The sequence below is a fragment of the Carettochelys insculpta genome, chromosome 22 (genome assembly GCF_033958435.1).
Source record: "Carettochelys insculpta isolate YL-2023 chromosome 22, ASM3395843v1, whole genome shotgun sequence".
Lineage (NCBI taxonomy): Eukaryota > Metazoa > Chordata > Testudines > Carettochelyidae > Carettochelys > Carettochelys insculpta.
Genome location: NC_134158.1, coordinates 6,490,020 through 6,560,042, shown reverse-complemented (window position 1 = coordinate 6,560,042; position 70,023 = coordinate 6,490,020). Strand labels below are relative to the sequence as shown.

The 70,023-nt window shown below is 48.9% G+C and overlaps 3 protein-coding genes across 7 annotated transcripts in view; 1 reads left to right on the top strand and 2 right to left on the bottom strand.

The window, feature by feature from the left end:
- Window positions 1–21,602: 21,602 nt before the first annotated feature.
- Window positions 21,603–44,128, bottom strand: LOC142024948 (C-type lectin domain family 2 member D-like). 2 transcript variants are annotated; one of them, XM_075017327.1, is made up of 7 exons: window positions 37,310–37,359; window positions 33,693–33,844; window positions 30,781–30,935; window positions 28,489–28,584; window positions 26,170–26,357; window positions 25,602–25,705; window positions 21,603–22,848 (listed from the first exon to the last, which is right to left on the bottom strand). In XM_075017327.1, exons 3-7 carry the CDS (start codon window positions 30,866–30,868, stop codon window positions 22,689–22,691), a joined length of 636 nt encoding a protein of 211 aa, XP_074873428.1. In that variant the 5' UTR covers window positions 30,869–30,935; window positions 33,693–33,844; window positions 37,310–37,359; the 3' UTR covers window positions 21,603–22,688. The 2 variants fall into 2 exon arrangements, with proteins under 2 accessions (XP_074873428.1, XP_074873426.1); XM_075017325.1 differs by lacking the exons at window positions 33,693–33,844; window positions 37,310–37,359 and adding an exon at window positions 43,871–44,128.
- LOC142024956 (C-type lectin domain family 2 member B-like) lies at window positions 37,412–58,769 on the top strand. 4 transcript variants are annotated; one of them, XM_075017341.1, is made up of 8 exons: window positions 37,412–37,477; window positions 46,073–46,340; window positions 47,794–47,942; window positions 48,598–49,123; window positions 51,709–51,801; window positions 55,621–55,832; window positions 56,302–56,405; window positions 58,289–58,769. In XM_075017341.1, exons 4-8 carry the CDS (start codon window positions 49,066–49,068, stop codon window positions 58,398–58,400), a joined length of 579 nt encoding a protein of 192 aa, XP_074873442.1. In that variant the 5' UTR covers window positions 37,412–37,477; window positions 46,073–46,340; window positions 47,794–47,942; window positions 48,598–49,065; the 3' UTR covers window positions 58,401–58,769. The 4 variants fall into 4 exon arrangements, with proteins under 4 accessions (XP_074873442.1, XP_074873444.1, XP_074873441.1 ...); XM_075017343.1 differs by having other exon boundaries at window positions 46,073–47,942; window positions 51,712–51,801; XM_075017340.1 differs by having other exon boundaries at window positions 46,073–47,942.
- A 6,866-nt stretch (window positions 58,770–65,635) lies between these two features.
- The window catches only part of LOC142024943 (killer cell lectin-like receptor subfamily F member 1), a 9,739-nt gene continuing 5,351 nt past the window's right edge, over window positions 65,636–70,023 (bottom strand). Inside the window, exons 4-6 of the mRNA XM_075017321.1 lie at window positions 67,007–67,161; window positions 66,389–66,501; window positions 65,636–65,759 (exon numbers count right to left, since the gene is read on the bottom strand). Of these exons, the coding sequence (XP_074873422.1) occupies window positions 65,636–65,759; window positions 66,389–66,501; window positions 67,007–67,161 (392 nt within the window). The remainder of the gene's footprint in view (window positions 65,760–66,388; window positions 66,502–67,006; window positions 67,162–70,023) is intronic.

Here is a 70,023-nt window from a genome sequence, read left to right as displayed (position 1 = left end):
AAACCGATGCCCCTATGGAGCGGGGACATGGTGAGTTTATAGACCTGTGGTTTCATAATCTTCAGCCACACCCCACTGAAATATTTTTAAAATAAATTTTAAACTCAGGTCCTGTTGACTAACTCTGTGCAGGACGAACCTCTGTCATGCGGCACCCGCAGGACTTGACCGGTGCCGAACCAGAGAATTTGTCAGACGATGGTAGGCTGATATTGTCTAGCACATTGCCAACTCTGCCACTGCTCACTGGGCTCTTAGAAGACATTTGGGGTAAATTACAGCACAGAACACTGAGGGCCAGGACTGGTGGCTGGAAACAAACTTTACAGGACCGTGGAAAACTAGGCCACACCTATGAGAGGTGGTCGTCCGGCTCACTAACATCCTGCTGGATTACAGAAGTTGCTGGTGGCGAGAGTTCTGAATTAGAGAGGTCCAACCTCTAGTCTCATAAACCAACAGTCCAGACCTGGGATTGGCAAATGCCTGTTCAATGGCTTCCCTACTATCTGAATGGCTCTTTCCCACATTCTGCTAATAGCCCAGGCAGGCGTTTGAACTTCTAAGTTAACTAGAGCCTCTCTGGAGGAAGCAGAGCCACAGGACTGGGGTAGGACGAGGCAGAGGGGCAGATATTAAGACCCGGTGGCACCCAAAATTTTTAGGTGCCCTACAAGAGTATTTCTTAACTCTTTTTTTATACAGTGCCCCTTTTTAAAAGAAAAAAATACTTACAAGTACCTCCCCCCGAGTACCTACAATTTTCAGACATTTCTACCATTGCAACACATTTGTTTAACCAACTTAACCATAACTGGTTGATTAGAAGAAATGGCCTTGAGCCTGGTTTCTCAAACTGGGGGTGCATCCCCCGGGGTGGGGGCGTGAAGAAATTCCGGGGGCGGGGTGCGAGGCAACCCAGCCTCCCCCTATATCCCCCCACCTCAAGAAAGAGCCGGCCTTTGCTTCCGGCTCTCAGCCCCTGTCATTTTACACAGGTCACCTGGTGCAGCTGCTATAAAAGGCAGGCAGCTGGTGAAGACCCACACAGAGCTAGCTGCTTTCTGCAAAGGCAAGTGAGTGTGGGTTGTGGGAGGGGAGGAGGAGGAGGAGGTTAGATGGGGGGATTGGGGGTGTTTGGCTTTGGAGAAGGTGAGGTGAGGGTCTTGGGGGGGGCTTGGGCAGCTGGCCCCTGCATCACGGTGCCCAGGTGGCTCGGGCTGGTGGGTGTGCAGCTGGCCCATGGCTGAGGTGGCTGGCAAGTGGGCGGCTGTCCCCAGCACTGCAGGGCTCACTCAGTCACAGCTGGGACAGGTGGCTCTGGCAGTACAGGGCTCAGACAGGCAGCTGGCGCAGGCAGCTCTGGCGGCTGGCACGGGGCTTGGGCAGCTGAGGCTGCCTCAAGCACCCACAAGGGGCCAAGAAAAACTATTTGTGCTTATTTTTAATTTTAAGTAACATTTTTATATCGAGTGTTTGTGTTTATTTTAAATGTGAAATTGCAGAGCTATTAATGGTGGTTTGTAACCTATCCTTTAAATTAGCTTTGGTACCCAATGACTGGAAGACGGCTAATATAATGCCAATATTTAAAAAGGGCTCTAGAGGAGACCCTGGCAATTACAGACCAGTGAGTCTAACGTCAGTACCAGGCAAATTAGTAGAAACAATAGTAAAGAATAAAATTGTCAGACACGTAGAAGAACATGATTTGTTGGGCAAAAGTCAGCATGGTTTCTGCAGAGGGAAGTCGTGTCTAACTAATCTATTAGAGTTCTCTGAAGGGGTTAACAAACATGCAGACAGGGGGGATCCAGTGGACATAATATACTTAGATTTCCAGAAAGTCTTTGACAAGGTCCCTCACCAAAGGCTCTTATGTAAATTAGGTGGTCATGGGATAGGAGGAAAGATCCTTTCATAGATTGGAACCTGGTTAAAAGACAGGAAACAAAGGGTTGGAATAAATGGTAAATTTTCACAATGGAGGGTGGTAACTAGTGGTGTTCCCCAAGGGTCAGTCCTGGGACCAATCCTGTTCAACTTGTTCATCAATGATCTAGAGAAAGGGGTAAGCAGTGAGGTGGCAAAGTTTGCAGACGATACCAAGCTGTTCAGGATAGTCAAAACCAAAGTAGATTGTGAAGAACTTCAAAAAGATCTCAGCAAACTGAGTGATTGGGCAGCAAAATGGCAAATGAAATTTAATGTGGGTAAGTGTAAGGTAATGCACATTGGGAAAAATAACCTCAATTATACATACAATGTGATGGGGGCAAATTTAGATACAACAGATCAGGAAAGGGATCTTGGAATTATAGTGGATAGTTCTCTGCAAACATCCACGCAGTGTGCAACGGCAGTCAGTAAAGCAAATAGGATGTTAGGAATTATTAAAAAAGGGATAGAGAATAAGACGAAGCATATCATACTTCCCCTCTATAAAACTATGGTACGCCCACATCTTGAGTACTGTGTGCAGATGTGGTCTCCTCACCTCAAAAAAGATATACTGGCATTAGAAAAAGTTCAGAAAAGGGCAACTAAAATGATTAAGGGTTTGGAAAGGGTCCCATATGAGGAGAGGCTAGAGAGACTGGGACTTTTCAGTCTAGAAAAGAGGAGACTGAGGGGCGATATGATAGAGGTCTATAAAATCATGAATGGTGTGGAGAAAGTGAATATTGGAAAGTTATTTACTTGTTCCCATAATATAAGAACTAGAGGACACCAAATGAAATTAATGGGTAGTAGGTTCAAAACTAATAAAAGAAAATTTTTCTTCACACAGTGCACAGTCAACCTGTGGAACTCCTCGCCAGAGGACGCTCTGAAGGCCAGCACTCTAAAGCTGCGTCTACACGTGCACGCTACTTCGAAGTAGCGGCACCAACTTCGAAATAGCACCCGTCACGTCTACACGCGTCGGGCGCTATTTCGAAGTTAACTTCGACGTTAGGCGGCGAGACGTCGAAGTCGCTAACCTCATGAGGAGATAGGAATAGCGCCCTACTTCGACGTTCAACGTCAAAGTAGGGACCGTGTAGACGATCCGTGTCCCACAACGTCGAAATTGCCGGGTCCTCCATGGCGGCCATCAGCTGGGGGGTTGAGAGATGCGCTCTCTCCAGCCCCTGCGGGGCTCTATGGTCACCGTGGGCAGCAGCCCTTAGCCCAGGGCTTCTGGCTGCTTCTGCGGCAGCTGAGGATCTATGCTGCAGGCACAGGGTCTGCAACCAGTTGTCAGCTCTGTGTATCTTGTGTTGTTTAGTGCAACTGTGTCTGCGAGGGGCCCTTTAAGGAAGCGGCTGGCTGTTGAGTCCGCCCTGTGACCCTGTCTGCAGCTGTGCCTGGCATCCCTATTTCGACGTGTGCTACTTTGACGTGTAGACGTTCCCTCGCTGCGCCTATTTCGATGTTGGGCTGAGCAACGTCGAAGTTGAACATCGACGTTGCCGGCCCTGGAGGACGTGTAGACATTATTCATCGAAATAGACTATTTCGATGTCTCAACATCGAAATAAGCTATTTCGATGTTGGCTGCACGTGTAGACGTAGCCTAACAGAGTTTAAAAAAGAGCTTGATAAATTTTTGGAGGTTAGGTCCATAAATGGCTATTAGCCAAGGGTAAAGTATGGTGCCCCTAGCCTTTAGTCAAAGGCTGGAGACAGATGGCAGGAGACAAATTGCTTGATCATTGTCTTCAGTTCGCCTCCTCTGGGGCACCTGGCACTGGTCACTGTCGGCAGACAGGATACTGGGCTGGATGGACCTTTGGTCTGACCCAGTATGGCCGTTCTTATGTTCTTATGACACATTGAATTCTTGGTTAAAAGTGGGTTGGATGATGGGAAAGAAGATGTGGGGAGGGCACGAGGGTGTCTCAAAAATCAAAAGGGGGTGTAAGCAGTTCGCACCTGGGACCAGGTGGCCTAATGGCTAGGCGCCCCCCCAGGGCCCATTGGGTGGATCTTCAGCCCCTCCTGAGAGTCTATGGATTAAGCTTGCGGCATGGCTTTGGCAGGAGAAGTGTTCCTGGGGGGGATGGGGGGGCTCCCTACTCCCCTCAGTGCCTGGGGGAGGTTCCTGGGCTGCACCATCCCCTGGCTGACCAGGTGGCAGCTCTGGCTTGGGGCCTGCTGCCTCAGAGCCAGCTCCTGCCTCTTGGCTGGTCAGCATCCAGCTGGGCTGGCTTCCTTCCTTCTGTACCCCTCCAGGCCCCACACTGGCCACAGGTGAACTGGGGTGGGGCTGATTGGGCCAACAGGCCTTGTTAACTCCTGCCTTGCCTGGCCTCCCTCTCATGCTCTTACAGGGGGCGTGATGCTGAAAGTTTGGGAGCCACTGGCCTAGGGGCAATACACTGGCCGGCGTAGTTACGACTGCGCAAAAGAGATAAATAAAAAAAATTAGATGAACAAAAAATAAGTCCCAGAGAGACATGGTGTTAACGTCCCCTTGGGAAGAGCTCTGCGTACCCCCAGCTGAGAACCACTGCCCTACGCACCTGTGTGCTCTGCGTATCGGGAAGGATGGCTCTGCTCCCCTGACTGCAGGAGGAACGTTCTTTTAGATTTAATGGACGTGGCTGTTTGCAGACTCGGGGCTTGGCCTAGACACAAACTTACTCTCACGTGGCTTTCTGCTCACCCCTCCTGCAGGTCTGGCTTTCTGACCAGTCTGGGTGGTGACAAGCTTAGCTTAGAACTCAAGAGTCGGGTCCCGCTTTGAATGAGCAAAAATCACTTAAAAAACCCCCAAGCAAACAAAAACCTCAGGTCCTGGAAAAAGTCAATCAAAATAGAGCAATTACAGTCATTTGCTATCAGTGAATGGCTGATCAATTCCCCTCCACTCCCCGTTTAAACTACTATTCAAATTGTTCAGGCTCATTTTAGTTGGCAACTGTCATGAGTTAGAAACGTCTAATATATTTTTTTAAAAAACCCAGCTCCTGACTCAGCAGGGAGACAGTCAAAGATCAAAAAGCTGCCGGACGGTGACGTTCAGGGCAACCTCCTTGCTTGGCTGCCCATCTGTAAAGCCCCTTTCTGGCCTCCAGGCCCTGCACCTGCAGCCGTGCTGGGGCACCTACAGATGTTTGCAGAGGGCAGCCTGGAATTGGAGGGGTAGGAAAAAGGAGGCCAGAGTGAGAGAGGGGAATAGAGAAGGGAATTATGGAGCATACAATGGAAGGAATCAACTGGCTCCCTCTTGAAGACACATCTGTGGGAAGAGTTCCTCTGCACCAGGTCCATGAGCTCCCCAGACACTTGTGAGGAGCAGTGGTGCTGTCTCAAGTGATGTGGTGGTGGTGGTGGAAATGTGACCCCCAATGCCAAGGACTGGAAGGGACAGGCCCAGGAGTGAAAGGGATGGACCAGCTCCTTCCAGCTGGTGGAACACTGCTCTGTTCAGGGGGCTGGCAGGATTACCGGGTGCCTGGAAAGGCAGAAGTGGTTCTGACTTTGCTCTCCCAGAAGGGGCAGGGCCTCTAGTGGAAGGGGTGGGTCCCAGGTGGAAGGGGCGGAGTCTCAGATGGAAGGGGAGGGGCTGGGGGCTGAATATTAGCAAAAACTTTTAGACTGGGAGAGTAGTGAAGCACTGGAATGCGTTGCCCAGAGAGGTGGAGGAATTGCCATCCCTAGAGGTTTTTAAGTCCCGGCTTAACTAACCCCTGGTTGGGATGATTCAGTTGGGGTTGGTCCTGCTTCAAGCAGAGAGTTGGACTTGATGACCTTCTGAGGTCTCATCCGACCCTAATCGTTAATGAGTCTATGAATGTGATCCCAGTGTAAGCCAAGGTGGGAATTTAATCCAATGTTATACCAGATCAGCTTCCCAGGGGGAGACTTATTTCTGGGCGGATTGTCTTGCTTTGGAAGGTTTTAAAGCTAAACTGCAGAATAAGGATGTCCACACAGGAAGCTATACACAGTAACACACCAGTGCCATCATCACAGGACCTAAGACCAACTATATCATCAGAGGCTCCTTTACCTGCACATCTACTAATGTAATATAAGCCATCATGTGCCAGCAAGGCCCCACTGCAATTTACTTTGGCCAAACTGGACAGTCTCTACAAAAAAGAATAAATGGACATAAATCAGACATCAGGAACGGTCATGTACAGAAGCCTGTGGGGGAACACTTCAATCTCCCTGGACATTCAGTGGCAGATTTAAGGCTGACAGGTCTGAATCAAAAAATTTTTAAAAATCAAATGGAGAGAGAAATCTCTGAGCTGCAATTTATTTAAGAACATAAGAACATAAGAACATAAGAATGGCCATACTGGGTCAGACCAAAGGTCCATCCAGCCCAGCATCCCATCTGCCGACGGTGGCCAATGCCAGGTGCCCCAGAGAAGGAGAACAGAAGACAATGATCAAGTGATTTATCTCCTGCCATCCATCTCCTGCCCTTGTTATGAAGGCTAGGGCACCATACTTTATCCCTGGCTAATAGCCATTTATGGACCTAACCTGCAAAAATGTATCAAGCTCTTTTTTAAACCCTAATAGAGTCCTGGCCTTCACAGCCTCCTTGGGCAAGGAGTTCCACAGGTTGACTGTGCGCTGTGTGAAGAAAAATTTCCTTTTATTAGTTTTGAACCTACTACCCATCAATTTCATTTGGTGTCCCCTAGTTCTTGTATTCTGGGAAAAGGTAAATAATTTTTCTATATTCACTTTCTCCACACCATTCATGATTTTATATACCTCTAGCATATCGCCCCTCAATCGCCTCTTTTCCAAACTGAAAAGTCCCAGTCTCTCTAGCCTCTCCCCATATGGGACCCATTCCAAGCCCCTAATCATCTTAGTCGCCCTTTTCTGAACCTTTTCTAATGCCAATATATCTTTTTTGAGGTGAGGAGACCACGTCTGCACGCAGTACTCGAGATGTGGGCGTACCATAGTTTTATATAGGGGAAGTATGATATCTTTTGTCTTATTATCGATCCCTTTTTTAATAATTCCTAACATCCTATTTGCCTTACTAACTGCCGCTGCATACTGCGTGGATGTCTTCAGAGAACTATCCACTATAACCCCAAGATCCCTTTCCTGATCTGTCATAGCTAAATTTGACCCCATCATGTAGTACGTGTAATTTGGGTTATTTTTTCCTACATGCATTACCTTACACTTACCCACATTAAATTTCATTTGCCATTTTGCTGCCCAATCACTCAGTTTGCTGAGATCTTTTTGAAGTTCTTCACAATCTGTTTTGGTTTTGACTGTCCTGAAGAACTTGGTGTCATCTGCAAACTTTGCCACCTCACTGCTTACCTCATTTTCTAGATCATTGATGAACAAGTTGAACAGGATCGGTCCCAGGACTGACCCCTGGGGAACACCACTAGTTACCCTCCTCCATTGTGAAAATTTACCATTTATTCCCACCCTTTGTTTTCTGTCTTTTAACCAATTCCCGATCCATGAAAGGATCTTTCCTCCTATCCCATGACCACCTAATTTACATAAAAGCCTTTGGTGTGGGACCGTGTCAAAGGCTTTCTGGAAATCTAGGTATATTATGTCCACTGGGTGCCCCTTGTCCACATGTTTATTAACCCCTTCTAAGAATTCTAATAGATTAGTTAGACACGACTTCCCTCTGCAGAAACCATGCTGACTTTTGCCCAACAATTCGTGCTCTTCTACGTGCCTTGCAATTTTATTCTTTACTAGTGTTTCTACTAATTTGCCTGGTACTGATGTTAAACTTATCGGTCTATAATTGCCAGGGTCTCCTCTAGAGCCTTTTTTAAATATTGGCGTTATATTGGCCGTCTTCCAGTCATTTGGTACCAAAGTGGATTCAAAGGATAGGTTACAAACCACTGTTAATAACTCCGCAATTTCACATTTGAGTTCTTTCAGAACCCTTGGGTGAATACCGTCTGGTCCTGGAGACTTGTTACTATTCAGCTTATCAATTAACTCCAAAACCTCCTCTAATGTCACTTCAATCTGAGTGAGTCCCTCAGATTTGTCACCTAAAAAGGCTGGCTCAGATTTAGGAACCTCTGTAACATCCTCAGCCGTGAAGACTGAAGCAAAGAAATCATTTAATCGCTCCGCAATGGCACTGTCTTCCTTGATCGCTCCTTTTATATCTTTATCGTCCAAGGGCCCCACTGCTTTTTTAGCAGGCTTCCTGCTTCTAATATATTTAAAAAACATTTTACTATCATTTTTTGAATTTTTGGCTAGCTGTTCCTCAAAATCTTTTTTGGCTTTTCTTATTACATTATGACACTTAATTTGGGAGTGTTTATGTTCCTTTCTATTTTCCTCACTAGGATTTGACTTCCACTTTTTAAAAGCTGCCCTTTTCTCTCTCACTCCCTTTTTAACATGGCTGTTTACCCATGGTGGTTCTTTGTTAGGTCTCTTACTGTGTTTTTTTATTTGGGGTATACATTTAAGTTGGGCCTCTAGTATGGTGTCTTTAAACAGTTTCCATGCACCTTCCAGGGATTTTAGTTTAATTACTCTACCTTTTAGTTTCTGTTTAACTAGCTTCCTCATTTTAGTGTATTTCCCCTTTTTGAAATTAAATGCCAGAGTGTTTGACCGCTGCGGTGTTCTTCCCAACACAGGAATATTAAAAGTTATTATATTGTGGTCACTATTTCCAAGCAGTCCAGTAACAGTTACCTCTTGGACCAGATCCTGCGTTCCAGTCAAGACTAGATCGAGAATTGACTCTCCCCTTGTGGGTTCCTGTACTAGCTGCTCCAAGAAGCAGTCATTTAAGGCATCAAGAAATTTAATCTCTGACTCCCGTCCTGAGGTGACATGCACCCAATCAATATGAGGATAATTGAAATCTCCTATTATTACTGTGTTTTTTATTTTGGTAGCCTCTCTAATCTCCCTTAACATTTCAGCATCACTATCACTGTCCTGGTTAGGTGGTCGGTAATATATTCCTAATGCCATATTCATATTAGAGGAATGAATTGTTATCCATAATGATTCTATGGAACATTTTGATTCCTTTAGGATTTTTGCTTCATTTGATTCTATATTATCCTTCACATATAGTACCACTCCGCCACCCGCATGACCTGTTCTGTCTTTCCGATATAATTTATATCCCGGTATGATAGTGTCCCACTGATTGTCCTCATTCCACCATGTTTCTGAGATGCCTATTATGTCAACTTCCTCCTTTGATATGAGGTACTCCAGTTCACCCATCTTATCAGACAGACTCCTAGCATTTGTGTAAAAGCACGTTAAAAAACTACCACTATTTATATGTCCGCCTTTCACAGAATTTGCAAATTTCACAGAATTTGCAAATTTGACTCCATTAACCATGGATTAAACAGAGACTGGGAGGGGCTTGCAGCTTACAAAGACAGTTTCTCTACTCTGAGTGCTAATAGCTCCCCATTAGGTGCTGACAAAGGCTCATATCCCCCTGTCTGATCCGACTTGTTTTTTCCTCTTTTGATAAGTACTGTTGATACTGGGCCATTTCCACCTTGCTGAATAGACCTTGTCAGCTCCATCCCTCCCTTTTACTGGGACCCCACTCTTTAAATACCCCTCTGAGACCACCCCCCCATGCATCTGATGCAGCGGGTCTTTGCCCACGAAAGCTTATGCTCCAAAATATCTGTTAGCCTATAAGGTGCCACAAGACTTTTTGTTGTTCTCGATACACAGTAAAATTTTTCCATTCTGAAGAAAGCACACTTGTCTCCCCTTCTCCTCTCACACTGAGCTACCTGCGTCTGTGACTCACTGGAAAACATGACTTCCATGAGCTTTGAGCATGTGAAGCAGAAAATACAACTGTCAGTTCAAATAAAAAGCTTATCTGACAATTTCCTCACCTACTTTAAATGAAAACATCCTGTTTTGCTAGTTTATATCTCAGACCTTAAAATAATAGGAGACAACCAGAGAAATACAATAACAAAACACCTAATCTGTCCCATCAACACCCACTCCTCCACAAACTTTAGCGGTTACAGGCAGTGGTCACACTAATCTTTTCCTCCTGTATGCGGAATAAATTTTTATGTGCACCGAGACATGTGTCAATGTACACCAGCAGTAGAAACGAAAGTCCAGCTGTGCTAATGAACCTCTCCTGACCAGTCACATAAGCGCCCCACAGTCAGGGAACATTGGCTACAGGGAGATCGGGTTTGCACGTTTTTTGCACAGTTTAGCTCCCACAGAAGGTATGGGCTGGATGCAAGGAGCATTGGAGGGCACTCAATGACCTGAGGCAGACTACGTGCTTGGGGCACGATGAAGTGGGGGGGGGTGAGGATTTTACTCCCCTGATTACGTTGCATGTATTTTCTACTGTCCTGAGGCAATCCAAGGTGGGTGCCTCAGTTTCCCTAGGCCCAGCATCAGTGCATAGTGGTGAAGAGAGTTTTGGTGTTATGACTTCTCACACCTAGACAATGGCCCTCCCTGTTCTTCATAACCTAGGCAACCAGGGGACGCCTCTCATCCCTGGGGAACCAGGACAAAGGCGGGAGGAGGGGCCTGGCTGGTTGGAATTGGACCTGGGCTGTGGAGTGGGGCAGTCTTGTCTGGCTGGAGAGGGAGGAAGAAGGCCAGGGCCCTGGCTAGGGGACCCCTCTGGCATCTGCCTTCCCCAAATGCATTGTCCCAACTGCCTCTGGTGTCTGTGCTGACAAGTCTGTTCTAGGTTGTGTCCCTGTTGCCTCATAACCCTCCTGTTCTCCCTGCTGAGTCAGTGCGGGTCAGGGGCAGGGTGTGGGTGACCCCCACACTGGGGCAAAGCAGGGGGATCAAGAGTCAGGACAGGTGGTCACAGTGGTCCCATCTGGAGTCAGTGTTCTGACAGGGGAGAACCTGGACTAGGTGTGACAGATGCATTTTCCACTGCAGAGTCCCAAACATGAGGGAGTGGTAGACTCAGCCTCCAACTGTAATAAGCCTCTTCGTAAAGCATCAAGGGAAAGTCCAGGCTGGCCCCGGCACCTCTGTACTAGACTCAGAGCGACCTGCCACCGGGTCAGGGTGGCAGCGATGATAACAGGGTGCAGGGGAGTGACTCCGAAACACAGCATCTCACCCTGGGCACAGTCTGGCTTCTTCTAACACCTTGGTGACATGGGTTTGACCTGTGGCAACCATCACCAACAGGCCTTGGGAGGTTCAGCAGATCCCCGAAGAGCAGTTGTTGTGTTGGAGGTGATTGTCATGTTGTTGCTGAAACCCCTGGGTGTAACCACCACCCTCCCTTTACAATAATTCTTTCTTACAGCTCGGTCCCTTTATGAAACCACCACACCCTGAATCCCAACAGAGAGGCACATAAGAACTACAGGTTGAACCTCTCTAGTCCAGTATCCTCAGGGCCTGAGCAGTGCCTGATGAGAACATTTGATGGCTTCGGGAGGTCAATATCGTCTCGCACGTTAACAACACTTCCACTGCTCACTGGGCTCTTAGAAAACATTTGGGGTAAATTACAGCAAAAGACCATCACAGACTACTGAGAGCCAGGACTGATGGTTGGAAAGAAACTTTATGGGACTGCAGGAAACTTGGCCACGCCCATGAGAAGTGGTGGTCTGGTTAACTAAAATCATGCCGGATTACGGAGGCTGCCAGCTAACAGAGTTCCTGACTAGAGAGGTTCAACCCACACTCGTGTGTTTGAGCAATTCAGGGGTGGGGCTCGGCCGGGTACTGTTTGTGAGTAAAGGTGCACCAGCTAGGAGAATATACCCCAGAGAAGCTGAGGGAGAAGGCAGCAGGAAGGACAGACATGGACCCTCTGGCAGTGGGAGACTGAGGCACGGGCTTGAGGGAGAGCTTTTGGGCACAGTGCTGGCTCAGAGAGGCTGGGAATTGTGAGCAAGGAAACTGTCTCCAATAGCTTGACTCCTCTTTGTTCAGGGTAACAGGACTTTGTAGTTTCGTGGTAAAGAAGCTAGACTTCAGGAGCAATACCAGACCCCACGGCTAGGTTCTCCTCTGAAGTGGGGCAACCTGCAAGAGGTCACCTTTTTGGAGAGCCGCTCGTGTCAGAGAGAGGGTTAGAAGGGCCTTGGACCATGGAGCTGGCTGGACGCCGAGCAGTGTCTTGAGACTTGCAGTAGAGTTGGATGGGTAGAGGCATATGTATCAGAGTTCACATCTGACCCCATGGCTCCTGCTGTCCTCAGGCTCCTTCCCCTCCATGAACACATGCGTGCATGCGCACAGCTGGATACAGTCCATACGGAAGGAGCTTCTGCTCCCTTGGATAGTGGGAGAATAGGCTGGCCTGGTGTCTGGACAAACTGATTACCCTGGTGGGGGGGGTACATCCAGAGCACCAGAGGCTGAGAAACCAGTTCCCCTCTCCCCGTGTATTTCACACCATTGTGTTTAAGCTACAGCAGACGTTTTAGCACCCACGCTCACACCCACGGGTGTTACAGTCAGAGGGACTTGTGCTATGCAGCGTGTGGGGGGGGCAGGATGTTTGTGGGGTAGCAGGGTGCATGTGGGGGGAGAGGATGTGTGGGAGCAGAGTGTGTGTGTGTGTGTGTGTGTGTGTGTGTGTGTGTGTGGAGGGAAGGGGGCCAGAACAGATGTTCACACTGTAAAATCAGAAGGGACCAATCCATGGAGCCAGAGACCCCACTGAAGTGCTTAGAACCCAGCTTCCCTTACCCATCCCTGCTCTGCTCTCAGGATTTCCAGGGAGATCAGGCGACACCTCTGAACACAGCTTCTTCCCCGTGGGATCCACTCTGTTCTCCTGTCACAGTGAGACACACTCTGGACTCCTCCTTGTCTTGCTCTCACCCGCGTGGGGTGTCAGTCCTGGTCTGATCTGCAGTCCCGCTACGCTAGGGGAGAAAGTCGACCTAAGACACAGAATCTAAGGCTATGTCAATGCTAAGCAAAATAAGTTGACCACCGATATGCAGTTCTAGCTACAGCAATGGCACGGCTAGAGCCAACGCATCCACGCTCAGCTAACTTGGCTGCCCATGCTGCAGGAGGTCAACAGGAGAGTCTCGTGACTGTGACCCTGGAGAGGTTGATTTGGCATGTCCATACTAAACGTGTGAAACTGAACCCCAGAAGATCGACCCCGAGGGGTCACAGCCAGAGCCACACAACCACAGAACACTAGCACTGGAAGAGACCTTGGGAGGTCATTGAGTCCAGCCTGGTGCACTTACGGCAGGACCGAGTGTAACTACTTTCAGGCAGGCTTGACCATGGGCCTCCTGGAGCTTCATGCAGGTGCCTCAACAGCTTGAGCTTAAAAGCCAGTGGGCCATCAGCTAAGGCTGTAGAGGACACTTATTCTTTCTCCGTGAAGTGGTCTAGGTACCACAACATGGCACAGTGAACCACACGTCGGTGTGCAGATTACACAAGCACTGTCTAGACCATCCCTGTTAGGTGTCCATCCAACCTGCTCCTCAATATCTCCAGTGATGGAGATTCCATCACCTCCCCAGGCAATTTATTCCAACGTTTAACCCCCACTGGCAGTTAGGAAGAGAAAAAAGCAGTCAAGTAGCACTTTAAAGACTACCAGAATAATTTATTAGGTGAGCTTTCGTGGGGTGGGCCTGCCCCATGAAAGCTCATCACCTCATAAATTATTTTGTTAGTCTTTAAAGTGCTACTTGACTGCTTTTTTGTTTTGATAGTATATAGACTAGCACGGCTAACTCTCTGTTACTAATTGGCAGTTAGGAAGTTTTTCCTACTATCTGACCTAAACCTCCTTTGCTGCAGTTTAAGCCCATTGCTCCTTGCCCTGTCCTCAGAGCCCACGCACAGCTCCAGCTATTAGACTAGGGCTTCTGGAGTCATTGCTGTGACCCAGCTGGGACATGGGGTGTGGACAGTCCCTGTTGGTAAATCACTAGACCTGACTCGTCCCATTCTTAACAGACTCAGCGACCACAGGCAAGGCTGAACCTACCCCCCCACCCCCCAGATGCTGCTGCCATGGGTGCACTGGCAGGGAAAACTGAGGCAGGAGCCTGCTGAGGGTCTGAATTGGCTGCCCAGATGCACGCTCCTTCTTCACAGGGTACCCCAATGTCTTCTACATGCAGAGCCCTTCCCCGCATCGGCACTGCCCTACCCTGCTCAAATTCCCTCCCTTGATACCCTCACACTTGGGCATTTCTCTCCCCCCTCAACATCTGGTGGGAGTGGGAAGTGGGATGCTTTGGGGGTGAACGGTTGCTCTGGGGGACACCTGGTGCTCAAATAGTGGCGCAGCTGGGAAGGACACCAGACCCAGTGCCCCAGGCTGGCTGTGTGCGCCTGCCTCAGTTTCCCCATCGCTGCTTCCTGCATGTGCAAGAGAGCCTTCAGGCAGTGATACCCTAGCAGATTGGGACTGAGCTCCCCACTGTGCACTTTAGACCCTGGTCTTGAGCTCAGCTCAACACAGGAGCCCCCGGCACATGGCAACCCCTCCCGCCCGCAACACGCACCTTTACTGAGACCCCCTCTTTAAATCCTCCTCTGAACTGCCCTGCCACTCGTGCATCTGACGAAGTGGGTCTTTGCCCACGAAAGCTTATGCTCCAAATTATGTCAGCATATAAAGTGCCACAGGACTTCTCGCTGTTTTAGAAGATACAGACTAACACGGCTTCCTCTCTGATAGTTCTAGGCAGCTGTCAGTCTCAGGAATTCGAAAGAATACTTTCAGCTAGATGTGCTTGTGATGGAGTGGGGGGGTGCATGTGTGAGACTCAGGCTGGATGTGTGTGAGACAAGCAGAGCAGCTCCCAGCAGCTAAGGATGACCCTGGGGCTATAACCTAGGCTGGCAGGTAACACCTCTGCCCTGAACAAAGAGGAGGGAGGAGCCGAGCTGGGTTTGATTCTGGGGCAGCAGTTAGAAGCTGGAGGGGAGAGGGAGCTGGAAGGCAGCCAGCCTGGCGAGGGGGGAAGCTACCCCCCAGAGGGGCCCCCCTCGGGCTCCTCTCCCCAGGATGGGTTGGAATGACTTTCTCTGATTGCTGCACTGACTATCCTGTGAGAAACTGGGCCTCTGTCGCCTAATAAACTTCCTATTCTACCTGCTGAGTGAGAGTCACTCCTGCCTGTGGACGGGGTGCAGTGCATGGGGACCCCTGAGCCGCACCATAGTGCTCTTCCTGTAAAGACTCAGAAAGAAACGTCTCTTGCTTTCTGAAACTGCTGGCCTATACGAGAAAATGGAAGAGAGCTGCTACTCTCGAGATCAGTGTTTCTCACACTTTTTGAGACCACACAACACCAATTATATTAATGTGGAACAACTATGAAAATTTTCTTCAAAAAAAAAAAATTAGTCAGACCAGTTCCCGCACCAACCCCTCCGCCAAAAAAACCCCCCAGCAACATCCAAATGAAGTAATTTAAATCGGTATTACCACAAGGAAGAAGTACCATTGTGTCTGGTTTTAAGAACAGAAAATAGATACACTTAGTGTATGTTTCTGAATGCTCACAGAACACCTGTAAGTTGTTCACAGAACACCAGCGTTCCACAGAACATAGTTACAAGGAGGAAGGTGAAAAAAAATACTCCCTTTAGCCTCTGAGGACAGGACAAGAAGCAATGGGTTCAAGCGGCAGCAAAGGAGATTTAGTTTGGGCATGAGGAAAAACTTCCTCACCCTCAGGGTGGTTAAACAGTGGAATAAATTGCCTGGGGAGGTTGTGGAATCTCCATCGCTGGAGATATTTAAGAGCAGGTTAGACAGACACCTATCGGGGATGCTTTAGCTGGCAGTTCCCAGCCTTTTCCAGATGGGGACCCATTTTGACACTTCAGGAAGACTTGGTGACCCGCAGCGCTTGAAACACAGGGGTAGGGGGTGGGGGGTGGCGTGGGGGAGAGCAGAGAAGTAACTGGTGTGGCAGGATGGGGCCAGGAGGGGAAAGGCAGGAGTAGAAAACAGGGCTGACAATCAAAGTGGGAGCAGCGGAGGAGTAGGCTGCCCTAAATCAATTAGGGCCGGCTGATCCCACTCAGGGCTACCTTTATAAGCCCTCCTGCACACAGAGCAAGGGGGCAGAGACATGCATGTGCATGTGATGAGGCAAGACTCAGTAACCCAGAGGACCTGAAGCTCCACCAGAAAATGTGGGGGAAGTGGTCAGCCAGAGGAGCCAAACATAGGAGGGGATTTGCTGACACGACTACCACTAGCGGAAGGAGGTACCAAGGGGAAGCGACTGGGGAAGTGGCCCAGGGACAGGAGTTGCAGGGGCCAGGGTGAAGGGAGTCAGCCCTCACTGCTAGCAGCCATCCAGGGTCCCTGGGCTGGAACCTGGAATGAGTGGGTTGGGACCAGGTTCCCCCCAGCCTCAGCAAGGGTAATGGGGTTTGAATGGTGGGGTCAGTGAACTGATCAGAGGATGTGGGGCCCAGGAATGAGACTGGCCCTGCCTCACTCGCTAATTTTGCAATTGAGGCAAGAATATAAAATTGTGCCCCTCCTGTTGACAGGAAGGAATGCGCCAGCAGGAGCTCAGTACTGCTGTAGGATTTGGGGAATGTGTCCTTTACAGACAGGGTTAAACTCGCCTGTTTCCCAGAACAAACATCCCCTTTGGGCCTCCCCGCTTGGGACAGCTACAAGGCTCTGGGTGTCTGATAACAGGTGGCTCTATGGGGAGCTGGTTTGTAGGTTTAGCTGCAACCCCTGTGCTTGTTATGAGCCCCGACTCCCCGAAAGAGCTTCACTCACCAGGTTATCTTCTGCTGGGACCAGCCCCAGCCGGCCTCTGAGCAGAGCAGGGAGAGAAAGAGATCAGAACACACAAATGTCAAAGGCCCAGTGAAACGGAAACTTGTGGGGGTGGGGGTGGAGCTGTGGGGAGGTGATTCATGTTCATAGAGCCTGTGGGATAGAGGAAGTGGTGAGTTCACTAAAATATCCCCGACCAGAATTAGCACGAGCTGGCTGGAAGCAGCCCGGCCATTCTCTGGCAAAAGCAGGTGTGTGTTGCCTGTTAGCAATGAAACATGGCTGGGCACCATAGATATCCAGTGTTATCTGCCATTGCATTCCCCTCTGAGCCCTGTCCCCCGCCAGCTGGGCCAGCACCCCTCCATCCTGACCCCCCAGTCCCCTGCCTTTGCCAGCCCTGGGTTACCTCCTTGCTCTGCTGACACATTTCAGTGCGTTGCTGCAGCCCCTGGGCTCTCCCTCTGTCAATGCCCCTCAGCAGGGACCCACAGCCCCATTACAAATCCTCAGCCCACCCCTCAAGCAGCTCTGCTTTCCTACAGCCCTCCCCCTGCCCCAGCCCTGGGCTCTCTCTCCTCCTCCTAACTCTGCCAACACAGACCCACAGCCCCTGCCAAGTTTCCATGAATTTTTCCCAACCATGTGCAGAATAAATTTTCTGCACACCATGATGTGCGTATGTGCACCACCAAGAGCCACAGGCTGCCAGCCGTGGGTGCTCTGCTAACCAGCTGGGCGCCCCCTGAATCTCTCCTGGGCGGATGCTCCAGCGGTCAGCTTACTGGGAATGCTCTGGCACCACTATCCCAGCTCTAGGCTCTCCACTGCCCCATCCCGCAGCTCTGCTGCTGCCCCCCAGTCTCCTGTTCTCAGCTTCCCCCAGCTCTGACAGTACCAGCTCCCAGCTCTGTCCATACTTCAAATCCACACCCAGCTGCTCTACTCCCATCTCCTGTGTGTGGCCTCCCGTGGAAGGGAAGAAGAGGTGCAGATACCCAGAGTGCTACAGGGCTGCACCAAGCAGGGTACGGGGCCCAGGAGAAGTAAACCTGTGTAGTCCCCCCATAACGTGCTGGGGACTGGGGTGGAAGAGCTGGGTGGGCTCCGCCTGCCCCTGGTGTTTTCCAGCAGCATTAGGAGGGCAGGAGCCAGGTGAGCTGGGATCACTGCTGTCTCCGCCAGAGCCTGAGCCCACACCCTGCACATCTCACCACCTAGGGACCTGCCAGGCCCCCCAGTGTGGGGCTTGGAGAGACTGCCTCGAATTCCCACTGCTGTAAACTTACCATAGGGATTCTGGGGGCTGTCTGCATCCTTCTCGATTTGCCATCATTGTTCTGACTGTTCTGGGTAAGCGTCAGGATCTCGTCTCTTGCTTGAGCGTAGAGGCTGTGAAATTTTTGAATGCTTTGGTACAGGGCGGCCAACGTTTATATTTCATCTAATTTTACTTTAAAATCACCTTTAAGAGTCGCTGCTGCTTGATACAGATGGAGTTTTTTAAAATCAAAACGTCTCTTGTTGGCGTTGCAATGAAACAGTTCCCCACTTTGACGGACGTGCTCAGTACGTTCCCCAGCCAACGCGAAAGGGGGATAAATCGCCACAGCCAGTGGGTGTGGGTGACGCATGAGAAAACTGGTGAGGCATGTGGCTGCGGCTCTGGCTAGTTCAGAGCAGTGCGCCCAAACTGCTCCCAGCTGCTCTGTGCCCACGTCCCAGCAGCTGGAAGGAGAAGCACGTGGCGGCAGTAGAAAGAGTTATTTTCTTGTCCCATAACATAAGAACTAGGCGTCGTCGTCAAATGAAGTTGATGGGCAGCAGGTTTAAAACAAAGAATAGGAAGTTTTTCTTCACATACCACACGGTTGGCCTGTAGAACTCCTGGCCAGAGGAGGTTGTCAAGACTGGGACCTCAACCAGGTTCAAGAAAGAACTAGATAAATGCACAGTGGTTAAGTCTACCAATGGCTATTAGCTAGGCTGGGCAGGAGGGTGTCCCTCGCCTGTTTGTCAGAAGCTGGGAATGGGCGACGGGATGGATCACTGGTTGATTCCCTGTTCTGTTCACTCTCTCTGGGGCACCTGGCTTTGGCCACTGTTGGCAGACAGGACACTGGGCTGGTCGACCTTTGGGCTGATCCAATGTGGCTGTTCTTAAGGTCTTATGAAAGACTCTAGCAGCGGGGAAAGTCTCTGGCCATTCCCTATTACTGAGCCTTTCCGTGCTCCCTGTTAGAGCCTTTCCCTCACTCCTGTAGCTGTGTGCCCCAGTGTGGCTGTAGGGGTAAATTGCAGCTAAAGAACAGAAGTGAGTCTGTGCTCAGGAAAGCTCATGCTCAAAACTTTTCTGTTAGTCTATAAGGTGCCACAGGACCCTTCGTTGCTAGCACAGAGCACTGAGAGCCAGGACTGGTGTCTGGAATCAAACTTCATGGGGCTGTGTGAAACTTGGCCACACCCACGAGAAGTGGACTTTCGGCTAAGTAAAAGCTCGCGGGATGACGGAGTTTGCCAGCTGAGAGAGTTCCAGATTAGGGAGGTTCAACCTGTAGTTCCCAGACAAAAATTTTGGAATTTTTGCACTGATGGAAACTTCAAAATTTTGGCTTTTTATTCCATTTTGGAATGCATAAAAATTTCAGTTTGTCAGAATTTGCCAAAAAAAGAACTCCAGTTTCCAGGAAAGACTTAAGGTAGTTTTTTCCCAAGGGTAGAAGGCACGGACAGACCACTGAGTTTTATTCCAGTAGGGCACTTTCTAAGGTAATGCTTTTAGACAACATTGATTTCCCGTAGGCTGGCAAATTCTCTGGTTTGGCACCAGTCAGGTCCCAAGGGTGCTGGATTAGAGAGTTTCAACCTCTCTCAGGTTGGTTTGAGTATGCTGAAACAGTAAAATATTATAATATAATATAAACCAGATATAGTACACTGAATATTTAATATAAAATGTAACTTATTAAAATTAATACTTACTACAATATACACACTGAAATGAATCAAAATGATAAAAGAACAAATTTGTAACCTTATTGAACATTTTTAAAATGAGACTGTCCAAACATTTCCTTTCGAATTTCATCATCCAATATTTCACTGAAACAAATTTCTGAAAAAATATTTCAAGTTCGAGGAAGCTTACTTTTCCCCAGAATAGTGTTTTGGGTTTTTTAATCAGATCTACTGCTAACTGAAGCCGAGATGCTTATTGACCTCCCAATATTTGGCAAATTCTCTCATCTGACACTGGTCAGGTCCCAAAGGTGCCAAATGAGAGAGGTTCAACCTGTAACTTCAAATGACTTTTCCACTCTGCATAGACCTGGCCTAAGTCACCCCTTAGCCTTCTCCTTGTTACGCTACATAGCTTGAGCTCCTTGAGTCTACCACAATGAGGCAGGTTTTCTAATCCTTTCTTCATGCTTGTGGCTCTTTTCTGAACCTTCTGCACAATGTACCAAGGCCCTTCTTGAGCTGTGGTCAGAACAACTCGATGCAGGATTGGAGAAGCAGGGTTAAACTGAGCGGTGGAAAGACCTCTCTGTGCCGATTCGAAATTCTTCTCCTCCTCCTGGGATCACAGTCGCTCGATTGGTCAGTGTCCCACCTGGACCTCATGTTAAGTGATTAGCCCACTGAGCCCCCAAATCTTGGTCCAAATCACTGCTTCCCAGGGTAGAGGCCCCATCCTGGGTAACCTGCTTTCTTTGTCCCTAGAGGTACACAATGACCTATTAAAAACACATGTGACTGGGAGGGAATGGGGAGAGGGCGGGGCATGGGAGGAGCAGGGATGGGCAGGGTCACATGACCAGTGTTGTTCTTAGAACTCCCACTCATCACCTCTACGTTGGCTTGTGCCCAGGTTGGCCAACAGACAGCCCACCTCCCTGTAGGAAGCCAGCTGTGTTGGGTCAGCTGGACAACAGAGGACTGAGGTGGAGTCAGACGGGCCTGGCCGGAGAACCTGAATAACTAGGGACAGAACCAGAGACAGTGGCTGAAGCTCTGGGCCAACCACACCATGGACTGTGCTGAAACTTCCTTTTCTCTCTATAAACCAAGGACTCTCTGCACTGTGTTCCGGACAGCTAATAAACCCTCCTGCTTATACCACACTGGCTGAGAGTCACTGGAGATGCTGAAGGGAGGTGGTGCATTGCTCCCTTTGGGGGTACATTATGGGGTGCATTAGGAGGAACGTTTCTACCAGATTTAGAGAAGTTATCGTTCCCCTTTATTCGGCACTGGTGAGGTCACGTGTAGTATTCCCCCGTTCTGCTCCCACCCTCCAGTATAGAAAGGATGTGGATGCATTGGAGAGGGTCCAGCAGGGGCAACCAAAATGATTAAGGGGCTGGAGCACGTGACCTATGAGGAGAGGCTGAAGGATTTGGGCTTGTTTAGTTCACAGAAGAGAAGACTGAGGGGTGATTTAATAGCAGCCTTCAACTTCCTGAAGGGGGCTCTAAAGAGGGTGAAGCGAGGCCATCTCAGTGGTGACAGATGGCAGAACAAAGAGCAATGGTCTCAAGTTACAGAAGGAGAGCTGTAGGTTGGATATGAGCAAAACCTATTTCCCCAGGCGGGTGGTGAAGCACTGGAACGCGTTACCTAGAGAGAGAGGTGGCGGATTCTCCATCCCCAGAGGCTTCTGATTCCCAGCTTGACAAAGTCCTGGCTGGGATGACTTAGTTGGGGGTTGATCCCACTTTAGGGAGAGGACTGAACTCGATGACCTCCTGAGATCTCTTCCAGCCCTCGTATTCTGCGATTCCGTGAGTACAAGGGACCGGACGCGACTGCCCTTCAGCCCAGGAAAGGTCACGTATTACACAAAGTCCAGAAGTGCACACAAAAGTATGTTTATAGACAGAGAGAGGCTCAGCAGCAGCCGCACGCTCAACCGTATCAAATACCATAGCCCAGTGATTCCCTCCCCGAGCTCTGCAGACAAAGGGACTGCAGGGTGTCCAAGAAAAACAAAAGATACATAAAAATACTATAAAATGAATTTTAAACAAATTGCAAAGTTAAAAGTAATTATTATTTGACATTGTAATGAATGTGTGTAATAATAGTTATATATATATATAATTCATATAACTAATAATTTACATTACATTAACATTGAAAATTGCCGTCCAAAATCAGTGCTGCGGTTTCCTTTTTTATTGAAGGCCGTGTAGGTAACAGCTAGAATTGGCTTTGATGGGGGTCCACAAATGGTTTGCAGGTGCTTAGGGGTCCACACTCGAGAAAAGGTGGGGAACCACTGCCCTCGTCCATTACTGGGTTCATTGAGCCAGAGCAAGAGAGGGAAAGCCTCCCAAAGTCCGGCTAGATACACAGGCTGTGGGAAGCTGGCTGGGACAAAAGGAGGGTGAAATTAAGCCTCGCTGCTCACCTGTTCACTGTTTGGTCTGGGTACTACCGCAAACATTCTGGGGCCAGAACCTCTGTTTCCTTACACAGCCAGTTGACACCAGTGTTCCCTGTAAGCTGAGTGCTTGGGTGGCCACCCAGGAGAAATTCAGCAGCTGCCCAGCTGACTGGCAGAGCACCCAGAGCCCATGGTGTGTGTTCCTCTAGGTAGTGCCCATCCACTCATGCCTTGGTGCACTTACAAAATTTATTCTGCCCATGGAGAGAAACAAATCAGAGGGAACCTTGGCTGACACCACCGCACCCTAGCACCAGAGAGTCACCTCTGTAGAGCTCTTCTTCTGGAGCAGCACTAAGCCAGCTGGGAAATTATTCACTGAAACAGGAGTCTGGAAGTCTCCAGCCCTTTTATCGGTGTCCCACTGGTTGTGCCGCTCCACTATGGCAGGGAAAATCATTGCCCCAGTGACTAGGCTCCTCTCCAACGTCTGGGGATAGCACCAGAGTACAAGCAGATGGGAAGTCGAGCAAGGCTCCCCTGGCCTCAGTCCCCGTCCCCACGTCACTGTGAAGGGTCAGGCTGCAGCACGTTGGCTCTTTCCTCATCCTGGGCGTACGTGACCCATTGGGAGCAGATCCATTTGCGCAGCTTCTGGCACCATGAGGAACTGACAGCATTGTCGTTCAGATAGGCACAGCGGCCATTTGCTCGGACTTCAAACCTGCAACCCAAGCGCCAGAGAGCCATGAGTCATGGGCCTACGTTTTGCATGACATTAATGCAATCAGCCCCGGTTTTCACAACACCCTCCGGCAAGGAGTTCCACAGGTTGACTGTGTGTATGGACCCAGCATGCCCTTGTTATCTGTTTTAATATCAAACACATTTCATTTCGTGATGCCCACTCCTGCTGGGAGAACTGGTATGTCCCTAATGAAGGTGAAACCACAAACCAGAAGAGGGGTCAGACCAAATACTAGATGTTTGCAGCCGATCATGCTAATCAATCAGCATGTATACTCCGTTGTCGCAGATCCCAGGTCTGACTTTTCTATTTAGGCTGAAGGCTCTTTACAGAATCACAGAATCATAGGGCTGGAAGGGACCTCAGGAGGTCATCTAGTCCAGCCCCCTCCTTCAAGCAGGACCAACCCCTACTAAGTCATCCCAGCCAGGACCTTGTCCAGCCGGGACTTAAAAACCTCAAGGGATGGAAAATCTACCACCTCTCTAGCCAACGCATTCCAATGCTTCACCACCCGCCTGGTGAAGAAGTTTTTCCTAACATCTAACCTACACCTTTCCCTCTTCAACTTCAGACCATTGCTCCTTGTTCTGCCATCTGACACCACTGAGAACAGTTTCTCACCCTCCTTTTTAAAGCTCCCCTTCAGGAAGTCGAAGGCTGCTATTAAATCACCTCTAAGTCTTCTCTTCTGTAAACTGAACAAGCCCAAATCCCTCAGCCTCTCCTCATAGGTCTTGTGCTCCAGACCCTTAATCATTTTTGTTGCCCTTCGCTGACCCTGCTCTAGCAAATCCACATCCTTTTTATGTTGGGGGGCCAACACTGGACACAATATTCCAGGTGTGGCCTCACCAGTGCCGAATAAAGAGGAATAACTACTTCTCTAGATCTGCTTCAAGTGCTCCTCCTAACGCACCCCACTATGCCGTTAGCTTACTTGGCTACAAGGGCGCACTGTTTACTCATATCCAGCCTTCCATCCACCATAACCCGTAGGTCCCTTTCCATCGTACTGCTGCTGAGCCAGTCGGTCCCCAGCCTGTAACAATGTTTGGGATTCTTCCGCCCCAGGTGCAGGACTCTACACTTCTCCTTATTGAAACGCATCAGATTTCTTTTGGCCCAGTCCTCCAATTTATCCAGGTCCCTCTGGATTCTCTCTCTACCCTCCAACATATCTACCTCTCCCCCTAGTTTTGTGTCATCCGCAAACTTGCTGAGGGTGCAACCCAATCCCTCATCCAGGTCATTAAGAAAGATTTTGAATAACACCAGCCCCAGAACTGAGCCTTGCGGCACTCCGCTTGAAACAGACCGCCATCCAGATATTGAGCCATTGACCACTAGCCGTTCGGCCCGACCATCAAGCCAGCTTTCTATCCATCTTATAGTCCAAGGATCCAATCCATATTTCCTTAACTTATGGACAAGAATGTTGTGGGAGACCGTATCATAAGCCTTGCTGAATTCAAGGTATATCACATCCACTGACTTCCTCATGTCCACACAGCTTGTTACCTCGTCATAGAAGCTAATCAGAGTGGTCAGGCAGGACTTGCCCCTGGTGAATCCATGTTGGCTACTTTTGATCACTTTCCCCTCTTCCAACTGCAGGAACAGTCTCTCACTGTGTGTATTTTCAGCACCCAGCACAATGGGGCCCTGATCTTAGCTGGGGCAGGGACTGTCTCTCGCTGTGTGTTTGTGCAGCACCCAGCACATCAGGGCCCTGATCTCTGCAGGAGCCCCTCAGTGGTACTGTAATGCCCAAACCAATAATAATAAAAATACTTGGGGCCTCATCTTTTCCTTTCAAACCAGCTCCATTCAACAACGCAGGCCCCTCGCCCCCAGCCCATAACAGCAGATTAGCTCTAAATTCCCGCGTCCAGTCTTTCGAATGGCAGATAAAAGATGATCAATGCTGTTGTCTTCCTACGCCTCTTAGGCTACGTCTACACGTGAAGCCTACTTCGAAGTAGCCTATTTCGATGTGGAGACATCTAAATAGGCTATTTCGATGAATAACGTCTACACGTCCTCCAGGGCTGGCAACGTCGATGTTCAACATCGATGTTGCGCAGCACCACATCGAAATAGGTGCAGCGAGGGAACATCTACACGCCACAGTAGCACACATCAAAATAAGGGTGCCAGGCACAGCTGCAGACAAGGTCACAGGGTGGACTCAACAGCCAGCCGCTCCCTTAAAGGGCCCCTCCCAGACACACTTGCACTAAACAGCACAAGATACACAGAGCCGACGAGTTGCAGACCCTGTGCATGCAGTATGAATCCCCCGCTGCAGCAGCAGCAGCCAGAAGCCCTGGGCTAAGGGCTGCTGCACACGGTGACCATAGAGCCCCGCACGGGCTGGAGAGAGAGCGTCTCTCAACCCCCCAGCTGATGGCCGCCATGGAGGACCCCACAATTTCGATGTTGCGGGACGCGCAACGACTACACGGTCCCTACTTCGACGTTGAACGTCGAAGTAGGGTGCTATTCCCATCCCCTCATGGGGTTAGCGGCTTCGACGTCTCGCCGCCTAACGTCGAAGTTAACTTCGAAATAGCGCCTGACGCGTGTAGCCGCAACGGGCGCTATTTCGAATTTAGTGCCGCTACTCCGAAGTAGCCGGCACGTGTAGACACGGCTTTAGACTAGCCCAGCTTCAAAGCTCGGTCGAGTCACATGCATCCCCACCCTGAGAAAGAGAGACGACTCACAGGTTGGTGAATTCGGCCCCAGTCACCCATCTCCAGGGCTGGCCCTCCTCCCTCTGCAGGCCGATCCAGTGCTCGGAAAGGCCTGTATAGCGCAGCAGGAAATCCTTTGCAGAAAAGGAAAAGGGAGGTGTTACTTCTGGTGGGTCCCTCTCACTCTGCCGTTGCTGCTGACCCACGTTGTACAGAACACGGACAGTCTCTGGGGCTGAGAGTGAGGCAAGGTGCATGCAAGACGTTAAAGTCAAATGTAGATACGCAATTCTAGGTACTGCAATCACCTTTTCTGGCCGTCCACACTGAGGAAAGTTGATGGGAGGGTTTGGTGATATGGAGGAGTATGGGAGTTGGCGGTGGAGCCCTGATCATTTGATTTCATGAATCCTCACTAGGTGCACGAAATTGATCCCCCCCCAGGAAGAGCGAGCCTGACCAGGTCGATATTCGCGCAGGGAAGACACACCCTGAAGGAGACCAACTTTCTAGCCCAGCAGTTAACGCAGGCACCTGGGAAGAGACCTGAGTTCACTGCCCTGCTCCAGATCCACTCTGTCGTCTGGAGGCATCTCACCTTTTCCTGCAGGGTGTCAATCACAGCCAGGGTGGCCCCAAAGGCGGAGCAGCGGCTCTGGCTGAAGCTCCAGTTTCGTTCGGCCTCTGAGAAATAGTAACATTTCCCTAGGTACCCGATCCAGCCGTCAGTGCACCCAGGGGCAGCAGGGGGACCAGCAGGAGCAAGCTGAAGTTTCGCAATGAACGCTGAGGTAGGGGGGAAAGAGAAAGCAACAAAAGGTTTTTTTAAGGGGGGAAAAACTGCATCTGACTCCAAGTCACAGTATAAAACATCAGAACAGCCACCCTTCATCAGAGCAAAGGTCCATCCAGACCAGCATCCTGCCTTCCAACAGCGCTTCAGAGGGCACGAACAAAACCAGCGAGCAACAAACGAACCAACTGTCCAGCCCCTGCTTCCGGCAGGTGGATGTTTAAGGATGCTTGGAGCATGAGGCTGCATCCCGGGCCATCTTGGCTAGTGGCCACCCACCCATCCTTCCTGAGCTTCTCATTCATTAGGAACTCAGTTCTATTGTTGGCCTTCTCCACATCCCCTCGCCAGGAGCTGCACAGTTGACTGTGTGTTGCACGACAAAACATTTTCCTTTGTTGGAGAGGGGGGAGCCCTGTGAGTCTGTAACTTCACAAACAATTAGCTCGTCGGTCTTTCAAGTGCGACAGGACTGCGTTTGTGTATTCAGAAACAAGCACTCAGGTAGCACCACAGAGACTAACACCTTTATGAGGTAAGGAGCTTTCTTGGGAAAATCCCACTTCCTCAGATGAACGGGAGTAGAAATTGCAGAATTCCCAGTGCCCCTGGATGGGACACTACAGGAGTGTGGGTTACACATGCAGCGTGTGTACTGCAGAGTTATTTCGTGTCACTGTATTTCCTGTCTGCTTGTCTCTTTCCCTAATGGTTCTCAACCCAGCTTTTTTAACCACTGCTGCACTTGGATTGGATGTTTTCAGAGGACGATCCAAGAGGGCTCCAAGATCTTTCGAAAGAAGATCTTCGACAAAACCTTCTTTTGAAGGGCGCTTCCACACACCAAAAAGTGGATGGAACGAGCAATCTGCTCTTTTGACAGAGAGCAAACACACAGCCCCTGCTCTTTGGAAAGAATGGGCCTGGGACTGTGAAATCCGGCGCCATGAGGGGCTGCTCTTTCAGAAATAGGGCTCCCAGGGCACCTACACACACTCTTATGCAATAATCTTTTGGAAGAAGGAGCTCTTCCCCAGCTGGAAAAGGGCTGCGCTCTTCTCACTTACTTTCGAAAGAACACACTTTGTGTGCAGACACTCCGTGAGCTCTTTCAAAAAGAGGGTGTGGTGGGGGGAGATTTTCCGAAAGAACTTGCTAGCGTAGACGCAGCCTTTTTGAGTGGCGACAGCTAATTTAGACCCTTTATTTGGCATGGATAACTGGGATTATTTCTTTTCGAGTGTGCATTACTTTGCATTTACCAACATTGCTCAATACAGGAAGGTAGTAAGAGCTAGATAGACGTGCTAGTGTATATACTATCAAAACAAAAAAGCAGTCCAGTAGCACTTTAAAGACTAGCAAAATAATTTATTAGGTGATGAGCTCTCGTGGGACAGACCCACTTCTTCAGCCCATAGCTGTACCAGAACAGACTCAACATTTGAGGCACAGAGAACCAAAAACAGTAATCAAGGTAGACAAATCAGAAAAATATTATCCAGGTGAGCAAATCAGAGAGTAGAGGGGCAGAAAGGTTGCAGGGGAGCAAGAATTAGATAAAGCCTAGTATGCATAAGAGCCCCTATAATGACCTGCAGGTTGCTTGTATTACTTTAAAAACAAAAACAAAAACAAAAACAAAAACAAAACAGAAAAATGTTGAACCACAAGATGGCACCAGAGTCTCATCACAAAGCTGTATCGACTGGCTCCAAGAAAGAACATAATAAGAACGTCCCTGCTGGGTCAGACGAAAGGTCCACCCAGCCCAGTAACCCGTCTGCCGACATTGGCCAAGGCCAGGTGCTTCAGAGTGAATGAGCGCACTAGGTAATCATCAAGTGAGCTGAGGTTTTAATTCATCCCACTTCTCTCTTCGGGGCTCCCTTCCCAATTTTGCACCAGATAAAAAACAAACAAAAGAGCTTATTGAAAGTTTTAACTCTTCCAGGGCAAAAGAGGCAGCTGGTGCCAATGACCACTATCCCAGAGATGGTTTGAAGAGGCGCTTAGGGATGGTAAGGGCGACTGGAGTAAGAATGTTTTGGATTTCACTAAGGCCCAACCCTCTGAGGCGAGAAGAGAGAAAACAGAAAGGAGCAGGGAGTGCTGTACTCGCACCTGACAAAGCCACCACAGTGAGGACAGCGATGAACAGGAGTATAACAAGGAGTCTCCACGTACAGCATTCCCACGGCTTGGCCCAGTGCTGACAGCCTGAAAGAGACAGAGCCATTGGTTCCTCTGGAGGAGGAGCATGTGCAGATCCAGGGTGACTAGGAATGTAAGACCGGCCAGATAGGGTCAGACCAAAGGTCCCTCTAGTCCAGTGTCCTGTTTTCTGACAGTGGCCAATGAACAGATCAGGGAATCATCCAGTGAGCTATCCCATCGCTCGTTCCCAACTTCTGGTAAAGACTAGGGACACTATTCCTACCCAGCCTGGTTAATAGCCATTGATGGACCGAACCTCCATGAATTTATCTAGTTCTTTTATAAAGCCTGTTCAAGTCCTGATCTTCAAATCATCCTCTGGCGAGGAGTTCCACAGGTTGTCTGTGTGTTCCATGAAGAAATACTTCCTTTTGTTTGTTTTAAGCCTACTACCCATTCATTGTATTAGGTGCCCCCTAGTTCTCATTTTATTGGAAGGAGTAAATAACTCTTCTTTATTCATTTTCTCCACACTGGTCATGACTTTACAGACCTCTGTCATATCCCCGCTTTCCTGTTATTTTTCCAAGCTGAACAGTCCCAGTTTTATTAAGAATTACTATTATCATTACAGCTACCGTTAGTTAAATGGGGCCGTTAGTTAAATGGGGCCGTTAGTTAAATGGCTCCTTGTTCCAGCCCATGTTCTCCTGAAGTAATGACCCTGAGTATTCCAGGAGTGACTTGCTCCCAACTAGCAGGAGAGGGGAATGTGTCTTGTGGTCTCTGCCCTTTGCCCCACTACTAGAGTTCAGACTCTCTAAGGTACCGAGCCCATCAATTTAGTCGCCCTATATTAAGTCAGGATGCTCTGAGACAAACCATGGGGGAGAGCGATAATGGGAGTATGATTCCCTAAAGAGGAGAAGCAGAAGATGACGGTTGGAAGAGTCCTCAGGAGGCCATCAAGCCCAGCCTCCTGTCTAAAGCAGGATTAACCCCAGCAAAATCATCCCAGCCAGGACTTTGTCAAGATTGGCCTTCAAAACCTCTAAGGATGGATTTTCTACCACCTCTCTAGGTAACACATTCCAGTGCTTCACCACCCTCCTGGTGAAATAGTTTTACCTAATATCCAATCTACATCTGCCCCCACTGCAACTTGAAACCATTGTTCCTTGTTCTTGTATTGTTATAACACAGGAGCTGGTATTGTTCAACCTCTTTATCAATGACCTGGATGAGGGGATGGATTGCATCCTCAGCAAATTTGTGGATGACACTAAGCAAGGAGGAGAGGTAGATATGTTGGGGGATTGGGATAGGGTCTAGAGTGACCTAGACAAATTAGAGGATTGAGCCCAAAGAAATCTGATGAAGTTCAACACAGAGAAGTGCAGAGTCCTGCACTTGGGACAGAAGAATCCAAACCATTGTTATAGGCTGGGGACCAACTGGCTAAGTAGCAGTGAAGCAGAAAAGGACCTAGGATTACAGTGGGTGAGAGGCTGGATATGACTCAACAGTGTGCCCTTGTAGCCAAGGGGATAATGGCATATTGGGGTGCATTAGGAGGAACATTTCCAGCAGATCTAGAGAAGTTATTATTCCCCTCTATTTGGCACTAGTGAGGCCACATCTGAAGTATGGCATCCAGTTCTGGGTCCCCCCAGTACAGAAAGGATGTGGATGAACTGGAGTGGGTCCAGCGGAGGGCAACGAAAAGGATTAGGGGCTGGAGCACATGACCTATGAGGAGAGGCTGAGGGATCTGGGCTTATTTAGCTTGCAGAAGAGAAGATTGAGGGGTGATTTGATAGCAGCCTTCAACTTCCTGAAGGGGGGCTCTAAAGAGGATGGAGAGAGGCTGTTCTCAGGAGGAATGGAGGGCAGAACAAGGAGCAATGGTCTAAATTTACAGAGGGGGAGGGGGAGGTTGGATATTGGGAAAGACTATTTCACCAGGAGGATGGTGAAGCTCTGCAATGAGTTACCTGGAGAGGCAGAGGAATATCTGTCCCTAGAGGTTTTTATGTCCTGACTTGACAAAGTCCTGGCTGGGATGATTTAGTTGGGGTTGATCCTGCTTTGCACAAGGGGCTGGACTAGATGACCTCCCGAGTTCCCTTCCAGCCCTAGGATTCTATGATTCTAAAAGTGAACATGTTTCAGATGACCCTCTAAATGTGGCTTTTCTTCTCGTGTGTATGGATCTTCAGTTTGCCATCCCCTTCAGCTTGTACCTGAGCAGCTGCTTACCAGGTTGTCCTTTCTGCCTTGGATCTCCATTGTGATTAAGATGCTCCTCAGCAGAATTCTCCAGGTTGCTTCTCTGAGCGAGACACATGGTCTACGAACACTGGGCTCTACTCAGCTCTCTCTCAGATGGAAGTTGTGTGAAGAAGGTCAGGCATCTGAAGACATCAAATCCAAAATTTTAGAATCAGGACATCTGGGTTTTATCCTTCCTTGAGAGAGTGATCGAAACAAGGAGCCAGGGCTTTGAGCAGAGCCAAGGTTTACACTGGGTTGTCACCCTCAATTCAATCTAAAAAGACACGTGATACTTCTCTACCACAGCACTCTCTTGTTCATCATCCAGCATGTTAGCTGGAGATCCAATTACTGTGAGTGTGGTCCCAAGTTTCCCTGCAGTCCCGTAAAGTTTGTTTCCATCCACCAGCCCTGGCCCTCAGCGTTCTGTGCTGTTATTTAGCTCTAATTTGCCTCTAAAGCTACATTTACACTAGAGAGTTTTGGCACAAAACCCCATTTTTTCCCAACAAAACTAACGCAGCATCCACACTAAAAAAACTGTTCTGATGACTGTAAACTGACAGAACGTGGTGCTTTTGTCGACAGCCTTCTGCCTCTCCCCCACCAGGCAGAGCACCTTCCTTGACAGAATCTGTCAGCCAAAAAGCAAAAAAGCCATGTGGAGGCTCTGGGGGCCCCACTGTCAACAGACAGGGCTTCCGGGTCCCCAAGCATCCCCGTCTGTTCTGCTTCCAGTTGGCCACTCTCTGTCAACAGTGTGAATTGACAGACCGATCTGCTTTCGTGTGGCTGTGATCTGTCAACAGAAGTTTTGTCAGAGCTATTTGCCAACAGCAACTTTCAGTCGACATACGGCTGTAGTGTCAACAAAGCCTAAATGTCTTCTAAGAACCTAGTAAGCAGCAGAAGTGTTGATAATGTTGCTAGACAATATTGACTTCCTGTGGTCTGGCAAATTCTCTCGTTCGGTGCCAGTGAGGTCCCGAGGGTGCCGGACTAGAGAGGTTCAATCTGTACCTCAGAAATCTCAATGCACGAGGATTTCTTCACCTAGGCACCGCATGCAGGCATGTCCTGGGCAGAGTTTACTGTCCCAGGAAAAAAAAAAATCTTATCAAATGTTAACTGCCTACCTTACAAGAAACCAGAGGGGGATGGGAGGTGGTTTGATGGAAGCAGAAATTCATCTCCTATGTTTAACTGTAGCCTGAATCAGGGCACCTCCGGAACATTCCCGAGAGGGGCCTAAGGGTGCTGATTTCAAGGGGAAGGAGCCTTTTCTCTGGGGAAGAGCATGAGGAGGTGAGGCAGAATATACGGGAAATCCCATCAGCCTCAGGCTCCTCCCAGCTTGGGGTTCCCACCCTGTAACCCAGGCTCACCACCCCATCTCCTGTAGAGGCTACAAGCCAGGGAGCTGATCAGTTCTGCCCTCCCTCCCAGCTTCGGACTCTGGCCCCACCTTCCCTGAGCCGGGCTGCTCCTCTGGTATGCAGCTCTCTGCCCTGCAGCTGAAATGGTTCTCAATGTAATTGACTGACAGCTGTTGATCCAGTTAAGAAGTTAAGAACCACTTCAGGAGTGTGAATGGCTTCTTAATAGCCACCTGTGAAGCTGCCCAGCCCAGCCAGTGACCCTTTTGAAATATAACTGGGACCCATATTTGAGTCCTGACCCATAGGTTGGGAAACCCTGGCCTTGATGTTGTCTCATCCTGCTGGGAGGGCAGGGGACTGGAACTGAACTTCTCGAGGTCCCCTCCAGTTCTAGAGTTCGACGATTCTACGATTTGCCGACAGAACCATAAACCATAAACTGCAGCAAGGGAGGTTTAAGTTGGACATTAGGAAAAACTTCCCAACTGTCAGGGGGGTTAAACACTGGACTAAATTGCCTGGGGAGGTGATGGGATCTCTATCACTGGAGATATTGAGGAGCAGGTTAGACAGACACCAGTCAGGGATGGCTAGACAATGCTTGTGTAACCTGCACACCTACGTGTGGTTCACTGTGCCATGTTGTGGCACCCAGACCACTTCACAACTTAAACCCCCCTTGCTGCAGTTTAAGCCCATTGCTTCTTGTCCTGTCCTCAGAGCCCACGCCCAGCTCCAGCCATAAGACTAGGGCTTGCAGAGTCATTGCTGTGACCCCGCTGGGACATGGGGTGTGGACAGTCACTGTCGGTAAATCACTAGACCTGACTAGCCCCATTCTTTAAAAGACTCAGAGACCACAGGCAAGGCTGAACCTACTCCCCACCCAGATGCTCCTGCCCATAACTGGTGTGGCAGGGTGGGGCCAGGAGGGGAAAGGCAGGAGTAAAAACCTGTTGGAGGCCAGTGTGCCCGCCCATGACTAAAAGGCCCCTCTCATGGCGAGGGGGGACCTGCTAAAAGAAATGGCCCCAAGTGAGTTTGGGGGACAACGAAGGCAGGAGTAAAAAGCAGGGCTGACAATCAAAGTGGGAGCAGCTGAGGAGTAGGCTGCCCTAAATGAATTAGGGCCAGCTGATCCCACTCAGGGCTACCTTTATAAGCCCTTCTCCACATAGGGCAAGGGGGAAGGAGAGTTTGGAAGGTGAGTGAAGGAGACGGGACAGGACAGGACCGGACCGGACCGGACCCGACCCGACCCGACCCCACCCCACCCCACCCCACCGGGGGTGCTGCCGTGGCCCAGTGTTGTTACAGTGTCCTTTAGAGATAGGGTTAACCTCCCGCATTCCCAGAACACACATCCCCTTCAGGCCAGGTCCCCTCCCCGCTTGGGACAGCTACAAGGCTCTGGGTGTCTGGTAACAGGTGGCTCAAACCAGGGAAGCTGGTTTGTAAGTTTAGCTGCAACCCCTGTGCCTGTTATGAGCCCCAACTCTCCGAAAGACCTTCACTCACCAGGTTATCTTCTGCTGGGACCAGCCCCAGCCGGCCTCTGAGCAGAGCAGGGAGAGAGAGAGCAGAACACACAGGTGTCAAAGGCCCAGTGAAACAGAAACTTGTGGGGGTAGGGGGTGGAGCTGTCGGGAGGTGATTCATGTTCATAGAGCCTGTGGGATACAGGAACTCGTGAGCTCACAAAAAAACCCACAGATCACAACACGAGCTGGCTGGAAGCAGCCCGGCCATTCTATGGCAACAGCAGGCGCACGTTGCCTGTTAGCAATGAAACATCATCATCAGAAATACTATATCATCTACCCATTCTCTGTGGGGTCTGCCTCTCCTGTTCGAACTGTCCATTACGCCGAATACCAGGGTCTTGATTTTTCATTCGTCGTTCATTCTACAAATATGCCCAAATACTTGTAGCTTCTGTTTTATAACCTTCTGCAGCAGGTTCTCTGTCGGCCGCATCTTTCTTTGTAATTCCTCATTGGTGACCTTCCGCATCCATCCTATTCTCAGAATCTTTCTACAACAGCTCCTTTCGAACGCCAATATTCTTTTCTTCGAATCTTTCATTATCATCCATGTCTCACATCCGTACAACACGCTCCTGAATACGTTTTCAAAATGCTCAGCTTCGTTCTTAAGCTAATTGCTTTGCTTTTCCAGATCTTATCCATTGCCTTCAAACTCGCTCTTAGTTTTGCTATTCTAGTCGCTATTTCCTTCTTACAGTCTAGATCATGTTATGTTGCTCCCCAGATATGTGAATTTCTCTACATGTTCTAGTTCAATACCATCTACTCTGATCTCCCTTATCTCCAAATACCATTGTTTTTGTTTTATCCATGTTCATAATCAGTCTGTACCACTTTCCTTCTTCATTTCACACCTGCCCCGTTTTCGGTAGCTTCTCCTCTTCTTCTTCAGTGATAACTATATAATCTGCACACCTCAAGTTGTTAATTCTTTTCCCATGCACAGATATCCCTCCTACCTCTTCTTTGATCTTGTCCATTGCTCTCTCCAGGTGTGCAATGAAGATACTTGGCAATATTGGATCTCCTTGTCTCGTACCTCTGCTTGTTTTAAACCAACTTCCCAACTCCCCACGTTCTCACCGCTGCCTCCGCATCGTCATTGATATCCTTCAACAACTGTATCAGTCTGCTATCCACTCCGTATGACTCCAACACCACCCAAGTCACTTTCTGATCTATATTGTCAAATACCTTTTGAAAATTGATGAAGCAAGTGTATATGTTCTTGTTCTTTCGCTGAGCTTTTTCCGCTATCAGTCTTAGTGCCAATATCTGCTGTATGGTACCTCTATCCTTTCTGAACACCGCTTGCTCATCTGCTACATGTTCTTCTATCTGTGATCTTAGTTTCTCAGTCTGTATCATCATCAGCACCTTGCCTAGATGACTCGTTAGGGCAACTGTTCTGTAGTTGCACTCCAATGTACTTCCTTTCTTGCGTACTGTCACTAGCACAGATCTTGTCCATTCCTTAAGCACCTTCCCTTCTTTCCATGCTATACTACATAGTCGGTGTATTTCTTGAATCATTCTTTCGCTGCCATATTTGATCATCTCTCCTGTGATCTTTTCATTTCCAGGGCTCTTGCTGTTCTTTAGTCATTTCACTGCTTTTTCTACTTCCTCTTTTGAAATATCAGTCTCGCTCTCTATGCTCGGTGGAGATATCTCTTTCAGTTCTTCAATCAGTCCCTCTGAGACGGTCGGGTCCAACTGTGATTTATATTTATATTGGTGCTATATCTCATCCATTGCTGCACAGTCTTCTCCCTGTTCATGAGCACTTCTTCATTCTTGTCTTTGATCGTCATCTGCTTTGGTTGCCATTTCCTATTAATATTCCTAATTATCTTATACACCTCCCTGGCCTTACAATCATTGTAATACCTCTCGAAATCTTCACATTGCTCCTCTAACCATTTCTCCTTATCCTTTCTGGCTGTTTTCCTCACCTCATTGCATTTCACCCTATATTGCTGTTCTGCTATCTCAGAAACATCCCTTCTGATCTTCAACGCTCTCTTCTCTTGAACCAACTTCAGTGTCTCCTGGGTAAACCACTTCTTATTGATATTCTCTTCTTCTGGAACAGTCTGCTCAATTGCCTCTTCTATAGCAATAGCTATCCCTGTGACTCTCTTATCTAGGTCTTTCTTTGTGGCAATATTCTTAATCTTCTCTTCAAGTGTTGCTCTGTATGCATCCCGTTTCTTCCTCACATAGTCTCGTCACATCTTTTCTTAAACTGTGTCTTACATTTTCTTTTGAGCTTTATCTTGATGTTTGCAATCACTAGACTGTGGTCTGAGTCTATATCTGCTCCTTGGAAAGTTCAGCAATGCTGTACTGATGTTATCCATCTTCTTATCAAAATCATATCTATCATACTCTTGGACTTCCCGTCATTTGATCGCCACATCCACTTCCTACAGTCCTTTTGTTGGACTCTTGTGCTCCAGATCACCATCTCATGCTCTGGAGCAAACTCTAGTAGTTTCTCACCTTGTTCGTTTCTTTCTCCATATCCAAACTTTCCCATGACTCTCTCCCAACCTTTGTTATCTGTTCCAACCTTCGCGTTCCAATCTCCTCTGATGGTCAACACATCTTTCTTCGCTGTCTCCTCCACCATCTTTGTCAAGTCTTTATAGAATAGCCCAATCTCTTCCCCCATACTGTCTGATGTGGGTGCATACACCTGAATGACTGAGATGTTGAACGGGTTTGCTTCAAATCTCACTACCATCATTCTTGCACCCACCGGTTTGTATCCTAATAATGCTCTTCTAGCTGTTTTGCTAAGAAGGAATCCAACTCCTGCTTTAGGCTTTGTTTCGTTTTCTGACCAAACGACTTCACAACTGCATATTTCTCCTGATCCTGTCCAACGCATCTCTGCCAGTCCAAGTATATCGCATCAGTATCTCTCTATCTCCTTCTGAAGCAGCTCTAATTTTCCAGTTGCCCACAGTGTTCAGATGTTGCATGTTCCAATGGACAGCATATGTGCTAGTTGTAATTTTCTTTCGGTAGCCAACTTTTCGACCCAACCCCGATCGCTCGATTGGTATAATGGACCTTGTTTACCCGGGCGACATCGTTTATCATTTAGTTGTACTGGCATCAGATCTCATTCCTATTGTTGTTTGAGGGGCAGTGCATGGACACACATCTGACCAACCCTCCTCCTTCATCCAGGCTCGAGAGTGGCATGGAGCTCACAGGGGCTTCATGGCGGAGTTTTTTTGTCCCTGCAATTAGCAAATTGCCTGGTTCGCACTCCATCCCTGTCCCTCCTCCTCCCTCCCAGAGCTGGAGCATCTGGGAGGAAGTGGGGGGGAGCCCCCCTTTATCAGCCCCCCCCACCGCTGGGTGCTCCCCTCAGCAGCCCCCCTAGCTGGGTGCCCCCCTTAGCAGCCCCCCTACCGCTGGGCGCCCCCCTCTTTGCAGTCCTCCCCAGCTGGGTGGCCCCCACTGACCACTATTACCAACCCCCCCCCGCACATACACACTTGGGCTGCTCCCCCCTTTTTCAGGAACGCCCCAAGTGGATTCGAAGGGGGGACGTCAAAAACACCTATTTACCTCACTCCGCCTCCCCCCACCGCCCTTTCTTCTGCGCATGCGTGCAGGCGCCGCCGCCGCCGCCGCCGAGGTGTGTCCCCTGTAGCTCGCCGTAGGAAGTGACTCGACGCCAGCTTCGGGGCTGTTCTTCATTCCCCGCTGTGCCGAGCCGCTTCCCACGTGCCCGAGGTGAGCCGCGCAGCCCTTCCCCCTCTCCCCACAGCGGGGAGGGCTGCCCCAGAGACCCCCCCCTCCACCCCGCCGCCCCGGTGGCTGGTGCCCCCCACTGCCCTCCCCAGCCCCTCCCTCAGGGCAGGGAGCGGGGAGTCTATGAACTCCCCCTGCACAGACCCCCCCTGCAGCGGGGCGTCCCCCCCACAGCGCTCACCCACCAGTGGATGCATCCCCCAAACTGCTTCCCCCCCCCCAGCGGGCTGTACCCCCCATTCGAAAATGCCCCCCCCCCGCAGGCTGTGCCCCACTTTTTTCACCTCCCAGATCAGCGCAAGAAGCGGGGCAGGGTCCCCCTCCTCGTTCTGGGTTCATCTGCAGCGTGGCCTGTCCGGTTTTGCGAGTCCATCACAAGCCCCGTGCTAGGTGCTGGGGACTTCCGGCCCGCCGGAGAAGAAGCGATCGCACCTCGCCTGCTCTGAACAAAAAGCCGCCAAGTAGCACTTTAAAGACTAGCAAAATAGTTTATTAGGTGATGAGCTTTCGTGGGACAGACCCGCTTCTTCAGACCAGAGCCAGACCAGACCAGACTCAACATTTAAGGCACAGAGAACCAAAAACAGGAAGCAAGGAGGACAAATCAGAGAAGGATAATCAAGGTGAGCAAATCAGAGAGTGGAGGGGTGGGGGGGAAGATCAAGAATTAGATTGAGTTAAGTATGCAGACGAGCCCCTATAGTGACTCTGAAAGTTCACATCCCGATTTGAACCATGTGTTAATGTTCCGAATTTGAATATAAATGTCAATTCGCCCACTTCCCTTTCTACAAAGGAGCGATAATTTCTTTTCAGTAACACACATACCTTGAGGTCATTGACAGAATGGCCCATTCCATTAAAATGTTGACTAACTGGTTTGTGGATCCAGAGCGTTTTGATGTCTGTTTTGTGCCTGTTGACCCTTTGTCTAAGGGAGTTAGAAGTCTGTCCAATATACAAAGCATCTGGGCATTGTTGGCACATGATGGCATATATGATGTTACTAGAGGAGCATGAGAAAGTGCCCGTGATTCTGTGAGTAACCTGGTTAGGTCCAGTGATGGTATTTCCAGAGAAGATACGTGGACAAAGCTGGCAGCGGGCTTTGTTGCAGGGGAAGGTTCCAGGACTGGTGTTCCTGGGGTATAGACTGTGGCTGTTAGTAAGGATCCTCATGAGGTTGGGAGGTTGTCTGTAGGAGAGAACAGGCATGTCACCCAGGGCCTTCTGGAGTGTGGCATCCTGATTAAGGATCGGTTGTAGGTCTTTAATAATTCGTTGCAGTGGTCTGAGTTGGGGGCTGTAAGTGATGACCAGTGGTGTTCTGTTCTTGGCTTTTTTGGGCTGATCTTGGAGTAGCTGGTTTCTGGGTATGCGTCTGGGCCTGTCGATTTGTTTTTTTTCTAATATTCCACATAAAGACGGATTACAAGCAATCAGGAACACCATCCCTGATGCCACCACAGCCAATCTGGTGTCTGCCTCTGTTACTTTGTTCTCACACACAATCACTTCCATTTTGGGGACAATTTTTACCTCTAGATTGGTGGAACTGCTATGGGCATGCGCATGGCCCCACAATATGCTAATATATTTATGGCTGACCTGGAACAACGATTCCTCAGCTCTTGTCCCCTATTACCACTCCTCTGCTTAAGATACATTGATGACATCTTTATGATTTGGACCCATGGTACAGAGGCTCTAGAAGAATTCCACAGAGACTGTAACAATCTACACCCCACCATCAACTTATGCCTCGATTACAACATGCAAGAGAGACATTTCCTGGACACTACAGTACTAATCAAGGACGCCCTGATCAGCACCACACTGTACCGAAAACCTACTGATCGCTATACTTATCTACACCCTTCTAGTTTCCATCCTGCACACGTGACTAGATCCATTGTTTACAGTCAAGCTCTTAGGTATAATCGCATTTGCTCTGATCCAACTGACAGAGACCAAAAACTACAAGAACTTTACCAAATATTCATAAACCTGAATTACCCACCAGGAGAAGTAAAAAAACAAATCGACAGGGCCAGACGCATACCCAGAAACCAGCTACTCCAAGATCAGCCCAAAAAAGCCAAGAACAGAACACCACTGGTCATCACTTACAGCCCCCAACTCAGACCACTGCAATGAATTATTAAAGACCTACAACCTATTCTTAATCAGGATGCCACACTCCAGAAGGCCCTGGGTGACATGCCTGTTCTCTCCTACAGACAACCTCCCAACCTCATGGGGTTCCTTACTAACAGCAACAGTCTATACCCCAGGAACACCAGTCCTGGAACCTTTCCCTGCAACAAAGCCCGCTGCCAGCTTTGTCCACATATCTTCTCTGGAAATACCATCACTGGACCTAACCAGGTTACTCACAGAATCACAGGCACTTTCTCATGCTCCTCTAGTAACATCATATATGCCATCATGTGCCAACAATGCCCAGATGCTTTGTATATTGGACAGACTTCTAACTCCCTTAGACAAAGGATCAACAGGCACAAAACAGACATCAAAATACTCCGGATCCACAAACCAGTTAGTCAACATTTTAATGGAATATGCCATTCTGTCAATGACCTCAAGGTATGTGTGTTACTGAAAAGAAATTATCGCTCCTTTGTAGAAAGGGAAGTGGGCGAATTGACATTTATATTCAAATTCGGAACATTAACACATGGTTTAAATCGGGATGTGAACTTTCAGAGTCACTATAGGGGCTCGTCTGCATACTTGGCTCAGTCTAATTCTTGATCTTCCCCCCCACCCCTCCACTCTCTGATTTGCTCACCTTGATTATCTTTCTCTGATTTGTCCTCCTTGCTTCCTGTTTTTGGTTCTCTGTGCCTTAAATGTTGAGTCTGTTCTGGTCTGGCTATGGTCTGAAGAAGTGGGTCTGTCCCACGAAAGCTCACCTAATAAACTATTTTGCTAGTCTTTAAAGTGCTACTTGACTGCTTTTTGTTTTGCCTGTTCTTGTGTCTTTAAACTATCAGCCCTCCTCTGTTATCTGTAAACCATCAGCTCTTGCCTGTTATCTGCCCTCCTGTTATTTCCTATTGGTAGGAAGTGTGAGCTAACTGCATTGCAAAACCTTTTTTTAGAACAGCGCCCGCCCGTGTCAACAGAGCAGGGTTGGATCAGAAAGAGGGTTCAAGAATAATCTCTAGGGCAGTGGTTTACAAGCAGTGTGCTGCAGCACACCGGTGTGCCTTGAAAACTGTCCAACGGTGCCCTGAAATTTCATCAATTTCCCCTCTCTGAGGCTCTTTGCAGAGCTATGGGGGCTAGGGGGGAAAGTGACAACCCTGTGCCAGTTGGCGCTCAAGCTGCATGAGTCCCAGCTGGTGTGGGGTTTGTCATTTTTCCCCTCACAGGGGCTCTGAAAAGAGCAAGGGGTGGGGAGGCAGGAAGAACTGATGACCCCACTCCAGTTGGGGCTCAGGCAGTTCATCTGAAAAAAGTGGGTGTGCTGTGGATTTATCTCATTGAAGTGTGCTTGTGTGGCTGAAAAGGCTGTGAACCACAGCTCCAGGGCAAGTATTAGAGGAGTAGCCACGTTACTCTGTATCCACAAAAACAACAAATCCAGTGGCACTTGATAGATTAACAGATTTTTTTGAGCATATGCTTTCATGAGTAATGCCCCACTTTGTCAGCTGCCTGTCATGAAGTGGGTCTTTGCCTCTGAAAGTGTATGCTCCAAAAAACTATTTGGCTGTGAGGTGCCACGGGACTTCTCTTTGATCCAGGGCAGTGTTTCTCAACCATGCGTATACGGAGATCTTCCAGGGGTTATATCAACTCACCTAGGTATTGGCTTAGTTTCAAAACAAGCTACCTAAAAACACTACTAAATTCAGTACAGGCTAGAAGTACACTCGGTGACTTGTTTCTACTGCTTCCTATAACTTACACTGACGTGTATGTACAGTATATCTGTTCCAGCTCATTTACTTGATGAGATGGTAGAAAATATTTTCGTTAGCAGTCTTCCATGATATTTTTGCAAGTAGCTTTTAAATGAGGTGTATTTTGGTTGTATGCAAAACAAATCCAATTCCTGAAGAGGGTAGAATAATCTGGAAAGGTTAAAAGACACTTGTTTCAAGACATCAGGTTACTTTAAGACCAAGTTTCTCAATTGATGGGATGGGGACCCTTAGAGGTATGAGAGAGATGTCTGGGGCTACTTGCAGACATCTAACTTGCCTGACCAGGATCTCGAACCCTGGACTTCCACATTCAGAGGCTGATACGCTACTAACTGAGTTAGCCAGGCTCACTAAACATTAAAAGTGGAAATGCTGCTAGACAATATTCATCTCCTGTGGTTTGGCAAATTCTCTGGTTCAGTACCAGTCATGTACTGAGGTTGGCAGATTAGAGATGTTCCCACTTTGCACCCACCTCCCCATCCTCAGCTGGGACAGACAATGACAGCAGTCAGTTCTGGAGGCAAAGGAAGCCCCGGAAAGAGACGCTTGTTGTTGTATGTAAACTGAAAGACAAATGTTCATTTCTCTGTTTTTTGTTTTTTCCACTCATTAGTAAAACCACAGCAGATGAGTTCATTCAACAAAATCTGTCTCATGCATATACACGCTCTCAAATCAGCAAGCTGAAGGAACAAAGGGAACTTGTATGGGATGCAACTGTGGTTCGCCAAATGGCTCGAAATACAACTGAGACCTCCATGCTCCTCATGCCAAATGCGGGGAAAGTACAGTCTAATCCTCTCTAATCTGGAATGCTCTCCTCCAGCAAACTACACAATCCGACATGATTTTAGTTAGCTGGACAACCGCTTATCTTGGGTGCGGCCAAGTTTCCCGTGGTCTGATGCAGTTTGTTTCCAGCCACATCTCTCATTTCTGTGTTGTTCTTTAGCTGTAATTTACCTCTGAATGTCTTCTCATAGCCCGTGAACAGTGGAAGTGTTGGGAATGTGCTAGAAAATATTGACCTCCCATCATGTGGCAAGTTGTCTTGTCTGCCACTGGTCAGGTCCCGAGGGTGCTGGATGGGAGAGGTTCAATCTGGATTACATCTTGTAAAAAGATTTGTACAGTTTGGATTTGGTTTATTACTAAACCTTGTGTAGCCTGAGGTCTGGTGTGCTTCAGGAGCAGCCCTGGGAACCACCAGCTGGGAGAAATTCCTGGTTCCTGCTAGGATGAATCCTCTGCTCCCCTGCAGGGTTTCAGCACTGACTGAGCTAGGAGCAGGCAGGCTGCAAGCAGAGTGGAGGCTGCTGAACTGTAATCTTGTTCTGTTCTTTACAAAATAAAGCCTGTTCCTGGTAGTTTATGTGAGTGGGTCTGCTCTGAGGTACACACAAAGTCACCAGGCTTCCCCTATGTGGAATAACCTCTTACTGCGCTAGTGAGCAGGAGGGGCTACACTTATATAACTTGGTGTTTATCCCCCAAGGTCATTATGACAGGGTGGGATGTTCCTTGGTGTGCTGGTCAGGCTACTTACCCCCACCTTTTTGTTTTCTGGGGCTCCCCACCACCCTGTCCTGCTGGGCCAGATCCTCTGGTCTCCCACGGACAAGGCACAGAGTTGGTGTTACTGCCCCTCTGCAGAGTGATGCAGACACTGATTTACTGTAGCTCTCGGTGGATACGGTTCTAGGGCACAGCACCCAAGGAATCAACCCCAGAAGGGATCAAAACTCCAAATAAATTTGTCTGTGCAAAAGATATGAACAGGGCGGGCTCATTAGATAAGCTCCCTTTATTGATGAAAGGGAGATAGGCATAGTGGTAGCCCTCCCCAGGTAATAATAATTTCCACTAGGGATGTAAAACCCCTTTTAACTGGTTAGGGTGTCCCCTACCCACAGATAAGGGCTGCTCCAGCAAGATTGGAGTGCCCCCTCCCACAGCGTGCCAGGGATCCAGGCTGCGCTGGCTCAACTGGAGCTTCCCTGGGCTGCAGGCGGGAGGCATTCCAGCCCAACTGGAGCAGCCCCTGTCTGCAGAAGTGGGGAGGAAGGTGCTCAAGCCTAGACTGGCTGGAGCAGCTTGTCCAGCTGCCTGCCTACCCTGGCTGCTGGGGATGGGGACTGCTGTGGCCAGGCTGGAGCGCTCCCACCCATGGTAGCCCTGTGTGGGTTCCAGCTCCTACTGGTTAACTGTAACTGGTAAGCCTTGTCAGTTTAGGCTGAGGCGTACTGGATAACCATTAACACCCCCAATTTACACTAGGCTTGATTATAAACAAAAAAGAGTTTTTATTAAGGAAGACAGTAGGATATAAGCGATTATAAGAAAGCAGGCAGATCAAAGAGAGTAACCGAATTAAAATAAAAGAAAAAACTTAGTTACTTATTAAGAATCTACTTACCGGTGAGTTCTCAGTGGTGTCAGATGGCAGAACAAGGGGTCATGGTCAGAAGTTGAAGAGGGAGAGGTGTAGGTTAGATATTAGGAAAAACTTCTTCACCAGGCGGGTGGTGAAGCATTGGAATGCGTTGCCTAGAGAGGTGGTGGAGTCTTCATCCCGTGAGGTTTTTAAGTCCCAGTTGGACAAGGTCCTGGCTGAGATGACTTAGTAGGGGTTGATCCTGCTTGAAGCAGGGGGCTGGACTAGATGACCTCCTGAGGTCCCTTCCAGCCCTATGATTCTGTGATGGTGTGATCCTCCAGCACACAGCGCCCTGCTGAAATGAATGAGTGTCTGTGTGCTGTGAGACTCCGCCCACAAAGAGGTCATTGCAGGGTGGCTGTGGCTGTCGTTTAAAGGCTGATTGTGCATCTAGAGAAGTGGTTGTTCCTTTCTGTTTGGCACTGGTGAGGCCCCATCTGGAATATTGTGTCCAGTTTTGAGCCCCCTAGTATAAAAAGGATGTGGATGTGCTGGAGCAGGTTCAGCGAAGGGCAACAAAAATGATTAAGGGTCTGGAGCACAAGACCTATGAGGATAGGCTGAGGGATTTGGGCTTGTTTAGTTTACGGAAGAGAAGACTTAGAGGTGATTTAATAGCAGCCTTCAACTTCCTGAAGGGGAGCTCTAAAAATAAGAGTGAGAAACTGTTCTCAGTAGCGTCAGATGACAGAACAAGGAACAATGGTCTGAAGTTGAAGAGGGAAAGGTGTAGGTTAGATTTTAGGAAAAACTACTTCTCAAGGAGGGTGGTGAACCACTGGAATGCGTTGCCTGGAGAGGTGGTGGATTCTCCATCCCTTGAGGTTTTTAAGTCCCAGCTGGATAAGGTCTTGGCTGGGATGACTTAGTAAGGTTGACCTCCTGAGGTCCCTTCCAGCCCTGTGATTCTATGATTGGGATGAGAAACCAAACCAGTTTCTTTGAGAAGAATTGCAAAATAGGGGACAGATCACTAGATTCCTCCTCCTCCTTTTTTTTTTTTTCCTCTGCTGTGCTCCTTGTTGTCCACCAGCCTGTGTTCCCCCTAAACTGAGTGCTTTTGTGGCCACGCAGGAGAGAGTCAAGCATTGCTCAGCTGGTTAGTAGAGTGCCTTCAGTGTTGGCAGCTTGTGTTGCTGTTGGGTGCGTATCTGCACCTGCCTGAGTGGGCATCATAAAATTTATTCTGCCCATAGATAGAAAAAATTAGAGGGAACCCTACCAGCAGCAGCTTGAAGACTAACACATTTATTACAGCATAAGCTTTCGTGAGAAGCAAATGAGGAAGTGAGTTGAGTCTCACAAACGCTCGTTCCTAATAAATTTAGCAGAAGTGCAGCACTTTAATGACTGACAAAATGATTTATTCGGTGATGAACTTTCGTGGGACAGACCCACTTCTTCAGATCAGTGAGAAATGGGTCTGTCCCATGAAAGCTCATCACCGAATAAATCATTTTGTTCGTTTTTGAAGTGCTACATTTCTGCTGCTTTGTTTTGTTGGACTACAGACTAACAGGCTACCTCTCTGTTACTAATGAATTTGTTAGTCTTAAAGGTGCCACCAGAATCCTTCTTGTTTTTGCCAAAACAGACTAACACAGCTGTCCCCCTGAAATCTGGAAGCACAGTCATCCTGTTTTGCATATGAAATCAGTCAGAAAACCACTGTTTTCCTCTCCCCTTCCGCTGCTGTCATGCTGCCAACTCAGAACAACAATGAGGCTGGTTATCTTGAGTGCCACCACAGTTCAGTTAAGTAATGGGAGGAGGCTGGGGTGGCTATCTGTTCTTGGCTGCATTAGGGAAGTTGTTTTAAGAAGCAATACTGTGAGATTGCATCAGCTAGCAACATTCTTCAGTGAGGGCTGTCCCCACAGTCCGTATTTTTGGGTGCGGATATTGATTGGTTTGCAGTGCTGCCAATACTTGTGATTTTATTAGAATAATCTCATCACTTTTTTATGTTTCATAAGCTACAACTCCTGGACTTGGGAGCACTATGCTACAGCTGGGAGGTGTAATTTTCTGCTTGGTGCACATACATGCTTCTCTGGTCTCTTAACAGTTAAATCAACCTTCTCTCCTTTCCTCTCTTCTGACAATCGTTCCCTCTCATTTTTTCTTTCCATGTGTGGATTTTCTCCATTTGTGTGTGGAATATTTTTGCTGTGCACCAAGGCATGTGCGAATGTGCACCACCAGCCGAACCGCCAAACCTGGATGTGAGCGCTCTGCCCATCAGCTGGGGACATTGGAATCTCTCCTGAGTGGCCGCCCAAGTGCTCAGCTTTCAGGGAACGCTGCTTAGAACTACGCTAAGGAACCAAGCGAGGGAAGAGGATGAAGTAGTGGGGAGCAGAGCTGGGAACAATGCAGACACGGCAGCAAGCGCTCATAGTGTTGGCCTGGTGCAGCAGCTGAGCTTGTCTCTGTTTGGTTCTCCCGGGTAAACCAGGGCTTAGAGAATTAACCTGCCTTCCTCACCATATGGTTTTTCTCTTCATGCTCCTGGAAGGCGTGGGGCGTCAGCTAGAAGCTGTGGGCCACGCTGCTACCCTCCCCCTGGCACTGTTCCAGTGGCAATTCAGAGAGTTCACCACTGCCGCTACTGGAGCAGCAGTGGCGGCTGGAAGCCCTGGGTCCTTTTGAATCACCAGGTCCTGGCACGTATCCCAAACCGCGCCCCCTGGCGCTCTCAGGCCAGGCTGTGCTGCTGCCTTATTCTGGAGTAATAGTGCCCACAATAACAGGGAAACTTTTCCTTTGTAGCAGAAAGACATGTTTACAATGCAGACCTTGTCCGGCGTAGGTCTGTTGTTCTGGGGTGCACAGATACAGTTAAATGAGCCAAACTTTGCTTTCACCAGTGCAGCTTGTTTTGCTTGTTCAGGGCAGCATAAGCTAATCAGTGCAAAGCCCTGCTGTTAAGGGCCAGCTTTTTTGATGCAAATAATACAGACCTGGTGACCGTGAACATTTGGTGACTTTGCATCAGTTCAGCAGAATTTTTTTAGTGGGGTGGAGGTAACCTTAAAAAATATTCAGTACAAATCAGAGGGGTAGCCTCTGACAAAGTGGGCTCCATCCCACGAATGCTGATGCCCAGATAAATTTGTTAGTCTTTGATGTGCCACAGGACTCCTCGTTGGAGTTACCAAAACAAATCAGAAGTTTCATTTTGACATTTTTTCAAACATTTGATTTCCTTTCCTTGATGCTCTTGTGTTTCTGTTTCAGAACTCCCTTTAGTTTTTGTTTATTTCTAAAGACCAGCCAACCAAAGGTTTAAAAAACTATGTTCAACCTGGAAACTAACCCAACAAGAAACAAGCAGTCCTGTAGCACCTGAGAAACTAATAAATGTATTTATTAGGTCGTGAGCTTTTGCGGGAAGTGGGTCTTACCCATGTAAGCTCATGACCTAATAAATAGATTTCTTAGTCTCTAAGTGCTACAGGACTGCTTGTGTTTTGTGAAGCTACAGACTAACCCAGCTCCCCCTCTGAGACTACTGAAAATAATTTTATGACCCAATGCAAAAAGAATTACTTTGTGGAGGCTCTCTGGCCTGTGTTATAACACAGATTAAAAGATCAGAGAAGATGATGCTCACATACGTCTCTTCTGGCCTTGGAATCCGTTACATTTTTTACCTTTTTTTTGCAGAAAAGCCAGCAAATTGGAAAACCCCATGATTTCCTCATCTCTAGCTGTCATTGGTTGCTGTGGTTTTCAGCCAGCATTTCTGGTCGAATGTTGCTCAGGCTCAGAATTCTTTCCATTTCAAGCTAAAAGGTCTTCCTCTGGTGCTTCCAGAGGGGCAAGGAAACAGCCTACCCATTTATAACTGCTGTAGATTCCTGCTTGGGTATCTGACTGCTGTATTAATGCTCCCTCAGGGCTTTCTCACCGAGTTCCATTCATGTCAGCTCTTCCACCAGTGAGGCTGCTTCGTCTACCAGCGTGGAACTGAGCATCGGTTGCAAAATTCTCTACCAGCTGTTCTATCGTTTCCTGTGGATTCAAAGTTCGTGCTGCAGGAAACAGGGTGAGTTATGGTTCTTGTATGATAAAGGGCTAGCGGGGAAGGGGGCGCGAGGGGAAGGCAGATGTCTGGCCCAGGGAGGCCGGGGGGAGCGGATTGAAGAGGGATAAAAAGAAAAGATCTTGGAAGGAAATGCAGGAGAGAGGGTGAAGTGGTGGGAATTTTGGTGTAGCAGCAAAAGAAGAGCTGGGAGAGGGAAATTTGGGGTGTGGGGCGGGGGGTCTGACAGCTGTGGATTTGCAGGGAGGTGGGTAATTTTTTTAGCCAGAGTTCCAGAACTCCAGGGGAAAAGTTCTAAGGGAAGTAGTCGACCGACTTGTTAAACTTCATGTCGCTGTCCAGAATATTCTGAAAACAAACCAGCAGTCCAGTAGCACTTTAAAGACTAACAAAATAATTTATTAGGAGGTGAGCTTTCGTGGGACAGAGGGTCTGTAGCACTGTCTGTCTGTAGCACTTTAATGACTAACAAAATGATTTATTCGGTGATGAGCTTTCATGGGACAGACCCGCTTCTTCAGATCAATGAGAAGTGGGTCTGTCCCACGAAAGCTTGTCTCCTAATAAATTATTTTGTTAGTCTTCAAAGTGCTACTGGACTGCCTTTTTGTCTTCGTAGAATATAGACTAACACGGCTTTCTCTCTGTTACTCTTCAGAATGTTCTGGTGTGTTCTTGGTTGACAAGGGAGGTTGCCTTAGCCGCCTAATGCTGACACACTGTGGAGATTTCCAGCACTGCAGCCCGCTGCTAGGGCAATGTCGGTAAACTGAGCTTCGTGCTCGTCAGCGCCCCAGAAGAAAAAAGCTGGTTTGAGAAGGAGTTGAGCCTCAGCTGGAGGGGCAGCCTGGCCTAGTGAGCAGCAAACTGGCCTGGCATTCACCAGACCTGCAGTCTGTGCCTGGCTCTGTGAGTGGTTCCTTGACGACCTCAGATCAGTCACTTCTTTGCAGGGTGCCTCAGTTTCCCACCTCTGCAATAGCAGTAGTGACACTGACCTCCTTTGGGAAACACTTGGAGTTCCTCTGAAGGTAACAGCTCACCAGGGGTAAGTCGGTATCTGTGCAAGAATTGGCTGGGACCTTTGGACGGCTCAGTGCCCGGTTGCTGCAGACAGAGCGGGAAGATGGAGGAAACTAATGCTCATGTTGACGAGAGGTTGTATCGCAACTTGATTGAAAAAGGTAATCTGACGTCCATGCCTTCCTCTCTCTTTCTAGGGCGTGGGGAGTGAAGTAGAAGGCTAGGACCGCCCCACCTTACACACACACACACACACACACCAGGCCTGGTCTACCCTCTACTGCGTGTTATCCACCAAAGTTATGCAATTCCAGCGCTGCGAATAATGTAGCTGAAGTCACAGAATCACAGAATCATAGGGCTGGAAGGGACCTCAGGAGGTCATCTAGTCCAGCCCCCTGCTTCAAGCAGGATCAACCCTGACTAAGTCATCCCAGCCAGGACCTTGTCCAGCCGGGACTTAAAAACCTCAGGGAATGGAGAATCCACCACCTCTCCAGGCAAAGCATTCCAATGATTCACCACCCGCCTGGTGAAGAAGTTTTTCCTAATATCTAACCTACACCTTTCCCTCTTCAACTTCAGACCATTGCTCCTTGTTCTGCCATCTGACACCAAAGTTGATGTGTCTAATTAGATCTGCTCACCACAGTTGGAAGGAAATAGTGAGGGAGGCATCGGACAGCAGTGAGTGCCGAGCACAGGGTTGTTGATGAGGAGGATGGCTCACCACAGTGGGTATGTCTACACTTGCATTCGTCTTTCGAAAGAGGCATGCAAATGAGGTATAAACGTGCATATTCATCACATCATTTGCATGTCTTAATTTCAAAAGAGCTTCTTTCGAAAGAAGAAAGCCACTGTAGATGCTGCTCTTTCAAAAGTAAACCTAACTGCAAAAGAATCCTTCTTCCCTTTATTTAATGGGAGGAAAGATTCTTTCAAAGATGGAGCTTACTTTCGAAAGAGCAGCATCTACGCTGGCTTTCTTCTTTTGAAATTAAGATATGTAAACAAAGTGCTGAATATGCAAATTTATACCTCATTTGCATTTTTCAATTTACCTCATTTGCATGCCTCTTTCGAAAGAGGAATGTAAGTGTAGACATGCCCAGTGTCTTCGCTGTGGTGATTCAACGGCAGAAGCTCTTCCATCAAATCCACCTTCGCTTCTCATTTAGGTGGCACACGGCCAGAATCTGTAGGAGGGGACTCAGTGGTCTATAGATGCGATAGATCGGCCCCTATTGGATCTCTTGCTGTGTGGTGATTTGGTTTGGAGCGGAAACGTGTCCTGAGTGTCTGGGGAGGTTTGAATCGCCCATTTTTCAGAGGTTGTGAGGAACCACAAATTCCACTGTGTGAACCACGGGTGATGAATGAACTTGCGAATAAGAGCCAGCTAGAGGTGGCCTAGAACATAGGTATTTTTAACACATTTAAGCTAGTTGAGTCAAAGCCTACAGGATCTCGTTGTGCTGGGCGCTGCACAGACACGCGGCGAGAGACAGTCCCTGCCCCATCTGAGATCAGGGCCCCGTTGAGCCGGGCGCTGCACAGGCACGTGGCGAGAGACAGTCCCTGCCCCAGCTGAGATCAGGGCCCCGTTGAGCCGGGCGCTGCACAGGCACGCGGCGAGAGACAGTCCCTGCCCCAGCTGAGATCAGGGCCCTGCTGTGCCGGGCACTGCACAGACACAGCAAGAGACAGTCCCTGCCCCAGCTGAGATCAGGGCCCCATTGTCCCAGGCGCTGCACAGACACAGAGACAGTCCCTGCCCCAGCTGAGATCAGGGCCCCATTGTCCCAGGCACTGCACAGACACAGCAAGAGACAGTCCCTGCCCCAGCTGAGATCAGGGTCCCACTGCATCAAGTGTTGCATAGAAATATAGCACTTGCTCCAAGGATCTCACAGTCTGAACAGACCAGGGTAGAAGAAAGGAAAGGTTATAGTCTCTATTTGCAGATGGAGAGTGAATAGTGGGGAAGAAATAAGTGACTTATCCAAGGATTCACAGGGACTCAGTAGTAGCCTGGGAATTGTATCCAGTCTCCTAAGTCCCATTCTAGTGCCTTAGCCTCATGTAATTTAGCATGGATTGAACATCTGGCATCTGGCATCCTCAGGACCTGACTGGTGCCAGATGAGAATTTGCCAGACCATGGAAGGTCAATATTGTTTAGTGCATTTCTAGCACTTCCACTACTTTCTGGGCTCTGAGAAGACATGTAGGGGTCAATTACAGCTAAAGAACAGCACAGAACACTGAGAGCCAGGGCTGGTGGCTGGGAACAAACTTGATGGGATAGCAGGAAACTTGGCCACACCCACGAGAAGTGGTTGTCTGGCTAATTAACATCATGCCGGATTACGGAGGTTGCTGGCTGAGAGTTCCAGACTACAGAGGGTCAATCTGGAGTTGTACACAAGAGGAACCACTGTCCTGTGACCAACCAGCTCTCTGCAGACGTCCCTCAAGTGCTGTCCGACCACAGCTTGAGAGCTGCTTGACTGAGAGCTTAATCCTGAAAGATCTGTGAAATTGACCAGCCCCCATTGTAGCCGGTGGAAGTCACAAGAGGTTGGCAGGTATCTCAATTACATCAGAAATAAACATCACTCCTTGAGGCCTGTCTAGATCTGTGACCTCTCCCTCCCCTTTCTAAAAGATGTATGCCTGGGATAACGTGCAACAGCCCTAATCATACATACTCAGATACTAATGTTCTCTTGTTCTCTTTCAGTAGAGAAATCCACTTGTCCCCGACTTCTTAGAGGCAGGGTTAGAACTGTCATTGGAGTCTTCCTGCTAGCTGCAGTTTTGACTGGTTGGATAGGTGAGTGAACCAGCCCTTTATTTACCTTGGTATTTGTTCCTTACATGGAGCTGTTATAAACCATGCTACCTTCCCATCTTCTTAGAGTCCTAGGGCTGGAAGGGACCTGCAGAGGTCACTGAGTCCAGCCCCCTGCCTGAAGCAGGATCAACCCCAACTAAATCATCCCAGCCAGGGCTTTGTCAAGCTGGGACTTAAAAACCACTAGGGAAGTCTGACCCATGTTGCAGTTGGAATCCCCTCACCTTGCTGAATAAGAGTAGCATTGTAATTTCCATGTCCCGCACAAGCAGAGCTGGCCTGGAAAGTAATTTCCAAAGTAATTTCCCTGAGAAGTGTTAAGTGTGTAGAACTTTTGTCTTCCCCAGTCAGAGACTGATGAGAGAGCCTGGGAATCCTGGGACTGGAAGGGACCTCAGGAGGCCCTTAAAAACCTCTAGGGATGGAGATTCCATCACCTCTTTAGGCAACGCATTCCAGTGCTTCGCCACCCTGTTAGCCAATGGCCAAGGATGTTTGGTGAGGTGCCAGCTATGCCCGTTTTATACCATCCGTGACTTTAACCGCTAGGACGCACTGTCCCTTCGCGGCGGGCAGCCCGGGCTAGGCTGACGGATGCCCCAAGGTCCTAACCACCCGTGACTTTAACTGCTAGAGCTCAGAGCTCCTTCGCAGTGGGCAGTCAACGCTGACTGACAGGTGCCCCAATGGCAGCACTAAGAGCCTTTCCACACCTGTGACTTTAACTGCTAGAGCTCAGAGCTCCTTCGCAGTGGGCAGTCAGGATTGACTGACAGGCGCCCCAAGAGTTTGCCCCGTGGAGGCGGCACAACTCAATGCTAGGCTCTTAGTACTCTCACCTAATGGCCAGGCTTTATAGCCAAAACGGCTGAGGTTCTTTAATTGTGTTGGCTGCTTTACAGTAAACCAGAGAAACAAGTCAGGCTTATGCAGAAATGGTTACCAAAATTTATTAAACTAGATTCTAATCATGTGGTTACAAAATTGCTAGTGCCTACTTATTTAAATGTGTAGATGTTACACACACAAACAAGTTACAAAGCTGAAGCCACAATCCCAAAGAAAGAAAACAAAGTATAGAGCTCTATGTCAAAATATGTGTACACTAAAGATAGGAGATCAGGTGTGGGTGCTTCTTACCCTCCTTGCATCTCTCGATTCCAGCGGTGCCAAGCCAGGATCGGTCACTCAATTCCGCGGAAAGACGAATAAGGGACAAGGCTCAGGAACCCTCTTAGCTGCAGAAGCCTTGGGAGGCTGTCACTTATCTGACCAGCAGATAGATAGTGAAAAGCACTCAAAAATCATGGTGCTGTAGGTCCCATACTTATACCTCTGTACTCCTTTATTCTCTTTCTCCTTTCTTATGCCAAATTGGGGCTGGTCTGTCTGGGTGACGCCAGCTCTCGCAAGAGTAGTTTACACTTGCAAGGGAGAGAAACAATAAGTTTCAACTACTGGACATTCTTTTATTAGGGTAAATATTTTCCCACCTAGGATGTGGGTGTGTGTGCATCACGCTATTTAGTAGGGGCTAAGAGCCATGTCTGTCACAGCTTCTCTGTCTGCTGTGAGCCTAATCGTTGCATATGTTCCCAGAGGCACATTGCAGCAGCACACCTGTGCTTCTCACAGCTTCAAAGGCTGTGCTGGAATTTATGTTAAGTGCCCTGTTGTTTTGGCTTCCTTGTGTTCCCAGCAATGCTGGTCTGAGAGGGGGCTGGCTGTCTGGCTACACACCCTCCTGGGGAAAGAGTTTTCCCCAGTGCTTTTTTCCTAGGAAAAAGGTGCCAGAACTCAAGCCCCAAACTGCACCCCCCCCATGTTAACCCCTTCCCCAGCCCACAGCCCCACCACTCCCAGGCTTAACATACGCGCGCGCACACACACACGCATGTGCGCAACCCCAACCTGACACCACCCTTTAACCCCTGCCCTGCCTCCTCTCCCCAAAACCCAGGATTCATTTACCTTACACAGGAGCGCCACATGCTGTTGTTCCTTCGCTGCCCGCTGTCTTTTCTTCACCGTGGCTGCGCAGCTCCCCCAGCCCTGCGGCTCTCCCCACGTGCAGTGCGGCAGGGGCCGCTCCCTGCCCTGCCACACTTAAAAAAATAGGACTCAATTTAATTGGTTTAATGGCTGGATCCCTCCTGCTGCCTGTTAAGCCAATTAAATCGCGTCCTGGTCTTTCAGCACAGTAGACAGGGAGCTGGCTTTGGCGCACGGCAGCAGCAGGAGCTGCAAATAGCTCCTCAAAAAGCCGTGTGCGACCTGGAGCTGCCCAGCCACCTTTTAGAAATGGGAAAAAAGGTGGCGGAATTCCGCGACGTTCCACCAGAAAAAAACCCAGTTATCCAACTCGCACCTCCCGCACTCTAACTTGAGACCATTGCGTCTTGCTCTGCCGTCCGTTGCTACTGAGAACAGCCTCTCTCCAGCCTCTTTAGAGCTCCCCTTCAGGAAGTCGAAGGCTGCTATTAAATCACCCCTCACTCTTCTCTTCTGTAAACTAAATCCAGCCCCCTCATCGTTTTTGTTGCCCTCCACTGAACCCTCCCCAGTGCATCCACATCCTTTCTGAACTGGGAGGGTCCAGAACTGGATTCAGTATTCGTGGTGTGGCCTCACCATTGTCGAGCAGAGGGGAGCAATAACTTCTCTAGATCTGCTGGAAAAGCTCCTCCTAATGCAGCCCAATATACCATTAGCCTTCTTGGCTACAAGGACACACTGTTGACTCATGTTCAGCTTCTCATCCATTATAATCCCCAGGTCCTTTTCTGCTCTTCTGCTACTTAGCCAGTCAGTCCCAGCCTGTAACAATGCTTGGGGTTCTTCTGGCCTAAATGCAGAATGATACACTTGTCTTTGTTGAACCTCATCAGATTTCTTTTAGCCCAATCCTCCAATTTCTCTAAGTCACTCTGGACCCTTTTCTTGCCCTCCAGTATATCTACCCCTCCTCCTTCTCTAGGGCCCATTACATACGCCACACTTTCCACAAGAGAACAAGGACAATTTCTCTCTTGGAGTTCTGCTTTGTTACATCCAAAGAAACCTGAAATCGTGTCTCTCCCCTTGGGTTCAGAGCATTACACAGGCCTTGGCCTTGGGGTTTCTGTTTCCCACGCTCGCAGGCAGCAGGGACGGTGGGAAACAGTTGCCCTGGGGCTCCTTTAAACTGATGCCAGAGTCCTATGCCACATGTTTCTTGCAGCTCTGAGGGCTGGTTTCCTGGCCCCTCCCCTTCTGCCTGAGGCCCCACCCCTTCTGGGCATCCAGAGTTGACTCTGCCAACTCACTGGACCTTGCCCATGGGCTTGCACAAGCTTTTGGCTTCTTGTGTGTTTCCAGTGTTGGCCAGGAGTCTCGGGAGCTCCTTGTTTGTGGGAGAGCTTCTGTGTCTATGAGCACTTCTCTGCAACCATGCCTCAAGGGCGTTTAATCAGGCCAAGGGCCTTGTTATTCCGTTGGGTGCCTGAATCGGCTCATTGTCCTGAATTAAGCTGCTTGTCAGTGGCCTGAGTTCAAGTTCCCTTTAAAAGGGGCCAGCAACCCCCTGACAGTGCCCTAACCAGCTAGTTACTTGGGGGTGTCTGTCTCCTCTTTCAGTCAGAAATACCCCCTGGATCCAGGAAACTTTCCCAACAAACCCAACTTGTTTTCCTGGAAAGTTTCAGTTTTAACAGATTTTTCCAGTGTGAAAAGCACTTTGACAAACAATGTCCAATCAGCTGTCATTAGCACCCCCCGTTTACAGGCAGGGAAACCCATTTCTTTCCCTCTCTTTTTCAGTGATGGCATTTAAACCCCAGCAGTCATGTCTGTCCCCCAGCACCGCGTCGTGTCCCGTGAGCTGTTCTGCCCCGTCGTGTGTGGACGGCTGGATTGGGTACCGGGGGAAATGCTACTACTTCTCAGAGGAGGAAGGGAACTGGACAAGCAGCCACAACAAGTGTTCTGCCCTTGGTGCTTCCCTGGCTGTGATTGACTCCCAGAAGGACCTGGTAAGGAAGAGACTCATTGCTAGTTCCAGATAGCAATCTCAGTAGAGAAGGATGGCAGTGATAGTAATTAACTTCCTCCAGGGTGCTGGGTGTGGAATGCTGGTGACTTGACATGTATTGAGTTTGGAATGCTAGCGACCAGCTCGTTCCAGGGTTCTAGGTTTAGAATGCTAACGACCAGCTCGTTCCAGGGTTCTAGGTTTGGAATGCTACCGACCAACCCGTTCCAGGGTTCTAGGTTGTAATGCTACTGACTGGCTCATTCCAGCAATGCTGGAGAGTTTTTTTGAATAAAGTGAAGGCGCGAGGGAGGGCCAGATCTTTACGACATTTCCCACAAAACCAAACTGCTTCATGCTCCAGACTGGGTGAACATCCAGCGATGGAACTATACTCATCTACCGCTGCTTGCAGTCCCTAAAGGCCGTTATACGTAACATCTTCCTCTTTGCTTCTTTATCACTGCAAGGATTTCGTCCTGCGGTACAAGGGCACCACAGACCCATGGATCGGTCTTCAGAGGGGCTCTGATCATTACTGGAAGTGGGCGAACGGTGCCAAATTCAACAACCTGTGAGCAGTGTTACCTCTAATTTTTTTTGTCCATGGGTGGAATAAATTTTATATGCACGAAAGTATGTGTGGCTGTGCACCAGCCAGAGAAGCACATGCCGCCGGCTCTGGGCGCTGTGCTAATCAGCTGGGCAGCACCTGAATCTCTCCTGAGCAGCTGCCCAAGTGCTCAGCTTACAGGGAACATTACCTGCAAGGTCTTCGTTCACTTTGAACACTGAGTCAGGCTGGGCAGTGTTTATAGCTGGATCTCAGGAGGTCTGGCTTTGCCAGAGCGGCCTGCGTTGTGAAATAATGTTTTGGCCAAATTGCTGCATGGCTGGCCCCTGAAGGAGACATGGGTCTGAACCCCACCTGTGACACAGCCATCTCTCCTGGGTAGGGAAAATGGAGGTCATGTAACCAGTCAGGCCTCTTGCATGTTCAGGGTGAGGCTTTGGGTAAGTTAGAGGCTGAACTGCTGAAAAAAAAAACCCCACTCAGCTGTCATCTGGTCCCTGAGAGCTGGGAAAACTTGGTTTAAAGTGTGTGGGGTGGGGAAGGGGCGCAAGTGGAGAGGCCAGGACTTCAGCCACTCAGTCCCAGGAAAAGGGGCTGCGGAAACGCTGACTCTAGAGGTGTAGGTGAAAGGAAGTTGACTTTGAGAGCCAGACTCCCGGGGTGCATGTACACAGCAACGCTATTTCACAATAAGAGCCGCTCTTCCGAAATAACTTTGCAAGGGTTTGCACAGCTAAACCACTATTTTGAAATAATTTCGAAGTAGCAGGCGGCTTATTTCCACATCTGTAAACCTCATTCTGCAAGGAATAGAGACTATTCCAAAGTAGCTGTTTCAGAATAGGGGCTGTGTAGACAGGGGATAGGAGCTCTTTTGAAATAAGATATTCCATCAGGTTTATTCCGAAATAACACTGCTGTGCAGACATGCCATAAATAATAGAGCCTATTTTGGATTAGAGCTACTGAGTGCTTCCAGGGGATCTAATCCAAAACAGTCTCTCTTGTGTATGGATGCCCTATTTTGATATCAGCTTTGCTTATTCCAGGTCTTGCCTGTAGTGTGGATGCATTATTCTGGAATATCTTATTTTGGAACGATAACTCCAGAATAACTGCAGTGTACAGGTTGAACCTCTCTAATCCAGAACTCTCGTGGCTGATACACTCCGTAATCCGGCGTGATTTTAGTTAGCCGGATGACCACTTATCATGGGTGCAGCCAAGTTTCTTGTGGTCCCATAAAGTTTGTTTCCAGCCCTAGTCCTGGCTCTCAGTGTTTTGGGCTGTTCTTTAGCTGGAATTTACCCTCAATGTCTTCTAAGAGCAGGGCGACCCTATCTGCCAAGTACGCGGCAGGGAGGGGCGGCGCCTCCAAGCCCTGGGAAGCTGGGAAGGAAGTGGCAGCTGCTGGCGCTCCCCAGGAACCCCAGGAAAGTGGCAGCTGCCAGCCCTCCACTGGAGCCCTGGGGAAGTGGCAGGTGTCCATGCTCCCTCTGCTTGCCCGAGGCTCAGGGAAGTGCGGGGGTCGGGGGAGGATACATGGCCCAGATATGGGACAATTTGTCCCTTTTGAAAAATAAGTCCTGGCGCCTTTTTGGCATCCCAAAGTCGGGGGGACGGACGGTCACCCTGTGTAAGAGCCCCACGAGCCGTGGAAGTGTTGGTAATGTGCTAGACGATATTGACCTCCCATCGTCCGGCACTGGTCATGTCCTGATGGTGCTGGAGGAGAGAGGTTCAGCCTGTAGACATACCCAAGAGAAGGGCAATGCAGTTAGAAAAACTTACGCCCTGAGTGGCCGATTCCCAGGCACCTCGGAGGGAAACTGAGGCAGGGCCCCACAGGATGCTTCCAAGCCATGTCTTGCTGTTCTGTCTAGGTTTGAAGTCCGAGGAGAAGCAGGCTGCGCGTATCTGAAGGAGGCCGCTGTCAGCTCTTCAAGGTGCTACACCCTGAGAAGCTGGATCTGCAGCGCACCGTATGCGCGATAGACCCACGGCCGATAAGGACACGCCGCGGAGGCGCCAGAGCACGTGGACCTGAATCGCAGTTCGCCTCCAGAAACGAAGAGCATGAAACTGCACCTGGGGAGTGCAACGCTTTCCTCTTTTTTCTGAGAACAGCCCTTTATTGCCGACGCAGGGCAAACATTCCTTCTTCTTAGAGACGCCCACGGTTCTGCCCCGGCGCCCGCTCGTCTTGGCGTGCTGGCCTCGTTGGCCAGAACTTGGCAGCGTTTGCCATCTTTGACGTCCTCCTGCCTGTTGAGGATCCTTGACCGAGCGATGACTCGCTCCTCCTCATCTTCCCCGGCCCTCTTGGTCAGGCCGATGGCCGCTTTCCTCAGCGCCACGTGGGTGTCGCGCCGGCCCCCACCCGTGATGGCAGTGATGACGAAGACCATTTTCTGCTGCCCGTCGGTTGTGCCGAGCACTCGCAGGACGTGCCGGGATGTCTCGGGGATCGCAAGAGACGCGGCGGCTGCTTTGCGCTCCAGTCTCACCCCGTCCTCTCTTGGGGTCTCCACATCAAATGGATTTGGTTGATAAGTAAGCAGAATCTGCTGGGTTTGTTCCCCTCTTCGTTATCAGCCAGCACGGGAAGCTTGCCTGTGGGGTCGGAGCGTGAACTGGGTTCTCGATTTCATGCGGCATCTCCGGAGACAGAAGTTCCGTTCTGCAGGGCTTGGCTGCTGTGCCTTGGGGACACCCTTGCTGTTTTACCATCCCTTTCCCATCCTGCTCTCTGACTCCTGTTGCCTTCCCATGCTGCCCCACACAGGCCCCGTTCCCTCCCCGTTCTGCCTCGGATTACCCTCACACCACCCCTCCTCACCCTGTCCAGCCTTTTAGTAAACCTCCCGACAGCCACAGCTCAGAGCGACTTCCATGGCAATACAGTGATGATACAGACGGTGCTTGGTCCTGCCATGAGGGCAGGGAACTGGACTTGATGACCTCTTGAGGTCCCTTCCAGTTCTGCTGTCCTGCAATGTTACGATTCTACAGCTGCTCTGTCCTTCTGGAAACTGATCGCCTAAGGGATTGTCTTAATCTTAGACACTCATGTTACAAGCCTCTCTGTGCCTCAGTTTCTCTCCATCGGAGTGATGCTGCCTGCCGATTCAAGCACCCCCTGGGGCTATCCGACAGAGCAGTGTGGTGCCTTTTAGCCCTGGGCTGCAGCTAGCTCATGTGGCATTTGTTTCTCCTTTACGTTCTCCTTCCAGCACAGATACATTGTCCCTTTCACTGTTGACGTGGCCTGCAGGGAGGTAATTCTACTACACGCACATCTTCTGCCATCCATTCGCCCAGTGCTCTGGTCGTAGAGCCAGTTCCCAGAATGCTGGAGGTCACAGACCCTTCCAGTGCCTGGAATATCGAGTTATCCCACAGCTCCAGAGGAGTTTGCCGATTTAAGAGCTCGACACCGTGGGGAGGCAGGTGCCTTGGAGAGCAGATTTGTTGATTTGGCTGCCCCGTGCCTCATTTCCCCCATCTGCAAAATAAAGATAACCAGGCTGACCTCCTTTTGGGAAGAGCTGTGTGGTCTACTGATGGTCTCAAGTGCTTGTGCATATCCGTTTGAGTTAGGTATGTGCAAGTGCGTGATTTCTCCAGCAACTACCAGCTGGGTTGGCTGGAGAGCCCCTGTTAGGTGCTGGGGGAGCAAAAACTCCATTGTTAGTTTTAAACTATTTTAAACCTGGTGCTCATTAATTTAGTTTGGTGACTGTGACTCCGAGTTCTTATGGGAACAAAAAATAACTTTATCCACTTTTTCCATTTTAGCCCTAGAAATGTGAATCTGTACAGGACGGCCGGCCAACCCTGGCCAGTTGTGTTTCCGCTGGCAAATACACAACACCTCCCGCACATCGGAGTCAGTGTCTTCACTAGAGCTGGTGAAATTATTATATGTTTTTTTCCGGCAAACACAGGCAGATTCACTGGTGGTGAAACGTTTGGATTGGCTTCACTGAATGGTTTTGGGCAGGAAAAAAACCTCTAAAAATTCAAATCAAAGCTCAATCTTTCATTTCAACACATTTGAAATGAAGTCTTTGGATGTTGGGGTTCCCAGTGACTCAGCTTCCCAATTTCTGTCAAAACCTCACCAGAAATGGTTACTCACATTTCAAGTTCACCAACACATTGTTTGGCCTGAAACGTTTTGGGCTCTCAAGTGCCAAAAGTTTCATCCGTATTCTTATGTATTCTTCCAAAACTGCCAGAGAACTGACTAAGTCTATTGCTTGTGCAGCTCTAATCCAGAACACCGAACATTTTAGGGAACAGAAAGATGCTGGCATCTCCCAGAAAATTAGAATGCCTTGAGCTACTGCTTGGGTACCTCCCTGTCCTCTTACTACAGGTTGAATCTCTCTGGTCCAGCACTCTCAGGACCTGATGGATGCCAAATGAATTCGCTAGACTACAGAAGGTCAGTACTGTCTAGCAGCATTACCAACACTTTCATTGCTTACTGGGCTCTTAGAAGACATTCAGGGGTAAGTTACAGTTAAAGAACAGCACAGAACCAGAACTGGTAAGACAGTCCTGCCCCAGCTGAGATCAGGGCCCCGTTGGGCTGGGCGCTGCACAGACACACAACAAAACAAACTTTATGGGACCACAGGAAACGTGGCCACACCCAAAATAAGTTGTTGTCCAGCTAATTAAAATTATGCCAGATTACAGATGTTGCCAGATGAGAGAGTTCCAGATTAGAGCAGTTCAATCTATACTTTTCTATCAGGTACAGTGTTACAGGATTGTTATTGGTAGGTAGTCTGTCGTGTCTGACAATGACGTCTTGAGCTTGCACAGGCTCATCAGTTGTGGCCTCGCATGTGGCTGAGGAGTCCAAGCTTCGAACGGCCTGGGTGTTCACAGTGGGGGCAAGGGAATTGTCCTGGCTCAGTTGGTGCAGCTGCTGCTGTTGCTTTCTTCCTCTCACAATCACCAGTGAGGCGTACGCGTCGCTGCTCTTCAAAGTTGTCATATGCAAGAGCACGCCAGCCTGTTTAGACTTTTGCATGCTGCTCTAGCTGGTCTGTTTTTTAAACCAGCATGAGCAATGTTGGCCTTCACGCAGTCTTTATACCTCTTGCCAGGCCAACCTTGATTCCTTTTGCCCTGGGAGAGTTCACCATAGAGAAGTTGCTTAGGGATTCCTGACTTCTCCATTTGTATGACACACCCTGTCCAGCGAAGCTGGGCTTTCAGAATCATGGCTTTGATGCTCGTGGTTCCTGCTCTGTCAGGACTTCCAGGTTTGTAACTCTGTCCTGCCATCGAATGTGCAGTATTGACCTCAGGCTGCGTGTGTGGAAGTGCTCTAGCAGTTTTATATGTTTTTTGTACAAGGTCCAGGTTTCACAGCCATACAGGAGACTGGTCAGGACTACAGCCTTGTACTAGCTAATGGTTAATGCACTGGTTGGGGATTCAGTAGATCTAAATTCCAGCACCAACTCTGCCATTGATTGTGTACCAGTTGCTTCCTTTCTGTGTAGCTCTCTTCTCCATCTGTGAAGGGGCTGTAATGAGACTACCTCACTCGATGGAGGAAAAGCGCTATATAATGCCCAGGTAGTAACGTGAGCCCTGTCCATCTTTGTAGAAGCAATAAGAATTCTATTTATGTTTTTATCAGAGCATAATAAAGTTCTTTGCTATTTATCTGAGCCCTGGTCTATACTAAATCATTTACAGTGACCAAGCTGTGTTGCCCAAGCATTGTTGTTAAATCAGCCAAACCCCTGGAGCTCGGTCAGGAAGGAAGATTACATACATCAATGGAAAAACCCTTTTTGTCAAAGTAGGACGCATCCACACCAAGGGTAATCGAGAGGCAGGCTGTGCACCAAATCTGGACCATCAGATGCTTTTGAACGGACTGGAAAAAAAATCTTTTTATTTACTTACGATCATGGTTGGCTTTTTAAAAACGTTGTCTCTGGAGTCTGAATATGGGCTATATCTTGACCAAGAAATTTAGACTTCAACAGAAAATAGTTGACTCTGTGGGAATGGCACATAGCTGCAGTGACAACCTGTGGCTGAGTGGTGATCTTCCAGGGTTCGATTTTTGTGTGTCTGGTAGGGTCTTGCGAAATGGACCTCTTGGGGATCGCAGTCAACCCCTGAACTCCTCGCAAGACATGAGGAGTAAGGGAGGTCCCTACCGTCGACCTTCTCCAGTAGGGACAGCCAAGTTAGCCAAGCGCAGATATGTCGATTCTAGCTACGCAATTGCTGTAGCTAGCATTGTGTCTCTGTAGTTGACTTACTTTGCCTAGTATGGACATCTTATTTTAGTTCACTGACACAGTGAAACTGCCCTAACGTAAGGGGCCAGATTCTCAACTGGTGGAAATGGAGCAACGTTGATTGACACCATTTGGGGAAGTGGCCCTGTTGGGTCATGGAGCTACTGGCAGTTGTCACAGAAGTATGCGTTGACCTACTCAAGTATGTTCATGCTTCTGGGTCTTTCCTTGTGTCTTGTGAAATCTAATGGGAGAGCTGTAATGGGTTTAGTTAGGGGGTGGGGAGGGAGGTGCACACACAGCCATATTTTATTATAAAACTCGATTTAGAAGTTGACATACAGAAAACTGATTAAAATGGTCTTTGGAATGGTTTATTTTTATTTTGGCTACTCAATCGGCCAGTAATGGCAGAGCAGAAGGGTATTATCACCATGTACTAAGCATTTACACCTCACCTATTTCTGTGATCTCAGAGCCCCAGCAACCCCAGACTACAAGACCATAAAAACATTGGCTCAAAAGAGTGAATTGCATGCTTGGGTGGCAGGGCTCGGTACATGTGGGGGATCAGGACCCTAAAGTTGCAACTAAGAGCTAAGTGGTGTACAATGAGGAATTTTCCCCCATAAGAAATAACGTAACTAGAGGGGTGGGGGGCAGTAAGTGTGTAAATTTGGCCTCTGAGACCATTTAAATCCTGACATACCCCTCGCTCACTGTCCTGGCCATTTAAAGCAACAATTAAAGCAATGATCCAAACCTAAAATACGTTTTTAAACCAGTTTTATCCTCTGTGCTGTGTGAGACGGGAGAGTCGCAGAGGAGGCTGGGAGGGTACCGCTAATTTCCCACTTTCTAAACGATGTGATGACGTAAGCGTGAGGAATTTTTAGGCTGCGTTCCTCAACGTTTCAGTGGTGTAAGTGCAATACAACGTATATCGGAGCGACTTCTAGCGAGGACTGAGTGTGTCGTAGGAAGGGGAACGCGCTGCCTCACCTGGCACCATCCATGTCCCCCTGGCAACCCCCAGGCTTCCTCCCCCAGCCTGTTCTTGAAGGAGCCAGATCCCCTTCCACCCCCACTCTACAGCTGGTATGAAGGGGATGATGCTTTAGGAGCTACAGTGGGCCTCCAGGACCCCTCCCCTGCAGCCTATTGGCTGTTGGGGGTAGGATGGACAGCTCCTCCAGGGTGCCCTTCCTTCCAGTGCGCCCCCCCGCCCCATGGCCTGCAGGCTGTTCAGGTGGATGCAAGGCTCTGGGGGCTAATCTCAGCCTTCATTGGGTCCCCCCTTGGTCTTGCAGGCTGGGCAGCGCAAGGATCTGGTGGCTGCCCCCCCATCTTGTGTCCCCTCCCCCCGTGGTCTGCAGGCTGTCGGCAGGGCTGGCTTTGCAGGTTGCCACATCCTTCCCTGCTCTCCTGTGACCTGGAGGATGTCTGGGAACGGCCCAGGCTCTGGGGGGGCATCCCCCCTCCAGTTGCCCTCTGTCACCTGGTGGGCTGGTCTCCTGGGGGCGGCCCACCCTCCAGCTGCCCCCAGCCATCGTGGTTCCCCCACAGCCTGCAGGTTTCCTTAAGGGAGCAGGGTTCTGGGGGCTGTCCCCAGCCTGCAGCTCCCCCTCCCATGGCCTCCAGCGTCTCCAGTGGAGGGCAGGCTCTGGGTTTGCGGCAGGAGAGCTACTTACCCAGTTTTGCCGCAGGCAAGATGAGGGACCCGCAGACCTGCTGGCCTCTCTCCTGGTGCTGCAGCTCTACCCAGTGGCCGCTCTCAGTATCTACTGTCTGTGCCCCTCTCTTTTGCCCCTCTCCTTTCTCTTCCCCCCTCCTTTCCCGTGTTCCAGATAACCATCAGATTCCAGGCACATCCAGTTTTCCTGCCACAGCCCAACCCTGACCATGGTTTAGGTGAGGGGAAGAAGCAGCATCATACCAAATTTGGTGGCCCTTGCTCTTACCATTTAGGAGGAGTTCTTGAAGGGTGTGTCTACGCTTGCATGTCTCTTTCAAAAGAGGCATGCAAGTGAGGGACATTGAAAATGCAAATGAGGTGCGGATTTACATATGTCACCTCATTTGCATATTCTTCCGAAAGTGCTGCTTTCGAAAGAAGAAGAGCAGTGTAGACACGGCTCTTGCAAAAGTAAACCCCCATCTTCGAAAGAGTCCTTCCCCTTTTTATGCAAAGAAGGGGTCTTTCAAAGGTGGGGTTTACCTTCGAGCAAGCCGCATCTAGACTGCTTTTCTTTAGCAAGAAGCTCTTTAGAAAGAAGATATGCAGATGAGGCACCAGATATGTAAATCTGTACCTCATCTGCATTTTCAATGTCCCTCATTTGCATGCCTCTTTCGAAAGAGGAATGCAAGTGTAGACACAGCCAAACAAACGGGCTCCCGGCAGCATAGATTGACAGACGCACAGACAGACAGAATGTGTGGAGATGAATGGATGGATAGAGTGGATGGGGACAGAGAGTTAGAAAGATAGAATAGGTGGAGCTGGATGGATAAATAGATTTTTAAAAGCATGTCATCAGGCATGGCTGCCTTCTCATGCGCCCTTGTCATTAAATGTCTTTGCCTGGTTACACTGCCCAATTACTCACGCTTGGTTAAAGCATAACTTGTTTGGCTTTCAGGACATGAAGAGATGGTGAATCCAGCACTTCCTTTGGTCGTTTGTTCTAATGTTTAATCCCCTTCATTGTTAAGAAGGTCACAAACACTCACCCCCAATTTCCTGAGTCCCACCACACAGACCAGCACCCCTCAAGAAGGAAACCATTTAATCCTCTTATGTTTAGAAATAATTTTTCTCCTCCCCTTTCAAAACCATGTGATGATCAAGGCCTGGGCTACAGATGTATGAACCCCCCCTTGTAAATCACAGGCCTCTTACTCAAATGCAAGGATTTCCTTTTGTCACGCAGGAAGGAACCACCAGCTTTATAGCAGGATGGCTCCTGTCTGACAGATCCACTTGAATTCAGTGTTGCAAGATTCAGAATTAATCCGATTCCTTCTGATCATCCCACAGCTGTTTCCTTCAGCAGAGCCGGTTACCGGGAACCTGTGAAAGATCTGAGATTTAAAATGTGATTTTTTTTTTAATTATTACAAGAAAATTTCAGGAGCATCCCCCTGTTTGCCACTCTGAAGTCTAAAATGTCTGCGTGATGCAGTGGAAGCAGCCGCCAGTAGGGTGGAGGGTTTTATTCAGACTATCACCACGTTCAATCATCAAATGTCTAACGCCTGATTATGTCTAGATTAAGTCTCCAAATGTGGTTCCGATGCGCGCTGGGTGAATAATGGTTTTCCGCTTGGTCGATAACTTAGAAAACTACCAAAAACATGTTTCTTATTGGACCAAAACCAAACTGTTATGTGCACCAAGGCACAATGCTACTGGCTACTGTGGGCGCTCTGGTCATCAGCTGGGTAGCACTGGAATCAATCCAGGGTATCCGCCCAAGTGCTCAGCTTACAGAGAACGCTGCTTGTGGGCCACAAATAAAAGCCCAGTGGGTCGTGTGTGGCCCTCAGGCCGCAGGTTGCCCACCAATGGTTTAGGAATTGCTCACACTTGAAGGTGAAGACGTTATCTCACCCACCTTGTCTCTCTCAAATCCTGGGACCAAGGCAGCCACAACAACTTTTCCACCTCATGTATACGAGTAGTCACTTATGCACACTCACAGGCTTTGATCTAATGGGGAACCGTCCACCCAGGTCCATTTATGCTCTGGTGACTTAATGGCGAGTCCAATCCAGACGAGGTGCGTCCCTTGAGTTACATTCTGTATGAACCCCTGCCAAGCGTGAGACAGATGCATTGGGGGGAATACCATAGGGCATGTCCCCACTCCAGAGATATCCCGGACTAGCTTATTCCAGAACTGTTATTCCAAAATAAGATATTCTGGAATAACACGTCCACACTACAGGGAAGCCCCGAAAGAAGCAAAACTTATTCCGAAATAGCGTGTCCACGCACCCTAGAGCCTACGTTGGTTTAGAGCTCCTGGAGCACCCAGCTATGAGAGGAGCTGGGTCAGTGCAAGTTTCCTATGACTCTTGAGATCCAGCCATGCCTGCTGCCTCCCACTTACCCACAAGCCTCTTCTCTTCAACGTACACTTCTATAGGGCCAACTGTTGCCTAGGGCGGAGCTATGCTGATTTACACCAGCAGGGGGTGAGCTTTTAAACCGAACTATGCCGCTTCTGAGAGTCCCCCTCTGTATTAGCCACATCCGCTGCAAACCACAGCAAAACCTCCCCCGACAAAGTGAAACTCCCAGCTTAATCCCTTTACCATCTCCTCCTTGTCCTGGATCACCAGCATCTGAGATGTCCTCGTTTCACAGTCCTTCCAGCTCTCGCTCCAGAAGGCGCTGGCTTTAGAGAGCCAATAGCATTTGTTCCTGTAGGTGAGCCAGTCCCGGGGGCAGAGTTTGCAGCCAGAGCTGCCTGGAAAGAGAAAGAGAAGCGAAGACTTCCTCAGTGGAGTGGACGATTCTAAATATTGTTGAATTACTTCCGTGTAATGTGACGACTCCCGTACTATTATCACACTATGTCTATGTGTATTCTATAGTTCTAGGTTATTACTATTCTGTTATATCCTTATACAACTATTACTATACATATAGTATGATACCTAGGGTATTATTACTGTCATATAGCATTATTGCTATCCTGTAGTATTCCTATAGTACTGTACCTGTAGTATTATTACTATCCTATATTGTACCTATGATTCTATATCTGTAGCATTATTACTATTCTATGTTAGTAGTATACCTGCAGTATTATTGCTATCTTGTGCTATATCTATGGTACTATACCTATACTATTTTTGCTATCCTGTGTTATAAGTACTATACTTGTAGTATTATTACTAGCCTATATTATATCTATAATGCTATATTTATGGTATCCTTACTATCATATCCTGCACCTTTACTCTGATTCCTGTAGTGTTATTACTACCCTTTGCTACACTTATAGCAGTATTTCCCGAATTTGAAGCATCTGCATACTCCTTTTGGGATTTCGGCCTTATCAGTGTACACCCTCTCCCAGTGCCTTCCCAGGGCTTATCTCCTGATTTTTAGTAATTTATTACCCCTTGAAATCCTTTTGAGTACCACCAGTGGTACAAGTACTGCACTGTGGAAAACACTGACCTGTGGTATTATAGCCTATGGTATACCTGTAGTGTTATTACTAAAATACCATACCCTTGGTATTATTACCATCTTTTGCTATATCTGTAGTATTATTGCTATCCTATGTTATACCTATAATACTATGCCTATGGTATTATTACTATCATACACCTATAGTCCTATACTTGTAGCATAATTACTATCCTTTGCTATGCCTGTAGTCCTATACCCTAGGTATTAGAGCTTATGCTATACCTGTAGTACTATAGTGTAGTGTTATTACTATCCTGTAATAGTCCTACAATACTATAACCATAGTATTATTACTATCTTCTTGTCTACCTATAGTACTCTACCTGTAGTATTCTTACTCTCCTATACTATGCCTACAATATATATTATGGTATTATTCCTGTCCTTTGCTAAACCTGTCATGCTATACCTGTAGTACTATGACTAGCCTATATTATGCCTACAATAGTAGACCTATGGTATTATTGCTGTCCTATAACTATCATACTACACCTGTAGCATTATTAGTAGTCTATACTCTACCTGTAGGACTAACAAACTCTCTCTTATCCCATCGTGTAGCACCAGAGCTTTCAGGTGAAATATCCTAAGTTAAATGTTGCTGCTTTCTATTTTGTGTGTGTGATAATGATGGGGAGGTTGGGGGGGGTTCCATCTTGTTCTGGGGTGACTCAGCCAGCATCAAGGGGCATGTGCAGAGCGGTGTGCATGGACAGCTCTGGGCTGGGATATCAAGGGGGGTGTGGTGGGATTGAGGGGACCGGACAGACCTGGGAAGCAGGAGGAAGCTCAGGTTGGGAGAGCAAGGACTGGCAGCTGGGACTGGCAGAGGTGGAGGGAGAGGCAACGGTGGGCCCCAGTAGCCAAGGAGGCTAACGGCACATTGGGGTGCATTAGGAGGAGCATTTCCAGCACATCTAAAGAAGTGATTATTCCCCCTTATTCGGCACCGGTGTGGCCACATCTGGAGTATTGTGTCCAGTTCTGGGCCACCCCAGTATAGAAAGGATGTGGATGCACTGGAGTGGGTTCAGCGGAGGGCAATGAAAAGGAGTAGGGGGCTGAAGCACACGACCTGTGAGGAGAGGCTGAGGGATTTGGATGTATTTAGTCCACACAAGAGAAGAGTGAGGGGTGACTGATAGCAACCTTCAGCTTCCTGAAGGGGAGCTCTGTAAGAGGGTGGACAGAGGCTGTTCTCAGGAGTGATGGATGACAGAATGAGGAGCAATGGTCTCAAGTTACAGAGGCGGAGGTGTAGGTTGGATATAAGGAAAAACTCTTTCCCCAGCAGGGTGGTGAAGCACTGGAATGTGTTGCCTAGAGGGTTGGTGGAATCTCCATCCCTGGAGGTGTTTAAGTCCCGGCTTGACAAAGCCCTGGCTGGGATGACCTAATTGGGGTTGGTCCTGCTTTGGGCAGGGGCCTGGACTCGATGACCTCTGAGGTTTTTTTTTTTTCCAACCCTCTGATTCTATGAGGGGGAATCCAGGGCTGGAGGAGCTGGGTCGTTGGAGTCAGGACTTTACCTAAAGCAGGAAAAATTCCAGTCAGGGCCGAGAAATACCCTGAGTGACCACTAGATGTCTCGGTGGGCCCATAAAACTTTCCCCAAGCGTGTGTCATTGTAGCACCAAACCCAGCCGCAGCCAAACGTCACTCCAAGGACCTGGTTTGAACCTTCCACTGGAAGCCAGTTCCTTTATACTAGCAACCTGTGTGCCACATCCCCCTCCCGTAGTTCGTCCACAGGAAGGGGAATAGCTTTCTACTCGCACCAGGTATGGGAGATCCTCCTTTAGCTCATCTAGCGGGAGTCTGCCCTACCGGACCTGGTGGGTTCAAACCCCACAGGCGACTCACTCTGCCAGGGGAAGGTGGATGGGCAGTCATGCCAAGCTGGGAGGGGGTTGCAAGTGCTTTGGAGAATTCAAAGTGATCTGGACAAGCTGGAGAAATGGTCTTGAGGTAACTCGGTTGATGTTCAATAGGGACAAATACAAAGTATTGCGTTTAGGGCGGAACAATCGGTTTTACGTGCACACAGTGGGAAGTGACTCCCTGGGATGGAGTCCTGCAGAAAGGGGTCGACGGGTCAGAGTGGGCCACAAGCTGATCATGAGTCAAA

What these genes read in the sequence shown, in the direction of transcription:
- LOC142024956 (XM_075017341.1), top strand. Translation starts at nt 49,066, where the DNA reads ATGGAGGAAACTAATGCTCATGTTGACGAGAGGTTGTATCGCAACTTG. An exon ending in AGTTTTGACTGGTTGGATAG is followed by an intron (nt 51,802 to 55,620) that starts GTGAGTGAACCA and finishes TCTCTTTTTCAG; the next exon opens with TGATGGCATTTAAACCCCAG. An exon ending in TTGACTCCCAGAAGGACCTG is followed by an intron (nt 55,833 to 56,301) that starts GTAAGGAAGAGA and finishes TATCACTGCAAG; the next exon opens with GATTTCGTCCTGCGGTACAA.
- LOC142024948 (XM_075017325.1), bottom strand. Translation starts at nt 30,868, where the DNA reads ATGTGTCTCGCTCAGAGAAGCAACCTGGAGAATTCTGCTGAGGAGCAT. An exon ending in CACTGTGGTGGCTTTGTCAG is followed by an intron (nt 26,358 to 28,488) that starts GTGCGAGTACAG and finishes CCCCTACCTCAG; the next exon opens with CGTTCATTGCGAAACTTCAG. An exon ending in GGGGCCGAATTCACCAACCT is followed by an intron (nt 22,849 to 25,601) that starts GTGAGTCGTCTC and finishes CTTGGGTTGCAG; the next exon opens with GTTTGAAGTCCGAGCAAATG.